Source organism: Lepidochelys olivacea (assembly GCF_965140295.1).
Source record: "Lepidochelys olivacea isolate rLepOli2 genome assembly, chromosome: 1".
NCBI lineage: Eukaryota > Metazoa > Chordata > Testudines > Cheloniidae > Lepidochelys > Lepidochelys olivacea.
This window is the reverse complement of record NC_140411.1, coordinates 261,581,352-261,642,299: the sequence shown is the minus strand read 5'-3', so window position 1 is coordinate 261,642,299 and position 60,948 is coordinate 261,581,352. Positions and strand designations below refer to the sequence as shown.

At 45.3% G+C, this 60,948-nt stretch overlaps 2 protein-coding genes across 3 annotated transcripts; both read left to right on the top strand.

The window, feature by feature from the left end:
* The first annotated feature begins 339 nt into the window (after positions 1–339).
* On the top strand, positions 340–53,434 carry SLC25A17 (solute carrier family 25 member 17). The gene is made up of 9 exons (XM_084618040.1): positions 340–527; positions 26,620–26,680; positions 29,401–29,467; positions 36,081–36,232; positions 37,299–37,415; positions 38,789–38,934; positions 48,148–48,243; positions 50,607–50,689; positions 51,418–53,434. The coding sequence occupies exons 1-9, from the start codon at positions 372–374 to the stop codon at positions 51,563–51,565; spliced, it is 1,026 nt and encodes a 341-aa protein (XP_084474166.1). The 5' UTR covers positions 340–371; the 3' UTR covers positions 51,566–53,434.
* On the top strand, positions 15,830–17,614 carry LOC311514894 (uncharacterized protein). Of its 2 annotated transcripts, XM_084617623.1 has the most exons (3): positions 15,830–15,992; positions 16,089–16,503; positions 17,091–17,614. In XM_084617623.1, the coding sequence occupies exons 1-3, from the start codon at positions 15,915–15,917 to the stop codon at positions 17,609–17,611; spliced, it is 1,014 nt and encodes a 337-aa protein (XP_084473749.1). In that variant the 5' UTR covers positions 15,830–15,914; the 3' UTR covers positions 17,612–17,614. The 2 variants fall into 2 exon arrangements, with proteins under 2 accessions (XP_084473749.1, XP_084473748.1); XM_084617622.1 differs by having other exon boundaries at positions 15,830–16,503.
* Positions 53,435–60,948: the final 7,514 nt, after the last annotated feature.

Here is a 60,948-nt window from a genome sequence, read left to right as displayed (position 1 = left end):
CCCCTCGCTGGGAGCAGGTCCGTGACGGTTCTGTGTAGCCAGACCCGTGGGGAAGATTCACCCCCCTCCCTCCCTCCCTCCCGCTCCAACCGGCTTTCCCCGCGCATCCTCTGGCCGTTGGGCTCAACGGTTGCAACCCTGTTTGAAAGCCCGCGTGCCCACCGCAGAGCCCGAGGGGAAAAGGAGGACGCCTTATCCGGCACCTCGCGCTCACTAGCGCGTGAGCCCGGGCCGAGGCCGGGCCAGAGAGCAAAGCGTGCGGCGCGCGTGGCGACTGGCTGGGCGCGGCGAACGGAGTGGGCGGGGTTTGGGGGCAGCGGGCCCGTCCCCTGGAGGGGGCGGGTCCGAGATCACGTGGCCGGGGGGAAGCCATGGAGCGGGAGGACCGGGCGGCGATCGCGGGGCTCCCCTTCCCGCCCGCCGCCTCTCGGTCGCCGGCGAAGTTTGCGGTTGACCCCGCTGGAGCCGCAGCCATGGCGGCGGTGTCCTCCTACGAGAGCTTGGTCCATGCCGTGGCTGGGGCTGTGGTGAGTGCGGGGCGAGGCGCCCGGAGCGGGCAGGGAAGCGGGGTCTGAGTCCGGGGTCCTGGTCAGGGGCCCGCCAAGCTCCCCATGTCTCGCGCCGCTGCCCCGGGCTGCGCGGTGGCTCGCCGGGGGCGGGAGGGGACGTGGCGGAGGCTGGGGAACGGGCGGGACGGGGCTGGGGAGAGCGGCTCCTGCGTCCCAGGGCCAGTAGAAGAAGTTGCTCTGTGGGCCCGCTCTGGAGGGCCTGAACGCCAGGATTGGGCCCCACGTCTCTGGCTCCTGCTCGCCTCGCTGCGGGGCGGCGCAAATGTCAGATGCCCTCGCTGCCCTGCGGGCCGCCACTGCTTTGGTATCTCATATCAGGAGCAGCCAGGGCTGCGTTTTTCCCCGGCTGATGCACCGCCTGTGCTTGGGATGTGCCTTGCGTTTTCTTTCCCTTCCTGCCCGATTGGAACAGCAAAACGTGGAGGAGGGTAAACACAAGGTGTCTCCTCTCTGCTGCCCTCCTTCTTCACCTGTGTGTGAGGACAGTAACGCCACTATGGCTGCACGTTGTGATGTCAGATTGAGCTTTACCTACTCTGAATTTGGTGAGAGCTGGCTGGTTATAAAGATAGCACCTGGAATATGGACATAAGCATGTTTGTGGTCTGAGCACAGGTCTTGAAGCCAGGAACTCCAGTCTCAATTCTCAAAAAGAAAAGGAGGACTTGTGGCACCTTAGAGACTAACCAATTTATTTGAGCATAAGCTTTCATGAGCTACAGCTCACTTAATTCTGTCACTCATTCCTTTGGGAAAATTACTCTGGGCCGAATTTTCAAAATGCCTGCTAATTTTGCTTGCCTCTCTTAGAGTGATCAACGTGAGACACCCAGGGGATGACTTCCAGGCTGAGCACCTGAAGCTCCCACCAGAACCAATGAGGGCTAACTCGACACCTGTAAAAGTTAGCCTCTACAGATTTGGGCATGAGCTTGGGTTTCTTTTGCAGTGTACCCTACATGTTGTGATTTGAGCATCCAAAATTCGAAGAAATTTCTGAAAATTTGGGCTTTAAGCTGAGATGCATCTTAGATTCTGTAAATGAGGATCAGAATACTTACCTCCAAGTTACGTGTTGAGAAGTAGCCTTGTCATATTTGTAAAGAGGAAAGCCACTATATATTTGAATGATCAGAAAATATATCAAACAAGTGCACTGCAGCTAAATGAAGTTTGGAAGAAAATTGATATAAACTTGTTGGAGGTAATGCCAAATTTGTGTAAGTTCCTTGGACTATTGGAGCCTGCCCTGGGTGGAAGAGAACTAGCTTTTATAAAGTATCAGAAGGGTAGTTGTGTTAGTCTGGATCTGTAAAAGCGGTAAAGAGTCCTGTGGCACCTTATGGACTAATAGATGTATTGGAGCATAAGCTTTCGTGGGTGAATAGCCACTTTGTCGGATGTGTCCGATGAAGTGGGTACTCACCAACGAAAGCTTATGCTCCAATACGTCTGTTAGTCCATAAGGTGCCACAGGACTCTTTGTAGCTTGAGGAACAGCATCTTGTCGCAACATCTTATCAATTAACCCTCCCTTGTTGGGAAGAGGGCCTTCCTGAGTTTCAAGCAAACTGATGTTCCCCTTAGGTTTCCCTGTGAGGTTGCTCAAGGTGTGGGAGTTGCCTGCCAGTCCCCAAGAACAAAAACAGCCTCAAACATGTGCAGTAGCTGTGTTAGTAACCTATACTGCTCTTACATTCTGGCAAAACTTTCTGGTCTAATTAGTGTGTCCTTAGATGACTAATGCATTCATCAGGTTTCGGAATGGTAGCCATGTAGTCTGTATCAGCAAAAGCAATGAGGAGTCCTTGTGGCACTTTAGAGACTAACAAATTTATTTGGGCATAAGCAAGATGGGTTTTAGCCCACGAAAGCTTATGCCCACGTACATTTATTAGTCTCTAAAGTGCCACAAGGACTCCTCGAATGCACTCATCATGACTTAAAATTTTTTTATAGTAGTAGTTCTCACATTTAGTGTAGACAGGAACTTATTTTGGTAATGGTATTTCTGTGTATTTTCTGATGTGTATTTGGAATATACTAGGTGCTAACCCAGGGGTGGGCAAACTTTTTGGCCCAAGGGCCACATCTGTGTGGGGAAATTGCATGCAGGGCCATGAATGTAGGGCTGGGGCAGAGGGTTAGGGTGCGGGAGGGAGTGCAAGGTGTGGGAGGGGGTGCGGTGTGCAGGAAGGGGCTCAGGGCAAGGGGTTGGGGTGGAGGAGGGGTGTGGGGTATACAAGGGGGCTCAGGGCAGGGGGCTGGGGTGCAGGAGGGGTGTGGGGTGCAGCAGGGGGCTCACAGCAGGGGATTGGGGTATGGGATGCAGGAGGGGTTTGGGGTGCATGCCGCATACCTGGAGCGGCTCTGGGGTGACAGCGGTGCTGCACCGCTAAGGCAGGCTTCCTGCACCACTCCTGGAAGCAGCCGGCACCACATCTCTGTGGCCCTGGGGGGGAGGGGCAGAGGGCATCCGATGAAGTGAGCTGTAGCTCACGAAAGCTTATGCTCAAACAAATTGGTTAGTCTCTCTATGGTGCCACAAGTACTCCTTTTCTTTTTGTGAATATATATCTGAATGTCTCATTGTAGCCATAATTGGTAGTTTTCTTAACTTCCTTACCTGAAATTTTTGTAAATTGAAAAATCATAAACTTTGATGTATACCTGTTTGTATCGGATTATGTCTCAGGCTGTTCAGTTTGTTTGCTAGGGTACTGTCACTGGAAAATGAGGACATGTGCTATAGGCACTAGGAGTTGTTGGCATGAATATGATTTATCATGTGGGAGTAACCTCATTTGTACAGGATTAAAGTACTATCTAGTAATTTTAAGAAAGTGTTTTATCTTTTGCACAGAGGTTTTAGTACTTGGGAAGAAATGAGAGGGTTTTATAGATTAGAACAAATATCTTAAATTAATGCAGAAGCAACTGACAAAAGCCCCTTGCAGTTCACGTAATACAAGTTTAATGTGGTTACCCCAACACACCTCCATTTTGAAGTGCCTTCAAAGTTAGCCTTCCCCTTCAATAGAGTGCATTGCAATAGTTCAACAACGGAATAGATGAATAAGGCCTTGTCTGCTAGGGGGGAAAAAATGTTAACTTGAGTTAAAGTAAAATTGTAGTGAAGACAAGGTAGTTTGCTGTCTTCACATAAGTTACAAGATCAAGTTACATGACCAAAGCCTAAACCTGTCTTTGCTCTGCTATATTTGCATATAGTCTTCTGTTGCATTCTCCCAGCAACAACCTGCCCTTGCCTTCTGGCAAAAAACTGATGATTAATCACCCACCACTACATCTCCTGCCCTGCATCTGCTTCCTGTTCCTGAAATGAGAGTTGTATTAATGCCAACAGTTGGAATAGATCATCATTCTCAGTTGAATCCATGCCTTGCTGCTTGTTTGAATGAAGGTCATAGACCAAAAGCTAGTTGCGCCAGACTGCAAGTGCTTTACATACTAAGTTTGTGAGTTAAGGCCGCTTCTGTGTAGGTATGCCAGAAGGACTGACAAGTTGTCTCACAGAACACTGTCATAGAACTCAGAGAGGCTTAGCTTCAGTGCTGCATAATACCTAGATCTAGACTGTTCTCAGTGGTAGCTGATGACAGAACAAGGAGTAATGGTCTCAAGTTGCAGTGGGGAAGGTTTAGGTTGGATATTAGGAAAAACTTTTTCACTACGAGGGTGGTGAAACACTGGAATGCATTACCTAGGGAGGTGGTGGAATCTCCTTCCTTAGATATTTTTAAGGTCAGGCTTGACAGAGCCCTGGCTGGGATGATTTAGTTGGGGACTGGTCCTGCTTTGAGCAGAGGGTTGGAATAGATGACCTCCTGAGGTCCCTTCCAACCCTGATATTCTATGGGATGCACTCGGAGAAGTTGCACTGCTACACCTGGGTGAGGGCACCAGCGTGGACACAGACCTGGAATTAGGGTTTGCAATGCGGCAGCTCTTGAATGAGCCAGGCCAACTCTAGTGGTTGCACACAAGTACCAGTCATGTAAGTTAATTCTGCAGGGAAGACGTACCTGATCTTGACCTTGAGGCTTTAAGGGTATTAATTGATAAGATCATCATCAAGTGTGTTTTCCTCTTAAGGAAGGGCCTGTTCATTAAAGGTCTCCATTAATAATGACCTGAGACATTGCTCCTGGCTTTCACTAGTCATGAGGGATATGGATTCATTTCTCTCAGCATATTCTGTTGCTTCCTCAGCAAACATAGGATCTTTGTATATGAAACCAGCTGAAATACTGTTAGCTGAAATAGTGTGACTCTGTCTCTCATTATTTAGTTGATATCTATACTAATGCTGGAGATGGGGGAAGAGAGAACATACTTTCTTGGCTCTTAGCATCCTTGACTAGTTGCTTACAAATAAATTTTATATGTGATAGACTCAACAATTGACCATGGAAGAGCACTACTCTGGTAGCAACATAAATATAAAATTATACACAAAACCCTATGTTAAAAGACTATTAAGGCATAAGGGTGATGTATGCAACCCTCCGCTACATTGTGCATATGCATTATGATCTTTACTCCACAGGCCCCTACTTCATTTGGTGCACAAGATGGCTCGAATAAGCAGCTGTTCATATTTTTTTTCCTCCTCACTGATCAATGTGTGGTTTTAGGTCTTTACTGCATGCTGTTCAAACCCTGCTTTCAGTACAGAATTATCAACTAGTTAGTTTGTTTTTCTGTGGTACTCATCACTATAGTATGAGTTCTTCACAGACATTAATGGATTTATTTTCAGAACACACTGGTGAGGTGGTGGTATAACCATTTTAGAGATGGGAAACTGAGTTAGAGAGAGAGAAGGTCAAAAGTGTCTACTAATTTTGGGTGCCCAACAGGGTGGATAAAAATTAGTGATTTAAAAAAAAAAAAAGGATTTTTTTGATAAAATGCTTTGAGGAAAAAACCTATCCAAAAGATAGTTTTAATTAAGATACATTATAACTCAAAGATATCTTATCATGGAATAGGGATTATAAATTCTAATTCTATCGTATGAGACAATATATTCATGTAATGTTTAAGAAAAGTTTTGTAAATGAGTTCCAGTGGTTCATGGATTAGGAACCCAATCTTATGGGCTTCCAGGGGCTTCTGTATAGATTATTTAGGTTAATCTTTCTATCTACCTAATGGGACTCAGTGCTCAGTCTAGAAGATACCACCAGAGATGCTTAGTTTTGCAATTCTCAAACTGTGGAAATGTGTCTCCAGAGATAACATGCTTGTTAACAGCAACAATGTTTTAAATAAATAAATATATAGAGGTGAGAAATAAGACCTCAACCCTGTTGTCCCTCTGCACATTTTTGTACACAGACAATCCCTTACCACTTTCTAAAAGTACAAAATTCAAAGAGTTCAATGAATAGAAGATTGTGGGGGGTGGAATAGATCTGGACAAGGAGAAGAAGTCTGGAGATAAATGTGAGAAGGGAGGGACAAGCAGTAGAAATAAAAGTGAAACTGAGCAGCATATTCCAGAAGTCTTGAGGTCTGAGTGTAGCCTTCATTGATTTGAGATCTACCATACCCTTCTCTCACTAGAAGGGAAAACCTATAATGGCAGCAGGCCGTAAAAGAGACTCAATTTGGGAATATTTTAATGAAGTTCCTCTACCTGTGGGTGAGACAGGCATGCATGCAAAATGCAAACAGTGCAACAAAGAAATGCAAGGCCTGGTTGCCCGAATGAAACAACATCATGAGAAGTGTTTCTTCTCAGGAGGAAGCTGCGTTGAAGATGATGAAAGGAATATGTCTGAATGTGCAGGATTTTCAGGTTGGTAAACTTTTTTATTTCATACTTCTTTCTTAAGGATTGCCTGTCATCCTCCTGGACTATTCTTGAATTCTCATGTTTCAGGAAAAATAGTGTTGTTATTCCATGACACTATAATTTTAGATGCAGTTGTGATAAAAAATAAATAGCTGAAATAGGCAGATCTTCCTTTTACGATTTCACCTTTAAAGTAGTACTGAGTGTCAGTGAATGCAATGAGTAATGCTAAATGAGCAGTATGGTAATATTAAATAACTACATTGACTTATTTTGTTTAGGAGACTCCATCCTCAACATTCAGGATTCTGAATACTATCCACCTTCAAGATCATCATTTTCTATAGTTTCAGAGTTATCTGCCAATGATAGTGTTTCAGTCACATCATGTATGTCACATAGCCAAAAGAGGAAAAAAATCTCCATCATCCAGAAACAACCATAGATAAGTTTGTGATCAGAACCAGCAGAATACAAAAAGGGGTAATTGATGAAAAAATTGTCCGATTTGTTTATGCAACAAACTCTCCTTTCCGTATGATTGAGAACCCACACTTCATCAACATGGTTCAGGCATTAAGACCAGGATACAGTCCACCCAACAGAGCAGATGTTGCTGGCAAATTGCTGGATAAAGTGTATGAAAGAGAACTGAGCAGTGTGCAAAAGGTCTAGAGGATGTCTTAGTGATCAATGGCTCCATGTCTAGTTTGCAGCCTGTATCAAGCAGAGTGCCCCAAGGGTTGTTCCTGGGGCCGGTTTTGTTCAGTATCTTCATTTAATGATCTGGAGGATGGCGTGGACTCCCCGTTTGAGGGTGCAGGAGTGGTAGATACGCTGGAGGGTAGGGATAGGATACAGTGGGACCTAGACAAATTAGAGGATTGGGCCAAAAGAAATCTGAGGTTCAACAAGAACTAGTGCAGAGTCCTGCACTTAGGACGGAAGAATCCCATGCGCTGTTACAGACTAGGGACCGAATAGCTAGGCAGCAGTTCTGCAGAAAAGGACCTAAGGGTTACAGTGGACGAGAAGCTGGATAGAAGTCAACCGTGTACCCTTGTTACCAAGAAGGCTAACAGCATTTGGGGCTGTATAAGTAGGGGCATTGCCAGCAGACCGAGAGATATGATCGTTCCCCTCTATTCGACATTGGTGAGGCCTCATCTGGAGTACTGTGTCCAGTTTTGGGCCCCACACTACAAGAAGGATGTGGAAAAATTGGAGAGAGTCCAGCGGAGGACAACAAAAATGATTAAGGGACTGGAACACATAATTTATGAGGAGCGGCTGAGGGAACTGAGCTTATTCATTCTACAGAAGAGAAGAATGAGGGGGGATTTAATAGCTGCTTTCAACTACCTGAAAGGGGGTTCCAAAAAGGATGAATCTAGACTGTTCTCAGTGGTAGCAGATGACAGAACGAGGAGTAATGGTCTCAAGTTGCAGTGGGGGAGGTTTAGGTTGGATATTAGAAAAAAAAATTTCACTAGGGAGGGTGGTGAAGCACTGGAATGCGTTACCTAGGGAGGTGGTGGAATCTCCTTCCTTTGAGGTTTTTAAATCTTGACAAAGATTTAATTGGGGATTGGTCCTGCTTTGAGCAGGGAGTTGGACTAGATGACCTCCTGAGGTCCCTTCCAACCCTGATATTCTCTGATAAAATTGTTAACCTGAGTCTTGATGTGTGGAGCAATGTCCACAATGATCCTGTTGTATGTGCTTATGTGACAACAGAAGAAGGGAATGTGTTCCTTACAGAAACAATCGATACATCAGGAACTATGCACACAGCAGAATACTTACTAGAAGTAGCAGTAAAAGCTATAACAAACTGTGGAAAAAAAAATTCAAATGTCTAGTATGCAGCTCGGTCACAGACAATGCTGCAAATGTATCCAAGATGAGAAGAAATTATTTAGAAGAGAGTGAAGAGAGTCCCAAGCTAATAACATACGGTTGCAGTGCTCATTTGATGCACCTTCTAGCCAAAGACTTGAGTGTTCCACAAATAAAGGCTAATGTTGAAATTGCAAAATACTTCCGTAACAACCACTTTGCAGCAGCTGCTTTGAAAAAAGTGGGGGGAAGCAAGCTAACTCTCCCATAAGACGTGCGATGGAACTCAATAGTGGACTGTTCTGAGCACTATATCAAGAACTGGCCTAATCTGATGAATTTGTGAACAAAATAGTGGAAAAAATAGATGGCACTGTCACAGCCAAAGTTCTCAACATTGGGCTGAAGAGAAATGTTGAACACATGCTGAATACCCTGAAGCCTACTTCTGTAGTCTTGAACAAAATGCAGAGAAATAGCTGTTTTATTGCTGACGCTGTTGAAATTTGGAAGGAACTGAGTGAGATATTAAAAAGAGAAATATGCAATGACAGTGCTTGTCCCATTCTTTTTTTAATGCTTGTAATTTAACTCTATCTCCAGCTCATTTTCTTGCAGATATTTTCAATACCAGGGTCAAACCTTAACTGCTGAAGAAGAGGAGTTGTCTATGACATGGACATCCAACAATCATCCCTCCATAATGCCAACTATAATAAACTTCAGAGCTAATAATGTTTTAAAGAAAGTCACACCAGTGAACTGGTGTAAGTCACTTATGCACTTGGATTCAGAGACTTAACAGCAGTAGCTTCTTCTGCCAGTGTAGAAAGAATATTTTCTTCCTTTGGACTAATTCATTCCAAATTGAGAAATTGTTTGAGTCCTGAAAAAGCAGGAAAGCTTGTTTGTCTTTTCCAGATTATGAACAAATAGAAAAATGAAGGTGAAGACGACTGAGTTAGCTGCAGAAGCCAATATTTTAAGTTTCTCATGTTGACCTGGATGACAGTCTATTTAATTTTTGGTTGGTTTTTTAAAATATTTCACTTAACTATTTTAGTTAACAATTTTAACAAAAACAAACCTGGTTTTAAAAAACTTGAATGTTTACCTAAATTCAAAAAATCATATCCTTGTTTTGTTAAAATATATGTTTGCTGTTGAAGAAATACATATGTAACGTTGTTTTAGTTCAATAAAATAATTTAAATGTCTGCCTGGTGATGTTCTCCTCCTAATACAGCATCACAAGAAAATCCTCCAAATATTAATGATTAACCTGTTGAATCCATGATTAAACTGAGTCTTCCTGACTAGTGATTTAAATCAAATTGACCCTGGTGCCCAGTATGAGATGTCTAGGACCTGATTTTTCACAGTACTTTGCTTTATATAGCATGTTCAAAGTAGGGCTTCTGTTGACTTCAGCTGCAGCTGTGACTGCTCAGCACTTCTGCAAAGCCAAGCCTGGAATCTCAAGTCGGGTATCCAGAAAATGAACAACACGCCATTAGTGGCCATGTGTGAAACGTATAGTTTGTGATTTGACCAGCATCCCAGAGGCACGGATATTGTCCGTGTCTCCAGGGTAGCATTCAATTGCTTTGGTCATGAGACATTCCTTTCTCTTTCTGCCATCCCCTACCTCATTCCTACCCAGCTGTGATTAGGGGTGTGAGATGAGGTGGTAAAAGGAGCAGAAGGATGTGGGTCTCCAGTGAGGGGTGGGGGATCTTATGGGGAGGGGTCCAGGGGATAATTGGGAATGGGTTGTAGGGAAGAGGGTTTGTGGGGGCTCAGGGAAGGGGATTAGGGGGACCAGAAGGGGATAACATGAAGGAGGTTAGAGAATGAGGGGTAGCAGAGGGGGTTTAGGGCTGGGGGGGGCATATCAGTCCTGAATTTTCTCTTTTCATCTGTGTGCTGGTATATAGGGGAGCCCTACCTTTCTGCAGGGGTCTGAACCCCTCTGAGTACCTGCTGTGTGTGTTTGATGTAATGAGGTTGACAGGTCTGATGTGAGAGCTGTTTACAAAGAACAGGTGACTTTGCCAAGGGGTTTCTATGTCAGAAGGTGATAAATTGAAACTTCTGTAATCCAGAAAATGAATAGTTAAGATGCACATCACCCTTGGGGAGGGGCTGGCCAGAGTGTGTGGAGGAACAGCCTGATTTGCAGGAGAGGTGTCTGGGTCGACCTGGAGTTTGGCTATAGAAGCCTGGCGGAAGCAGGGATAGGTGTCCCACCTGGAGGTAGGTAGTGGGAGTGAGAGCAATATAAACCAGGGTAGCATGCCGCCCTTTGGAAAGCTGCTGGCTGTGATGATGTGTGTGCAGCTGCATAAGGCAGAAGACAGCAAAGAGCAACTTCTTACATGTTAATGACTTCTACAGTGCCAACTAATGGCTTAATGGGATGGGAGGGGGAGCTGGAAATGGTGGGGGATGGCATGCCTATGGCATGCATGCCAAAGATGGTACATGAGCCGATTTTTAATGGCACGCTGCTCCGCTCAGCCCGCTGCCGAACCCAGGCTGGCAGCGGGCCTGCGACCAGGACCCCAGCCGGCAGCAGCATGCCATTAAAAATCCTGCCCACCCCGGCCTGCTCTTCTCTGCCCCCCTCGGGAACAGGGTGAAGAAGCTTGGTGCTGTGGGCTGCTGCAGCAGGGCAGGCAAGGTCCCCCCTGCCTCTCCTCCTCTCCCTCCTTGCTGCCAATCATCTGATGGCCCTTGCAAGGAGGAGTAGAAGTATAGCCGCAGCACGTGCTGCTCCAGGGAGGAGACGGAGAAGACGTGGGGACGGGGCCTTGGGGAAGAGGAGTGGAATCAGGGCATATCCCCTCCAGCCCCATGCCATAAGCTGTTCTGGGCAAAGGTCTGGGGGCACCCTCATGACCCTAAACCACACCCCTAGCCCTCTGCCCTGACCCCTACACCCCCCCACACACACACCTTGGCCCCCTGCCCTGACTCCTGCACCTCCCCACGACCCCAGCCCTGACTCCAGCACCCCCCCACACACCCAGCACCCCTCACACACCCCAGCCTCCTGCCCTGACCCCTGTAACCCCCCACAACCCCAGCCCTGACTCCAGCCCCCCCCCAACCCCATGCCCTGACTCCTGCATCCTCACACACCCACCCTGAGCACAAAACAGGAGCTCCTGCACACATTCCCCTCCCCCCCCACACACAGACATTCCCACCTGCACCCATTGCACCAAATGGGAGCTGTCCTGGTAAGCACTCCACACCCAAACCTCCTGCCCCAACCCTGAGCCTCCTCCCTCATTCTAACTCCTGGCCAGACCCTACACTCCAAACCCCAGCCTGATCCTTTACCCCCAGCCCTGTGCTCAGTGCACTCCCACCCTCAGCTCAGTGCAGAGAGAGAGGAAGAGAATGGCTGGAACCAGGGAGAAGGTAGGTATCCACTCTATGTGGGCAGGGACAGGATCCCAGACTGGCAGCGGGCTGAGTGGGGCCGGCAGCCAGGACCCTGGCTGGCAGGAGCCAGCAGATGGAACCCCAGACCGGCAGCAGGCTGAGCTGCTCAGCCCGCTGCCGGCCTGGGGTCCTGGCCGCCAGCCCCGCTCAGCCCGCTGCCGGCCTGGGGTCCTGGCCGCCGGCCCCGCTCAGCCTAGGTGAACAGAACCCCGGGCTGGTAGCGGGCTGAGCAGGCTGGCAGCATAAGATCAGCATTTTAATTTAATTTTAAATGAAGCTTCTTAAACATTTTGAAAACCTTGTTTACATACCACAATAGTTTAGTTATATAATATATAGACAGAGAGACCTTTGAAAAAAACGTTAAAATGTATTACTGGCGTGCGAAACCTTAAGTTAAAGTGAATAAATGAAGACTTGGCACATCGCTTCTGATAGGCCGCTGACCCCTGGTTTAGAACATCCCAAATCATTACCTTGAATCTGGGAGTGTATTGAGTAATTTTCAGCAGTTCTGCAATGGCTAGTCACTTCCCCACTGGGGAATAAGCTATCAGGGGGGAAAAAACCTCTCTCAGGAGAGCATCAGAGGGCTGATCCAAAATACACTCTATTATCCAGTCTTTTATAACTAACTTTTACAAAACACACTGCTCCTAGTCACCCCTACTGGGTCATTACCTCTCCTAACTTCAATAAACTTATTGACAAATATTCCTAACATTATTATTATGATTAAGCTTCTATGTCAAAGGTGCCCAAAACTCAAGGTTCCCATCCACTTGTTTTCTTTCAGTCTCAAATTGACTTTCTCCCCTCCTCCCATTCTGATTAGCAGAAACTGCAAGCCTGCAACTGTTTGACCTTGCCTCCAGAAGTTCTGCTTGTTCAAATCCTTAACTAGGTGGTGGTCTGTTTTATTAATTCATGGTGGCTGAAGGCACATAACATGGTTGCAGTTAGCTTGATCAAAATCTGGGGTACACATACCCCTCTAATCCAGGGTAACACAGTAACCTTGGGCAAGTCACTTCACCTCTCTGTGCCTCACTTTCCCATCTGTAAAATGGGAATAATTATGTAAAGTACTTTGAGACCTACTGATGAAAAACACTATATAAAAAAACCTGTCTTTTCATTACTACTTAGCCACTGCAGCATATCAAGTGCAAACTTCGATGAGAACTACAACTACCTGAATGACCCCTAACGCCTACGAACAAACATTTTTCTCTTTAAAAAACTAGGAAATTAACTGGCAAAAAAACCTTCATTCATGCAAAGTTAAAAAGTGGTAACTTGTGCTCTTTCAGAACATCCAGTTCAGCAAAACTCAAAATTTTGAAAACCAAGTGTAACAGGTTGAACCACCCCCCCAGTCCAGGACACCACCTGATACACTGAGGTTTCACTGAGCCTTGCCTGCTCCACCATCCTGGATTCCCTCTCCCTGTTTTGCTGAATTAGGCTGTTCAGCCTCTTGCAGCACACACATATGTATATATACAGGTAGGGCCACACCCAGCTGCAGACACAGATTGAAGTCAGCTCTGTGGGAGAGGACTCACGTGCACACACCTTTTGGGAGATAAATCCAAAATACTGTTTGCACTGTATAGGAAGATCTGCCCAGCGCAAGGTCATAAAAATTTGCTCTCTCCCTCAATGTGGAGAGAGATGTGCACAGCTTTTGCCCCCCCCCCCCAGATATGAATTGCACAGACTGGGTTGTTATAAACAAGAAATAAGTTTATTAACTACAAAAGATAAATTGTAAGTAATTATAAGTGATAGCAAACAGATTAAAGTAGATTACCTTAGTAAATAAACAAAAACTGCAAACTAAAAGCTTAACACACTAGATGGGTAAGATATAAATTAGCAAATTCTCACCCTGTGTGATAAACAGGCTGGCAGATTCTTAAGGCACAAGTTGCCTTGGCTTTCCCAGGTTTTCATGCATAGGCTAAAAATCCTTCTAGCCTGGGACCATCACTTCCCACAGTTCCTCAGGTGTTTCCAGGTGTGTTGTTATAGGGAGAGTGAGGTTACCCCCCATCATGTCATTTCCCCCCTTTTATCTCCTCTCCCCACTTGCTGGAAAGGTCTTTTGTTGTGACCTGGTTCCCATTGTGTAGTGCTGTCTCTGAGAGGTTTCTGTTGTACACAGTTCCCGGGATAATCCCTGTGCTTGTGTGCGTTTCCTCAATAAGCCATTAACATTGTTTGGCTTTTTTACTATCTTACCTGAAAGGCTGCTTGTGTGTGTTTTCAACCTCAGGACATGTTTCAGCAACACAAACATACCCAAACTTCATAACTTCACACATGATGATAACACATACAAGCAAACAAGATATTCCTGTCCAGCAGATCAAGACTTTTAGAATGACACCTCACAAGGCATACTTTGTAAAAGACATATCCTAATTACATGACAGTGGTGAATATTGGGGTGTCAGGGTGTAACACCAACAATTACAGAGTTAAGGTAAATGCCCACACAACCTTAACTCTGCCTTCTTTGAGCAATGCCCAAGTACACACATTCCCACTCTTCGCTGTAATTGACAGGTGCTACTTGTACTAGCCCTATGCTCAAACATTGAGCCTACTTCCTCTACAGAGTATCACACTTCTAAAATTTAACAACCACTTCATGCTCTTTTACAACCCATTCACACTCACAGAATACCCTTTAAGCCTATCGTTAAATCTACAGACTGTTCTCATGTACCACCTCACTACTGACAGTGCACATGGCAAGAAGACCCCAGTGGCCTGCTACTGACACAACCTACACAATTCTCAAGATACATATGCATCTCTCTCCTTTGATTACACGCATGTGAGGACTCAGACTCGGATCACCTCATATCATAACAGCTCTGTAACAGTTCCTCAAAATTAATCCCCAGATCTCATATCACAAACATGCTTCTGCTAACCTTTCCCACTTACTGCTTCCATTATTCAGTACAGTTAGTTATAACAAAACCACTGAAAGCAACTGGAATACATGCAGATAATTCCCAGTCTCTCTTGCTAACTCCAGGGTGGCAGAGTATGGGTTTCATGGGTGTTTCCTTAACTCTATTTCCTGGTTTTCAGAAGTTTGAGTTTTGCCAAACTTGATGTTCTGGAAGTCCACAAGTGACCACAGGGTGATTTTAACTTTGCATTGACTTTTTTTGCATTAAATAGTTTCTCGAGCACAAGTCATACAAAAGCTTTTTTTGAATCAGGCTGTTAGTACCTGCAGGACTGGAACTTGGGACTGTGGGATTTTGGGGCCACTGATGCCCCTGCATCACAGGAAGAGATGGGCTCCCACAGAAGGACCCTGTGTCGCTGGGCTTGGCCGGAAGAACCTCCCAGCACGACTGGAGTAGTGGCCTCAGACAGTTCCCTGATTGGCCAAAACCAGTATGTAAACCAGGAAGCCATGAAGGGGAGCTGTGTGAGCCACAGATTGCTTGCCTGTCTCTGCTCCAGACCATACCCGTGACCCTGCCTGCCTCCTGATGCCTGAATCTTGGTTTGCCCTCTGGCCTGTCATGGATTTTGACTTCCTGGTAACCTGACCCTGCCTGCCTTTTGACACCTGCCTCTTGGTTTCCACTCTTGTCTATCCTGGACTGTGACCTCCTGATGCCTGACTCCTGCTCTGACCACCCACATCCTGATCATGACAGTTTACTTAGACCCTCTTGGCCTCCCCCTCCTCCCCCCGCAAATGCATCTATCTCCTCCAGAGATGATAGAAGGGGCAAGCCGTCCAACCATGGGTCCCTGAGGGCCCAGGGCCCAGTTGCCTATCTGCAGGCAGAGAACCTTGCACTACAGACCCATGCTACGCAGTGTGCACTCAAAGCCCTGGTCTACACTAGGACTTTAGGTCGAATTTAGTAGCGTTAAATCGATGTAAACCTGCACCCGTCCACACGATGAAGCCCTTTATTTCGACTTAAAGGGCTCTTAAAATCAGTTTCCTTATTCCACCCCTGACAAGTGGATTAGCGCTTAAATTGGCCTTGCCGGGTCGAATTTGGGGTACTGTGGACACAATTCGACGGTATTGGCCTCCGGGAGCTATCCCAGAGTGCTTCATTGTGACCGCTCTGGACAGCACTCTCAACTCAGATGCACTGGCCAGGTAGACAGGAAAAGAACCGCAAACTTTTGAATCTCATTTCCTGTTTGGCCAGCGTGGCAAACTGCAGGTGACCATGCAGAGCTCATCCACAGAGGTGACCATGATGGAGTCCCAGAATCGCAAAAGAGCTCCAGCATGGACTGAACGGGAGGTATGGGATCTGATCGCTGTATGGGGAGAGGAATCCATGCTATCAGAACTCCATTCCAGTTTTCGAAATGCCAAAACCTTTGTCAAAATCTCCCAGGGCATGACGGACAGAGGCCATAACAGGGACCTGAAGAAGTGCTGCGTGAAATTTAAGGAGCTGAGGCAAGCCTACCAGAAAACCAGAGGGGCGAACGGCCGCTCCGGGTCAGAGCCCCAAACATGCCGGTTCTATGATGAGCTGCATGCCATTTTAGGGGGTTCAGCCACCACTACCCCAGCCATATTGTTTGACTCCTTCAATGGAGATGGAGGCAACACGGAAGCAGGTTTTGGGGACGAAGAAGATGAGGATGATGATGATGATGAGGTTGTAGATCGCTCACAGCAAGCAAGCAGAGAAACCGGTTTTCCCGACAGCCAGGAACTGTTTCTCACCCTGGACCTGGAGCCAGTACCCCCCGAACCCACCCAAGGCTGCCTCCTGGACCCAGCAGGCGGAGAAGGGACCTCCGGTGAGTGTACCTTTTAAAATACCATACATGGCTTAAAAGCAAGCATGTGAAAGGATTAATTTGCCCTGGCATTCGTGGCTCTCCTGGATGTACTCCCAAAACCTTTGCAAAAGGTTTCTGGGGAGGGCAGCCTTATTCCATCCACCACGGTAGGACACGTTACCACTCTAGGCCAGTAACACGTACTCGGGAATCATTGTACAACAAAGCATTGCAGTGTATGTTTGCTGGCGTTCAAACAACATCCGTTCTTTATCTCTCTGTGTTATCCTCAGGAGAGTGAGATATCATTCATGTCACCTGGTTGAAATAGGGTGCTTTTCTTCAGGGGACACTCAGAGGAGCCCGTTCCTGCTGGGCTGTTTGCCTGCGCCTGAACAGAAATGTTCCCCGCTGTTAGCCACAGGGAGGAGGGAGGGTTGAGGGGGTAGCCACGCGGTGGGGGGAGGCAAAATGTGACCTTGTAACGAAAGCACATGTGCTATGTATGTAATGTTAACAGCAAGGTTTACCCTGAAAGAGTGTAGCCACTGTTTTATAAAATGTGTCTTTTTAAATACCACTGTCCCTTTTTTTTTCTCCACCAGCTGCATGTGTTTCAATGATCACAGGATCTTCTCCTTCCCAGAGGCTAGTGAAGATTAGAAAGAAAAAAAAACGCACTTGTGATGAAATGTTCTCTGAGCTCATGCTGTCCTCCCACACTGACAGAGCACAGACGAATGCGTGGAGGCAAATAATGTCAGAGTGCAGGAAAGCACAAAATGACCAGGAGGAGAGGTGGTGGGCTGAAGAGAGTAAGTGGCAGGCTGAAGACAGGGCTGAAGCTCAAATGTGGCGGCAGTGTGATGAGAGGAGGCAGGATTCAATGCTGAGGCTGCTGGAGGATCAAATCAGTATGCTCCAGTGTATGGTTGAGCTGCAGCAAAGGCAGCTGGAGCACAGACTGCCACTACAGCCCCTGTGTAACCAACCGCCCTCCTCCCCAAGTTCCATAGCCTCCATACCCAGATGCCCAAGAACGCGGTGGGGGGGCCACTGGCCAACCAGCCACTCAGCCACAGAGGATTGCCCCAAAAAAAGAAGGCTGGCATTCAATAAATTTTAAAGTCGTAAACTTTTGAAGTGCTGTGCTTAAAGTGCTGTGTGGACTTTTCCTTCCCTCCTCCACCACCCCTCCTGGGCTACCTTCGTAGTCATCCCCCTATTTGTGTGATGAATGAATAAAGAATGCATGAATGTGAAGCAACAATGACTTTATTGCCTCTGCAAGCGGTGATCGAAGGGAGGAGGGGAGGGTGGTTAGCTTACAGGAAAGTAGAGTGAACTGAGGGGCGGGGGATTTCATCAAGGAGAAACAAAGAGAACTTTCACACCGTAGCCTGGCCAGTCATGAAACTGGTTTTCAAAACTTCTCTGATGCGTACCGCGCCCTCCTGTGCTCTTCTAACTGCCCTGGTGTCTGGCTGTGCATAATCAGCAGCCAGGCGATTTGCCTCAACCTCCCACCCCGCCATAAATGTCTCCCCCTTACTCTCATAGATATTGTGGAGCACACAGCAAGCAGTAATAACAGTGGGAATATTGGTTTCGCTGAGGTCTAAGCGAGTCAGTAAACTGCGCCAGCGCGCCTTTAAACGTCCAAATGCACATTCTACCACCATTCTGCACTTGCTCAGCCTGTAGTTGAACAGCTCCTGACTACTGTCCAGGCTGCCTGTATACGGCTTCATGAGCCATGGCATTAAGGGGTAGGCTGGGTCCCCAAGGATAACTATAGGCATTTCAACATCCCCAACAGTTATTTTCTGGTCTGGGAATAAAGTCCCTTTCTGCAGCTTTTGAAACAGACCAGAGTTCCTGAAGACGTGAGCGTCATGTACCTTTCCCAGCCATCCCATGTTGATGTTGGTGAAACGTCCCTTGTGATCAACCAGAGCTTGCAGGACTATTGAAAAGTACCCCTTGCGGTTTATGTACTCGCCGGCTTGGTGCTCCTGTGCCAAGATAGGGATATGGGTTCCGTCTATGGCCCCACCACAGTTAGGGAATCCCATTGCAGCAAAGCCATCCACTATGACCTGCACATTTCCCAGGGTCACTACCCTTGATACCAGCAGATCTTTGATTGCGTGGGCTACTTGCATCACAGCAGCCCCCACAGTAGATTTGCCCACTCCAAATTGATTCCTAACTGACTGGTAGCTGTCTGGTGTTGCAAGCTTCCACAGGGCTATCGCCACTCGCTTCTCAATTGTGAGGGCTGCTCTCATCTTGGTATTCATGTGCTTCAGGGCAGGGGAAAGTAAGTCACAAAGTTCCATGAAAGTGCCCTTTCGCATGCAAAAGTTTCGCAGCCACTGGGAATCGTCCCAGACCTGCAACACTATGCGGTCCCACCAGTCTGTGCTTGTTTCCCGAGCCCAGAATCGGCATTCCACAGCATGAACCTGCCCCATTAGCACCATGATGCATGCATTGGCAGGGCCCATGCTTTCAGAGAAATCTGTGTCCATGTCCTGATCACTCACGTGACCGCGCTGAAGTCGCCTCCTCACCCGGTATCGCTCTGCCAGGTTCTGGTGCTGCATATACTGCTGGATAATGCGTGTGGTGTTTAGTGTGCTCCTAATTGTCAAAGTGAGCTGAGCAGGCTCCATGCTTCCCTTGGTATGGCGTCCGCTCAGAAAAAAGGCACGGAACAATTGTCTGCCGTTGCTCTGACGGAGGGAGGGGCGACTGACGACATGGCTTACAGGGTTGGCTTCAGGGAGCTAAAATCAACAAAGGGGGTGGCTTTACGTCAAGGAGTATTTCAGGCAGGACTTCACGGAGGGTTCCAATAAGAAATGGTGCACCTAAGTTATTGTTCTTATTGGAATAAGGAGGTTAGTCTGGCCTCTGATTGATACATGGCTAGATTTACCTCGCTGTGCCTTCCCTGAGTGACTGCAGTGTGACCTAGAGGAATGAGTCCCCTAGACGGGGGAGAGGGGGAAGCAAATGAGTACAAAACAAATCTGGTCTATTTCTTGTTTTGATACACTCCATCTATCTTTTACATCTTTGGCTGGCAGCAGACGGTGCAGAAGGACTGCATGCCATCCACATCTCAGGGCTGCTCGGCAGAAGATGGTACAATACGACTGCTAGCCATCCTCATCTCTTGCCTGCCTAGCAGAAGATGGTACAATACAACTGCTAGCAATCCATATCGCCTGCCTGCTCACCATAAGATGGTTCAATAGGACTGACTGCAGGACTAAAGAGAATGACTTGATCAAGTCACTCCAAATTTAATCCCTGCGCCCATGTGTGCCCAGGCGCTCCTGGCCGATATGGCCAGGAGCACCTCGGACATGACGATGATGGCTACTAGTCCTATTGCACCGTGGTTTGCTGCTACTGTGTAGTAATGCAGTACTGCGTCTGCTAGCACCCAGGAGACATGCGGTGACGGTTACCTGAGCGGGCTCCATGCTTGCCGTGGTATGGCGTCTGCACAGGTAACTCAGGAAAAAAGGCGTGAAACGATTGTCTGCCCTTGCTTTCATGGAGGGAGGGAGGGAAGGGGGGCCTGACGATATGTACCCAGAACCACCCGCGACAATGACCCCATCAGGCATTGGGATCTCAACCCAGAATTCCAATGGGCAGCGGAGACTGCGGGAACTGTGGGACAGCTACCCACAGTGCAACACTCCGGAAGTCGACTCTAGCCTCGGTACTGTGGAAGAACTCCCCTGAGTTAATTCACTTAATGCACTTAGAGCATTTTCTGTGGGGGGGGACACACTCGAATATATAAAACCGATTTCTAAAAAAACGACTTCTATAAATTCGACCTAATTTCGTAGTGTAGACATAGCCAAAGCATAGGTCCTGCATGAGCAACCAGTCCAGTCACAGGGTCAGGTGGCGCAGCTCACTGCCAAAGTAGAACGCCTAACCAAGCAGCTCGCATGTGTGGCGGTTCAATACAAGACAGGACACGGCTTTAGGCAAGCAAGCAGGCTGGCGGGATTGCCCCTGTCAGCTTTTCCACCTCTCTTTTATTTCTCTCCCCCCTGCGCATTACATACTCCGACCGCAAAAGGCATCAACAAAGGAAATAATATGACTTTGATTAATATTCTTATTTACCAGCCTCTATCTACTACAATCCTTGTTCTCAGGCCTTGAGCCCAGTCCAAGGAAGCTTCCCACGGTTCATGTCCTTTAGTTGACTTCCCATGGTCCATGTCCTTGGATGGAGCAGTGTGTGCATCGGTCCTACACAACAGTCAGGGTGTGCCCTGAATGTTTCCAGGTGCATGAACACTACATGAACCCTTCACACATGCTCACAGAAAGAAGGAATGACCTTATGTGCCCAAACAGACCATGCATTCCCTGAACCAGCTCCCACAGTGCCACTGCCTGAATGGTTCAGTGAGGATCATTGGAAATTCTGGGGTTTCCTGAACCAGTGCCGGCTGCCTATCCTGCTCTGCCCCCAAGTGTACCCCATAGACTGGACTAAGGTGGGAACAGTAGTGAGCCTAGTCAACAGTAAAGCACTTAACTGGGCCTCCCCAGTGTTGGAGCAGAACAGCCCTGTGCTCTCTGACTGGGATGCCTTCCTGCAAGCCTTTGTGACCATCTTCAAAGACCTGCTTCACATCTGTGCAGCAGGGGCTATCCTCTGGAAACATGGCCAGGGCAATGGCCAGCCACCTCCTAGCCTACCCATTTCTGATGACTTGTGGCTGATGTTGAATGGAATGAGGCAGCCCAACTTTACCAATTCCGCTGGGGGCTCAATGACGAGGTAAAAGGTGAACTAACCTGCATTGAAAACCCCATCTACCTAGGCACCTTTCTAGACCTTGCCCTGCACATTGACTCTTGGCTCCATGAATGGAACGAGGAAAGGAGCGGTGGCCCAACAGTCCCCGCTACCTGCCCTCCATGCCAAGGCTTGTTGAATAGAGTCCTGAACTCATGCAGATCAATCTGGGTTGCCAATGTCTGTCCCTGAAGAGAGAGAGAGAGAGAGCGTCAATGACAATTGAACCTCTGTTTTTAGTGCAGGGGATCAGTACATGCCCTTGTCTCCTGCCCAGCATAGAAGAACTTGGGAAACGGACCAGCCCAGGCCCAGTAGGGGAGCACAGCGTGGGTACCACCAGAGCTCCATGCTCCATAACCACCACCACCCCCTTTCCCTGTTCTCAAGGAGAACCCGACCTGGGAACTATGGTGCCTCCCTGCACTTCCAGTTGCTACTGCAGTTGCAGGTTTTGGAGCAGGCACAGCAGATCTCCCCCACAGTTAGCAATGATAGACTAGGGCCGCTGCCAACTTTATAGATGCTGAAGAAGTCCAAACCCTCCAGATCTCCTTGCGGCTGAAACCCACACTGGACCTTTTGGAGATGATTGTTGGGTTGCCCCTATCATCGGGACCAGTAATCCAAGAGGCTGTCCCACTAGAGGCCATAGTAGAGAAGCACTGAGAAACAGTATGCCTCAATGTGATCAGGTCCCCATTCTTTGGCATTCCTTGGTTGGAGTGGCATGACCCATGTATCTACAGGTGGCAGAGGAAAATTAGCTTCCCTGAATACTTTCAGAAAGTGTGCCTCCAACAAAGCAACCAACCCCCAGCTGACCTGCACCTGGGGCCCCAGGATGGAAGGAGACCCTTGGAAGCAGAACTCTTGACAGTGGGGGCTAGCCAGACAGGAATGGCCCCAGGCAAGAACCTCAGCCTCCTTGACAAGTACAGTAGAACCTCAGATTTACGAACACCAGAGTTACGAACTGACCAGTCAACCACGCATCTCATTTGGAACTGGAAGTACTCAGGCAGCAGCAGAGACCAAAAAAAAAGAAAAAACAAGTACAGTACTGTATTAAATTTAAACTACTAAAAAAAAGGAAAGCAGCATTTTTCTTCTGCGTAGTAAAGTTTCAAAGCTGTATTAAGTCAATATTCAGTTGTAAACTTTTGAAAGAACAACCATAACTTTTTGTTCCGAGTTACAAACATTTCAGAGTTGCGAACAACCTCCATTCAAACTTTCTGGGTGTGTTTGAAAAGAAAAATGCAGACTAAATGGGTGAACCAAGTCCACACTCCTGCCATATGTAGTTTTCTTAAAACAATGCTGACTGTGCCTCTAAGGGTCGGAGCTCCTTCTTCGCTAAATACAGATTTCATCCCCATTTCCACCTGGTGTTACCAGCAATCTCTCCGAATCCCAGTGCCACTGATGGGTTCCAACAGATCCATCTCATTCAGGAAAAGCTCAAGAACCACCTTGAAGAGGCGAAGGAAGTCTACAAGCGGCATGCAGATTGTTGATGACAAGAAGCTCCAGTATTTATGGTAGACCAAAAGATGTGGCTTGCCATCAAACACCTCCAGACCAGGCGATCCTCCTGCAAATTGGACCACCAGTTCCTGGGACCTTTCCTGATATGCCATCAGATTAACCAATTTATCTTCAAATTCCAGCTTCCCCAGTCTCTCAAAATACACCCAGTTTTCCATGTCTCCTTTCTGAAGCCCTATAATGAGAACTATCCCCCCAGCCAAACCACACTGCTATCTCAACCACTCGAAATCCAGGGTCACGATGAATACGAAGTGCACGGCATCCTCAGTTCCCGACAGATACGTGGCTGTCTGTGCTCTCCATTGGATTGGGAAGGCTACGACCCTGAAAAATGTGCTTGGGAGCCTGCCTCCCATGTCCATGCCCCTGACCTGGTGGAGAAATTCCACAAAACTAGCCCTGACAAGCGTGGACTGACACCACCTTGAAGGGGGGCCTGTAAGCGGGGATGATGATGATACCTGCAAGGCTGGTATCTGCGGGGTTCAGGGCTACTGATGCCTCTACAATCACCACAAGAGGCTTAGGCTGTGCTCCAACTTGAGGACCCTATGGGGCTCAGCTTGGCAGGAAGTACCACCCAGCAGGACCAGAGTGGCGGCCTCAGACAACTCCTTGATTGGCCAATAGCAAAATATACAACAGGAAGCCCTGAAGGGGAGCTGTGTGATCAACAACATAGACTGCCTGCCTCTGCTCCAGACCCTGCTCGCAAGAGACACTGTACTCTGGCTTCTGACCCTGCCTGCCTCCTGATACTTGACTCTGCCTTCTGGCCTCTCACAGACTCTGATTTCCCGGTACCGGACTTGGACTGACTCCTGCTCTGACCACTAGTTCTGACCGCACATGTCCTGGTCACTTGCCCTTCCCCAAAAGGGTGTTACACAATCTCTACCAACAAAAGACTCGAGCCCAGTGCTCTTATGCTTTCAATGAGCTACATTAGCTGGAATTTGAGTGGAGAAGATAGGGCATGTCTCCCCTTTAATAACCTGCTCTGTTCCATGGAATTAGACAATTCCAACTGAATTTGCTCAGTTTTGTTTGCACAAATCAGAAAAAAAACTTCCTCATACCAGGAGGCTCTCTACTCAGGAACTGACTGGAAGCAATTCAGATTGACCAAGCTGTCCATTTACAGAAACAGACTTGCTAGTCAAGATTTTGCAATTGCTGTGAAGGAAGGTGTTGCAGCTGGCCCAGTGCCTCCTCTGTACAGTCACCAGTCTATTGTAAGTGGACCCAGCTGCTGGGTCCCATGTGCTTTTAAGCCAACTGAGTCTGGGTAGAGTCTAGTCACGGAGTCTAGCTTTGGGTTTCTAGGGTGCACTCCCAGGATCAGGCCTCTTGTCTGAGTACTTCCTTGGGACCTGCAGTCTAGCTACTCTAAATCCCCAAATCAGTGTCCCAGACCTCCTAATTGCATATACACACAGACAGAGTTCCACCCAGCTGTGGGCAACCCTAGCTTTTTGTTTAACCCCTGTTTGGACAATGTGGTATGAAAGCAAGGAACATAGACGTTTAGTAAAGTAATCTCTTAACTATAGTCATTTTACTCTTAAGAAAGTGCAGAGTTTCAGATATTTACAGTATAAGAAAAGTTCTGAGATTCACCCCCATCCTAGTCTGATCTCACCCTTTCGAGAAGTGAGGTCTGCTAGTGTTCAGGCTGGTCAGAGTCCCTCCTTCTCTCTCTCTCCCTCCTCTGCACCTCCAGCTTACATGTGACGCCCCCCTGCTCAGAGAAGGAACACCCTTAAAATACAGTCCCTGTCTAGTTTCGCCATTGTGTCCAGAGTAAGGCCTCGCCTACACCTAAAATGTAAGCCAACTTAGCTTTGTTGCTCAGGGCTGTGAAATATTTCATGCCCTGTGCAACATAGTTAGGTTTACGTATCTCCCACTGTAGACGCAGCTAGGTTGACAGAAGAATTCTTCCATTGACATAGCCACCGCCTCTTGAGGGGGTGGATTTACTACTGCAACAGAAAAACTCCTTCTGTTGCTGTATTGTCTACATTACCACAGGATAGTAGTAGCGCTGCAGGTGTGCTGCTGTAGCACCTGTAGTGTAGACATCCCCTGGAAAGCTGCAGATCCACCGATCATGCTGATGATGTGGATAATCAAGGAAGTTCAGCATATAATACATAATTGAGTGCACAGAATAACCCAGGCATGCCAACTCTTTCACACAAGGCAAAAAAAGAAGTCTTGGCTTACCTCAGAGCCACATTATAGAAATAAAATAATAATAAAAAAATCACTGTTGCCATCACTTGGATTCAGGTGGGAATTTCTGCTTTCTTCCTTGTTGCTTCATTGTTTACAAATCATCTATGAGCGATGAGGCTGAAGCTTCAGAAGAAGATACTTACAGGCCACTTTATGAGTCTTAGTATTACAGTAGTGCCTGGAGGCTCAACCAGGTTGGGGCCCCATTGTGCCAGGTGCTGTACAGTAAAAGCCTGCTCCATTCTAAAGAGCTTACAGTCTTAAAAATAAGAGTCAACAGGGCAAAAACAACAAAGAGTCCTTGTGGCACTTTAGAGACCAACAAAGTGCCACAAGGACTCCTTGTTGTTTTTGCTGATACAGACTAACACGGCTACCACTCTGAAACTATTAAACAGGGTGGTGAGGCAAATAGTGGAAGTTGTGGAGGGAGGAGCCATACTGCCATATTTACAAGCATGGATGCCGACTCTGTGGGTGCTCCAGGGGTGGAGCACCCACAGAGAAAAATTAGCAGGTGCTTAGCCTGCAGCAGCAGTCAAGCCCCCCTCCTCCTGCCCACTGGCTGCCCCCATGCTGATCAACTCCTCTCCCTCCCTCCCAGGGCGGGGGTGGGGGCAGAGGTGGAGTGGGGGTGGGGCCTGGGCTGAGCCGGAGTTTAGCACCCCCGGGGAAAATTAGAAGCCAGTGCCTGTGTTTACAGAATCCAACGGCTGTGCTGCACAAGAAGTAGAGAATACTGGCCAAGATTTCACCCTCTGTATCTAATTAAAACTACGGGGTGAATTTTATGAAAGCAGACTGTAATTTCCTAAATTGGAATTTGGCTAAGCACTGGGATTGACTTGCAAAAACTGCATCTGAATTTTTAATGAGCATGAGAACCGCTATTTTGTCTCATTTAGAAGGCAGCACCTCTCATAACAATGGTCCCTTGTATTGTGCTCTACGGCACTATTTTGATCCTAATTTAGAGGGATAAATGCCATGTAATTTTAACATTCCTCCTTCCAGCATAACCTTTTATCAGACTTGTATAGGTGGGGCAGAAGTGGGAATGGAGAAACAAACTAGTGCTCTTTTATCTGCTTACTGACATCAGACTTCTAAAAACTTTTATGCTAAAGGAGAGCTTTGCAATCATTTCAGTTTATTTACAACTTATTTAATCACATTTGAAAGCCTTTTCTCTAACCCTGTGACCAAAAGTTTCCAGTTGTCTATTGGTATCTATAGAGTTCATTTTCTTTTTCTGTTAAATTTTGTTATGCATATTACTCTTCACCTTTATTCAGCAAATTTTGATTTTGGGTGGGAACAGAATTTACAGAGGTAAACAAAAGGTCATTGTTAAGCAGTTTTTAACAAAGAATATAGTTTAGTTCTTGTTTATGTGGAGTAATTTTGCTGAGAAACTTGTAATGATTGTGTATGTAACTCATTACAGACAGATATACAAAAAATTGCTAATTAACTGTTTTATCATTTTTCAGGGCAGTGTGACTGCAATGACAGTATTTTTTCCTTTGGATACAGCTAGACTTAGACTTCAGGGTAAGTGTCTAAACACCTGTGTCTTTGTGGCTCCTGTCTTTGTTTCCATTTCCTTTTAGCCTCGGCACTTCTGGGAGTAGTTGCATGGGGATCGTGATGGGGTGCACTCACCTCTTGTGAGTGCCTCCTGTCACCTGGGTATCATCCTGCACTCTTTTTCTGCTCCTGTTGCCCTGTCAGCTGTTGCTGGGCAGGTCTTCAGTGGCTCAGCCCTCCGTTCACGTCACAGTCTAAAATGGATGACCACCTTCTGGGGTATCAAGCATCCAGCAGGGCATATCACAGTGCTCTTATTGGTGTCTTTAACCCTGCCTCTTTGCAGAGATCTCATCCCCTTTCTGGGCTGGCTTTAAGTTCATTTCTGCCCTGTTGTAGAGCACTGCCCCCAGGGCTTTCACCCTCAAGACTTTGACTTTTTGTTCTTGCTGCCCCAGCTGTCCAGCCACATCATCTCTTAAATTCAGTCCCCTTCTGGAGTAACAAAGTCCCACTAATGGTTGGCTCTCTCCAGGGTCTTCAGCCCCATCTCATAAGAACGGCCATACTGGGTCGGACCAAAGGTCCATCTAGCCCAGTATCTTGTCTTCCAATGGTGGCCAATGTCATGTGCCCCATAGGGAATGAACAAAACAGGTAATTATCAAGTGATCCATTCCCTGTCACCCATTCGCAGCTTCTCTGAACCCTTCTCAGGGCTTAGGCCACTTCCCCAGGGAACCAGGCCCGCCCACTACTCCAGGTCCCAAGTCAGGGACCCTATAAACAGCAGCCTTGTACTGCTTCCATTAATAGTTGCTGCTGCTGTATTCCCTGGGTTGCTTCCCACTGAGTCCCATCACCTTCGCCCATTACTTTTGGGTTACAGTTTTTGGGTTCTCTCTGTCTTATCCCTGCTTGAGCAGTGTCTTTCCCAGGCCTCCTTCCTAGAGAGAGTCTCTTTGTCCTTCCTCACCCTTCTGGTCCCAGCTAGCAACCGACCTGCTCAGGCCCTGCAGCTCTTTTTAGCTGAGCCTTCTGCACTCTGATTGGCTGCTTCCGTGCAGCCTTTCTAGGCAGCCCTGGGGGACCCACTTTAACTGCTCCTTTCCTGAGGCAGAGTATGTTAGGACTGCGAGACCTGGCACACCCCCATCATAGGGATCTCCTCTGTGTAAACAAGGATCTTTCCTTTTGTTCCTTCCTCATCACCAGCAACATTCTTCTAGTTGAGGCTGATTAAACCTTTAGGAACAGCACTGACTGACTCTTTAATTAGCTGAAAAGTCATTGCTGTGTGACTTATGGCTCACATTTGAATGTCTAAAGTCTGGTCTACACTACAGACCTATCTTGGAATAACTTCGTTGCTCAGGAGTGTGAAAAATGGGTGAAGTAGTTATGGCACCTTAGAGACTAACACATTTATTTGAGCATTTATTTGAGCTCAAATAAATTTGTTAGTCTCTAAGGTGCCACAAGTCCTCCTTTTCTTTTTGCGGATACAGACTAAAACGGCTGCTACTCTGAAACCTGAAGTAGTTATATTGACCTAACCCCCCGTGTAGCCAGCACTGCTTCTCCCACTGACGTAACTATCGCTTCTCAGGGAAGTGGATTAACTACACCAATGGGAGAACAGTCTCTCCTGTCAGCTTAGAGCATCTTCGTTAAAGTGCTATAGTAGCTGTGCTGATTCAGCGTTTTAAGTGCAGACTGGTCTTGCCAGCCCATGGGAACAACACTATGTGCACGAGAAAAACAAGCACGTTCTTGCCTAAGGCATTGTGCCATAGGGGAATTTAAAAGCACAGAGTGAGAGCGAAATTGGGAGTACAAATATCCCATGTTTCCCAAAATTAAACTTTAACTCCTGAACAGCCCATGGTTGTCAAGCCTGAGTATTTCCTACTTATAAGCTACAGAAGCAGAAGGCATCTGATATTAGGCTAAAGCTTTATTAAGAACTGGGATGAGATCATTTGACAAATATTCAGAGATGTATGCTTGAATTAGCCCCATAATACTGTACAGCCGTCCTCAGCTCTTAGAAAACGAGGCTTTTTCCCAATGCATGGTCATCTGTAAACTGGCTGTAAGAGGCAGGTTTATTCGGATCTGGGGGTCAGGGAATGTTTTTGACAGTGAAACAGGGAAGGGAGTCCCACCTCTGATTCATGGTCCAATTATCAGATCAGGAATTAACAAAAGTTAAGGGGCAGCTGCCCACGGGCACATCTCAGGGCTTCTCTCCACTTACCAGGGGATCGATGCATGGCAATCGATCCACGGGAGTTGATTTAGCGAGTCTAGTGAAGACCCGCTAAATCGACTGCCGATTGCTTTCCTGTCGACTCCGGTATTCCACCGGAACAAGAAGCATAAGCTAAGTTGACAGGAGAGTTTCTCCCATCGACCCAGTGTGGTGTAGACACCGCGAAAGGTTGACCTAAGCTACATTATTCATGTAATCGGAGTTGCATAACTTAGATGGACTGAGCCCCATAGTGTAGACCTGCCCTTAGTGTTGTTGGGGAGGAAACAAATAAGGAGGCAGGAAACCTTAAATATCAAGTGGAAAGAGAGAGATGCTTTCAATGGTGGCTAGGGAGCTGGGAGAAAACTGAGTCATTTATGGAGAAGGCGAAATTGGCAGATTTAGAGGAGTAGAGGAATAAGGAGTTGATGATGAGTACTTTCAACTTTTAAAGTGCTAAAAATTAGATCTGTCTTTTGTCTTCCAGTTGATGAGAAACGCAAGTCCAAGACAACACACACAGTGCTACTGGAGATAATCAAAGAAGAAGGCCTGTAAGTACAGATGTTCACAATTATCTTGATAAAAGTTAACCTTCAGAAGTGCTGTGTATGTGCATCCAGTGAGCCTCCATATATCTGGATATACTAGTCTCCATATATCAGTCTCTTCATTTGTCTGGATTCTCTGAGGTGTGAGTTTCTAATCATACAGGTGCAGTCTCCTTTTAGATAACCTAGCCACCATAAATAATAGGCTGTTTTGGGATATGCTTTCCAGTCAAAGGTTCATTCTTTCTTCTCCCCCATCACCTGGAGAATCCCACAAATGGCTTTTTGGACCCAGGATGGAGAATTAGGATCCTGTGTAGCAGAAGTTAACCTTCATGTCCTTGCATAGAGCTGTGCTGTAGGAGTTGCATGCCTGCCTACAGAACCTTGTTGAAAAGTACTGACTGACAAGTAGGTGTGTATGTAACCCTCCCTTGGAGCTCTTACTCCAAGAATTCCTGGTATTTTACACTAGAGTAGAGTTGTCAGTCCTAGCATCCTAGCCAGGTTCCAGTTTGCCTAATAACATTTTGCCTTTTTCAGACTTTACCCATGCAGTTACAATTAGTGAAACTAGGAGTTTGTCTACAGTTAAAACTCCCATTGGCATAGATAATCTACCTCCCCAAGAGGCAGTAGTTAGGTTGACTGAAGAATTCTGTCGACCTAGCGCTGTCTACACCGCTAATGGGTGTGGATTTTTCACATCCCTGACATACTTATTTTTCCAGTGTAGACCAGGCCTAGGTTAAACACTTTCCCTAGCCCCTAAAAATAGAAAAGGAGTGAAAGAGGAATCCACAGATATGGATGTCATGATTTTTGTGACCTGAGAATCATGCAGGATCAACAATAAACTGTGTGTAAGGCTCTGGGAAAGCAAATGCCAAAAAGTAAGAGTGAGCATGGGGAGAAAAAAACACTTGTAAACCAGTTGATACCATCTTTGGCTCACAGTTTTGTATTTCCATTATCTACTCTGAGGAATTTATAGAAGGTGTAAACAGCTACAGAAATCAAGGCGTCCATAATAAGAGAGAGATTTGAGGATGTAATAGTTGGATTTGAAAGACTGTAAAAATGAGACTTTGTCCACTTACAGCAAAATTGAAAATCCAAGTTCTTCAAATGGTTGCACATGTCCATTTCACTTCAAGTGTGTGTGTGTGTGTGTGCGCATGCCAGTGCACCCAAGGCAGTAAATTTTTTCCCCATATTGATATCTGTCAGGGTGGTGCATGTGCTCTCAGCAGAGCTTCGCTGTTAGCCTAAGGTACAAAGGGCAGAGCTGCCTCAATCCTCCTCCGTTCCTTTTCACCATGATAGTTGGAATGTGTGTGCTCATCACACCTTTCCCTTTCTCTTATGAAATAATGTTTTCTAAAAATTATTATCGTATATAGTTTTAGTTAGTGTACTTGCTTTTGGCAAATTTTTGCTTGGAGCTTTTTGTTGGAGCTTTTTAAGCTCTGTCCTGGGGCATGCCTAAATCCCCAGGGTTTAAGTGCTTTTCTGGCTGTAACAAGTCTATGCTAGTCAGCAATCCTCACTCCCATTGTTTAGGGTTTATGGGGAGGACATATTAGATATAGGAGCCCTATCTGCAGGAGTTTAAGTCTAGGAAAGTAAGACTTCGACATCTCTTCATGGAAATTGCTTTATGCCTCCACTTGGAACCCAGCCACTCGGTACACAGGGGTTCAGACTTAATCCACGCAGGACTGCACTACTAGATTTGGCGGTATCCCCTTGCCAGAGGGAGTCAGAGAAAAGATGCCACTCTCCTTCTCTGGTGCTGCACAAATGGCTGAAGAAAGCAGACAGTTCACGTTCTTCTAGCCAGAAAAGCCCTCTTTGTTCATGAGGGCTAGGACCGCAACGACATCACACAGGAAAAAGGTGGGCACTGAGGTTAGAGCTCCAGGCCCAGCTAGGCAACTCCCTGGTATCACATACCTGACTAGCAATGTAGAGTTGTTGTGTCCGGCACCACCTTTGGTACCATGAAGACTGGCTGCATTGTTAAGATCTTCTTCAGCATTGAGTTAATTTTCAGTGAATGCTCTGGGGCATCTCTCCCTCTCGGTACAGATGACACCTGAGGGACTTCCTTTGCTTCTTGGTTCCAGACTCACCTTTGCTGCAAGACATTGAGGTACCGGCATTGCCCATTCATGCAATGCAAGCTTTGGTACCTGTTTCATCCTTGGTACCATGAGGGGCTACGCAGTTTTTGGTACCATTGTGGTGGAACTGGGAGGTGGTGAGGGCTAGCACCTACATAATGGAACTAGTACAAGGGTTGATGTATGTTTCTGGCCCCCCAATGTTTTCTGCTCCCATATTATCTTGTAGAGGCCGGAGTAGGACCTGGAGGAGGGTATGGAGTGGATGTGTTGGTGCATGGGAACAGGTTTGCCTCCAGGGAGCAGGGAGCAACAACCCTCCTCTCCTCTTCTTCTTTTACATTGGCTGGGGTTAGTGTTCAGGGACCACACAGGGCTGGCTGGAAGAGATGGTCACTCATGTGAGTCCCTAGTCCAGCGCAGTCCGACCAGCCATTGCTGATAGAGATACCCAGTCCAGTGAGGGCAGGGGTGTGTGTGCCAGCCACTGAGGAACTGGCATAGGAATGGAAGTAGGAATTGCTGGGATGCCCCTTCCCATCCTGGAGCTGGCTACTCCCTCCCTCTCAGTCTTAGTAACTCCCCTTGCTTCCCTTCTTATCCCCCTCTGCTCCCCAATTCACAGCGAGCTTCTGCCTTCCAATTGATGACACTGATGGTAGGCAAAAGCTGTGCTGTTTAGCAGGGAAGACAAACAGTACCATTAGCAAGAAAGCTGCTAATGCTTCCCCTGTTACTATCTACTTCTTGTCCTTCCGGTTCCCAACGTCCTGCTGCACCGCCTGGTACTGCACCACCTTGGCTTTCTGATTATACTTACTCCTCCCTGGATTTGGAGGTGGGATCATACACACTCATTACAGGAGATCTCAGATTTCCCTTTCTGCTGGTTGAGGTCTTGGCACTGGCATTCTCACTGGACCAGGTCCAGGGATCGGATGCTTTGGGGTTGGTCTCTGATACCATATCAGATCCAGTAATGGCTTTTTTGGAATCCTCAGGGTGTCCCTCCAGACACTAGGTCCTCATCTCCTGCACCTGCTACTACTAAGTCTCTGTCCAGTCACTCTATCTAGTGCCAATCCCAGTACGCAGTAAGTGGTGGAACTTAAATCTCCAGAGTCTGGCCCATGTGGTAAGAAGGTTCAGCAGGCATCAGAACAGGTTGATACTGTGATGTCGTCACTGAACACTTCCTCACCTTCTCCTGATGAAGCCACTGTCTTTGAAATGTCCTCCCTGGTTCCTGACAATTATTAGATGTATGAGGATGCTCCTTGGTTAACTCTCCGGGAAATGGACTGTTCCTTTGAAGTTAAAAACATACTTTTAAATAGCAGAAAGCCATCCACCAAATGCACTTACTTCATGAATAAGGCCCTGAGAAAATCATGGCTTTTTAAAAAAAATTCATGGCAGTGTAATGGTAACATATAGAATTTTGTGGAATATGCATGACTGTCAAACTGCTGTGATTTTTCCAACAGCAGCAAGTTGGAAATGAGCATCCATGTGCACCAGTCTTGTGCTCTGTGTGGCTCCTACCATGCAGCAGCATTTGTGGGAGGGACTCAGGAGCTGGTTTATGTGACATGCAGTGCCAGTGCCGCTGCTACCCAGAACACACTACAAGCCATACCAATTACAAGACTGGCTTGCATGAATGCCTACTTCTACCTCTCTGCTGTTGGAAAAATAGTGATATTGGACTAATTTAGCATTTTCTGCACAGTTCATGAAATTGGAATTTTTACAGGCCCCTGGTCATGAAATGGAAAAGATTCTCTGTGTGGTCCCAGTGGAAGGGTACCCCTCCCTTGCAAGCTTCCATATATTTTCTTCTGGATTATCTGCTTCACCTAACAGAAAAGAACTCTGTCAGTTCCCTGAGAGTTCAGTTGGTGGCTGTTTCTATACTCCGTTCTCCTATAGAAGGAAGATCTGTTTTTTCTAACCTTACTACTATTAGATTCTTGAAAGGGTTGCACAGGCTCTTCCCATCTGTAAGAGATCCCACACCATCATAGGATCTAAAATTGGTTTTGTCAGCTTTAATGGGACCCACCCCCCTTTAAGCCTATGACTAGTTGCTATTTTTCTCATTTCTCAATGAAGGTAGTGTTCCTGGTGCCTATTACTTTCGCAAGTAGCATAACAGAATTTCAGGCTTTAGTTGCTGATCCTCCATCTCCCATATGGTGTTCTATGAAGATAAGGTCTGCTTATATCTACATTTCTAACTAAAGTGGTGTTAGATTTTCACCTAAATCAGTCTATATACTTACCAACTTTTTTTCCAAAGCCTCACTCTCATAAAGATGAGGAAAAACTCCATACTTTGGACATCCACAGGGCATTAGCTTGTTATCTGGACAGGCCTAAGCAGTTTAGATTATTCATCTCCTTTGCTGACAGACGAAGGATCAACTCATTTCTCCTCTGAGAATTTCCTCCTGGATTTCTTCCTGCATTCTACTGTGCTATGATATCGCTAAGGTTTCAACGCCTGAGAGTGTTTCAGCACACTGCAAGCAGCATCAGCTGCTTTCTTAGCCATCAATGACATTTGCAAGGCTGCAACTAAGTCATCTGTTCATATCTTCACCAGTCATTATGCTGTCTCCCAAGCCTCAAAAGATGATGCTAGATTTGTGAGAGTTGTGTTGCAGTCCTTGTTCAGCTAGACTTCGATACCCTCCTTGATCTCATACTGTTTGTCAGTCACCTGGAATGGACATGTTCAAACACTTGAAGAAAAAAAATGATATACCTGTTTGGTAACTTTTTCTTCGAGTTAGGTTGCATGTGTCCATTCCATGACCCACCCTCCTTTCCCCCTTCATCAGAGTCAAAAATATAGGCTGCTGGTGTGAAGGAACTTGGGGTGGGTCCACCCATTATACCTTTAGCTGGCACCGCAAGCACGTGGAGGGCACATGCACTGCCCTAATGGGAAAAATCTCCCACATATTGAAGAACAACAGTTGCCAAACAGGTACATAACCGTTTTTTTCCTGGCAATGGGAAACTTATTGATTTCCATCAAGACACTTAAGAGCTCTAGAAAAGCTAACCTAGTTTTGGAGAAATGGGTGGGACAACTGGAAAAACAATAAAAGGTGCAAGATCCCAAGCATAGTGTGGGTTTCAGTTGGCAAAGGCTCCTTTCACGCTATACAAATATTTGTGGTAGTGGAATTTGTTTTTTTAAAACCGGTTTCGCTAACACAGGTTTTCTTCTTAGGCCCTTGTCTGCACCAGGAAAACACTGTTCTTAACTTGTCAAAAACTGCTTTGTCTGTTTCCTCTCATTCCCACTTTTCTCAAGTGATGTTGAAAGCAGTTTTCTGCTGGTGTGGTCTAGTTCATCTTGCTGTTGTGAATTCGATGAGACAAGTTCAACACCTGGATAAAATTCAGGACAGTAACTTGGATTTACTCTTATCACCAGGACAGGTTTGGATTGAGGGTACTGGTAACTTGAGCCACTAAAATAAACTGATTTTTCTTATCTTTGATGTTTGCTGTTTTGCACTTTGGGAGGTTTCTGCTGGAAAAATATTTGTAATCAGATCATCGGAAGTATCTCTGATTTTTTGAACCCTTTGTGGGTTTATTTTGTTTTTAAATAGAGTATATGGTTCATATAAGGTGTATATATATTTTTCCTGAGATAGAAGGGACCAGAAACATGCAAGACTTGGTTTTTCCTTCTCCATCTTCTCTTTCTTCCCACCAGTAACTGTACTACTGACAGTTAATCATGGAAGCCTGTAACTTTAGAAACTTAACTCTTCGTACTTTCCCAATGAAATGGGGGAATGTTGATACGTACAATTTGAAGATACACTGACTATAGATTTTGTGAGTCTGTTTCTCTTTTAACTTATACCAGCGTTTGTAACTCCACTTATTTCAGTGGAGTTACTCATGAGTGTTATCAGTATAAGGAAAGAATTGAGTGCTTTATTTTAACCAGTAATAGAGTTAAGAATTATATTGAGTCAGTGTGATTGTTACTGGTTGGAAATTGTCTCAATATAATGGTAATATATATAGTGCCAGCTGTGTGTATCTTCCCCTACACACACACACAAACAAAGAAAGGAAAAATAAATAAATGCAATTTTTAAAAATTGTGTTCGCTGTCCCTGGCAAAGAGTAGATGTTGTTTTCTATCCCAAAGGTATAGTATTTCAGTAGCATATAAAAAACTCCTATATTGATGGATCTGCAAAACACTTTGGGATCCTTGTGGATGAAAGACAGTATATAACTCCTTATTGGGTCCACAACTCTGTTCTCTGTGTATCTGTTTAACCAATGGCTTCCAGTGCTTTTTTTCTCTTTGGAGGCCTGATCTGAAGTCTGTTGAAACCAATGGAAAAATTCACATTGACTTCAGAGTGCTTTGGGTCAGATCCCAGATGCTTTCAATTTATAATGGTAGTTTTCTGACCCTTATTTTGCCTGCTGTTTTTTCTCCTCAGCCTGGCACCGTATCGAGGGTGGTTCCCTGTTATCTCCAGCCTCTGCTGCTCCAATTTTGTCTATTTTTATACGTTTAACAGTCTCAGAGCTCTCTGGGTCAAAGGCCAACATTCTACCACAGGAAAAGATTTGGTCCTGGGATTTGTTGCAGGTAATGGAACCTATAAGGCATGATGACATAGTATGTCATAACATGAGATGCTGTGAAACGCCGATTTTTAACCGAATTACATAATGACCTCCTTGCTTTATGAAGCCCTTTGGAGGTCATGCTGGCTGGGTGTTTTGTATTTTGTATCTTATAGAGAACTGCTTCATATTATGGCTCTCTTTATTTGTCATGCATATTTACTCTAGATCTTCTACCACCCCACATTCTCTGGGGGTGTGGGTGTATATGTACACACACACTTATAAAATGATTTCTGTTGAATGCTCAGACAAAAAAAGTATCTGATATTGAGCCATTTTCTCTATGTAATGTACCCCTTACCATGGTACCTAAATGCCATTATCTTCCAGGACAGATCAAAGTGGGAGTAGATTTCCTACTGATATTAGGCTTCTTTGTTAAAGATTTTTGCAACTTTGCAATATTTTGAATGACTAAATCTTCTTTAACTAGGTGTTGAATCAGTAGCTTTTACCACCATCATTGAATCATGTGGAGTAGAACTTCCAGCAGATATCTAACGGGGGAGAGGTCTGTTTCCCACCCATCCTGTTTTCCTTTGCAGGCAACAAAACTAGACTGGAAGAGTTTTAACAAAACTTGTCTGGTTTCTAAAAATTCCCAAAGCTGTAAACAACATGGCTTCTCTTATAACTGAGTCTAGCTGGATGGTAACTAATAGATATACTTTTCAACACGTTGGGCCAAATTAATCCCTGAAGTAACCCCACTGAAGACTGGTCAAGCAAATTCTAAGACAAAGAATCCTTTAATTAGTTGTTGAAAAACCCGTTGTTTTGGCTTCTGTGGCCTCATTGGAGAAACTACAGAAATAATTTTAGTTAGAAGTTGTGTAGTTATCTTTGCTGTGTGTTGGGCTTTTTTTAAATTCCTGCTATGTAGTTTTCTATACTATGTGAATTACTACTGAGTTATTTTGTACATTGAAATTAAAGAAGGAAAAAGTGTAGAAAAACACCCATTTTTTGTGTTTTACTTTTGTTAAGATTTATTTTCTTCTCCTTGTGGGGTGCTTTTGTATTAGGTATCGTGAACGTACTCTTGACCACTCCACTCTGGGTAGTGAACACACGACTGAAACTGCAGGGAGCAAAGTTTAGAAATGAAGATATTGTACCAACCAACTACAAAGGCATTGTAGGTAAGCACCTGCTGCAGTCATTTTTCTCAGTGAATTTCATGTTTGTGAAAGATATTGGATTGATGGCTCTGAAGACCAAAGTCCCTTATCCACGGTAGCACAGGTCTCCCACCCTTCCTGTATGTGTGCACAGTGCCCATCTTTGATCCTGAAAAGGGGTCCACTTAAGGGAGGAGGATTGTGCAGTCTTCCTATCCCATTCAGTTCTTGAACTTTTTTGTAGAAACTGACAAGGGAGCCAACTTTTGCCAGTTCTGGTTGTAGCTGTTAGGGGTGTGGACACTTATTCTGCTAGGCCCACAAACTGATTACATGTAGGTTATTGAATAGCCAATGAGGTAACTGTGGCTTCCAGTCATCACTGAACTGGACTAAAGTTTGAACTGTCAGTCTAGAAATATAAGACTTTATTTACCATCTTTAATCTCCTGAACTATCCAGTCCTCCAAACTGTCTCCATTTTTTTTAATATGCCTCAGTGCTCTATTCCTGTATAGCTCCTGTATAGTAAATATTTTGTTGGTGGAGGTAGAATATACATCCCATGATTCCTTTGTTTTTTTTTTCTTGCTGCCTGAGAACTCCAGAGAGTGACCTTATGACCGTGACCCAGTGCTGCTGACTGACTAGCAATAGCCTCTCCATGAAGATCTTGTATATTTATTTTATTGCCCTGATCCATGCTTTTGAGTGGGGGAAGAAGTCAAATATTTAAACTTTGTGGTAGCCAGCTTCTCTAAACACAATTCTTTATTACAGAAATTTCAAACTTGAACCGTTCGAAACATAGGGAATTAATTTTGATGCTGTGTACCTTGTTTTTGTAAGTGAAAAATGTCTCATGTTTAAAATGAAAACCAAAGACGTTCAAGTTCCAATTTAGCCTCTTGATTTTAGTGTTAGCAGGTGGTGACTGGGAGATGACATTCTAAGGTAGCTTCCAGTTAAATGGAACAGAGGCAGAGGGAGGTTAACTTTATGATCAGCTATGCTGCCTGTTGTTAAAATGAAACATAACCAAATAAAGCTCTGAAGAGAGCCATTTTAGCTAGAAGAATCTCATGGTGACATTGGGCCTCTGTAAAAGGGGAACATCTACACAAGGAGGTAAATATAAGCTGTAAGACTGGTGCCAGTTTGACCAAGAAACACCTCTGCCCCCCACTCTGTCCATCATTGTTCCTGAATTTGTTCATTAGTTTAAAAGGCAAAAGTAGAAGTGTATCACAGGGAGCAGTGGGACCAGGCTGCTGAGATGACCCATACTCAATGGACGATGATATAAAAATGTAGAATTAATCATACCCTTTGCAATCAAAATGTCATTCTGTATGTTAAGAATTCCTGTTGCTTCTCTCCACTTTCCACATCAGATGCCTTTCATCAGATAATACGGGATGAAGGAATCTTGGCTTTGTGGAATGGTACTTTCCCCTCCTTGCTGCTGGTCTTCAATCCTGCCATACAGTTCATGTTCTATGAAGGGTTTAAACGAAAGCTTTTGAAGACACGACTGCAGGTGAGAGTAATAGATTTTTGAGATCAGAAGAAACTGTTATGATTATCTAGTGCAGCGATTCTCCAACTGTGGGTTGGGACCCCAGAGTGGGTCGTGACCCTGTTTTAATGGGGTTGCCAGTGCTGGCGTTAGATTTGCTGGGGCTCGGGTCTAAAGCCAAAATCTGAGCCCCATCCCCAAGGGCTGAAGCCCTCAAGCTTCGGCGCCCCCCAGGATGGCAGGGCTTGGGCTTTCACTTTGGCCCCCCAGCCTGGGGTGGTGGGGCTTGGGCTTCAGTCCCCCTTCCCGGGGTCGTGTAGTAATTTTTGTTGTCAGAAGGGGGTCAGGGTGCAATGAAGTTTGAGAAACCCTGATCTAGTGTGACCTCCTGCATAGCACAGACCATACAACCTCAACTGCTAGCTTCTTGATGAAGCCCATAACTTCTGTTTGAATTATAGTTTTTCTTTTAGAGAGAGCTTCATTCCTGATTTCAAATGATGGAGAATCAACTGCATCCCTAAGGAAGTTGTTCCAGTGATTCATTCCCCTCAGTTTAAAAAAAAAAAAAATTAATTCTTATTTCTAGTTTGAATTTGTCTTGCTTTAGCTTCCAACTATTGATCTTAGTATGCCTTCTTCTGCTAGATTTAAATTCTGTCTGTTATCTTTTCCCTATGTGGGTACTTGTAGACCGTAATCAAGTCACGTCTTACTTTGTGTCACAGTTCAGGGCAACTGCACCTGTATTCCCCCTCTGTGGGCCATGAAGGGCACCCTCTATTAGGATCCCGGTTCCCCAGCCATCACCTCTTTTGGGTGGAGACCCATGTCTCTCTCCCTCCTGACCAGGGATTTTCCAGGCCGCACGGTTCCCTGCATATAGTTTGAGTTTCCCAGCAAGTCAGACTGCCTAAGCAGGCCTGCTTTGCTTTCTCGCCAGAGGCTATAAGCAGCAGAATTGCCCAAAGTCATAGTGTACCACACAGCTTCTCCTAAGCAAGCACATTTATTCTTAAGGTGAAAGCATTATAGAGAAAACAAATTAAAAACAATAGAAGAACATACATATGCTAATAAGCTTACCAGAGAGAACCTCAATTCCAACAAGGGGTCTGGCAAGTGATCAGGCCTTCATATCCCACCAAGGGGTTTTCTGTGGTGACGTGTTCATAACAGCTATTAGTTCAGAACAACAATCCCCATGAATCTGTGAATCATTCCTTTTATACAGTTTGGACCTCCGATATTGTCCTCAAGTAACAGATAATCAGCAGATAATGGTCCTTCCTCATGGTGAAACTTCAAAAGGATGAGTTCTTGCATAACCCTTGTGTGTGTATATAGGCAAACAAATTGTTTGTGTGTGTATATACATATACACACGCACACACACACTATATATATATATCAGACTCTTAAGGCCGAAGTGACTGAACTGGAGGAGCTAAGGGAGACAGAGAGGTACATAGAGGAGACTTTCAGGGACACAGTAGAGTGGTCTCACCCCAGTTTGACAGCCTCTGTGCTGGATGATGGAGGATGAAAGTCTCAGATAAGGAGAGCTTCAGGCTAGAGCGGAGGGAAACCGTCCCATAGTTGGGGACTTTCAGATGACGTGCTAAAGGAGCACTCAAGGAAGAGAAGGCCATTGTGGAGAAACTAAATAAATCTTTGCATAGGTCTTCACTGCAGAGGATGTGGGGGAGATCCACACACCTGAGCCATTCTTTTTAGGTGACAGATTTGAGGAAACTGTCCCATATTGAGGTGTCAGTAGAGGTGGTTTTGGAACAAATTAATGAATAGTAATAAGCCACCAAGACCAGATGATATTCATCTAAAAGTTCTGAAAGAACTCAAATGTGAAATTGCAGAACTACGAACTCTGGTATGTAACCTATTGCTTAAATCAGCCTGTGTACCAGATCACTGGAGGGTAGGTAATGTAATGCCTATTTTTTTTAAAAAGGCTCGAGATTATTCTGGCAATTACAGGCCAGTAAGACTAACTTCAGTATCTAGCAAATTGGTTGAAACTACAGTAAAAAACAGAATTGTCAAGACACATATATGAACATGATATGTTGCGGAATAGTCAACATGGCTTTTGTAAAGGGAAAAATCATGTCTCACCAATCTGTGAGAATTTTTTGAGGGAGTCAGCAAGCATGTGGACAAAGGTGATCCAGTTGATATAGTGTACTTGGACTTTCAGAAAGTCTTTGACAGGGTCCCACACCAAAGGCTCTTAAGCAAAGTAAGCAGTCATGGGCCAAGAGGGAAGGTCCTCTCATGGTTCAGTACTGGTTAAAAGACAGGAAACAAGGGGTAGGAAGAAATGATCAGTTTTTACAGCAGAGAGGAGTAACTACCAGGGTCCCTGTAGTGAGGGGGATTGGCTGCCCTCAGACCCAGAGGGGGAGGGGGCCCTCACTTTGCATCCTGGTGGGCGGAGCCATGCCATGCTCAACCCTCCCGCCGGAAGTTCAGAGGGCAGGACTGGAAGTACAAATGGCAGGCCGGAGAACTCAGTTGCGGCCCAGCTGCTGGAGGAGCCAGATGCCTCCTGTGAGCTCCCGAGCTGGAGGCTGCCACAGACCCCGAGGAAGCTGAGGACTAGCCAGGACCATTTTCAGACCTGTACAGAGAGGAGCTCCAAGCCCTGACAGAGGCCCTCTTCCTGGACAACCCTCTACAGAGCCAGGTGCGCCCTGAGGGGGAGTTAGGAAGTGGCCCAGGGGTAGCCGACTCCTGTCTGGCTGCAACACTGCCAGTGAGTGAATCAGCATATTGCGGTCAGGATATCTGCTGACCCAGTGGCAGACAGCTCTGCCACTGCTAGGGCCCTGGGCCAGAACGCAGTGGAGTGGGTGGGCCTGTGTCCCCCCTGCCACCCCAATTCGTGGGTGGCAGTCTCCCCCTCTCTTAGGCAAGAAGCCTGTGCTTGTTTGCACTCCGCTAGAGTTAGGAGGCCTGATTGTTTTGTGGCTCAGCCTGTGTGCAGCCCTAAGCTCTCAGACTCTTTGTTGCCCCGCCCTGACCAGGAACTGGGCTCTGTAACTGTGTTTGTCATTCGGCCCTGATCACGGACCTGCACTGAGGTCTCCCATTGCCCCGCTGATCCCCACTCCAGGCGACCTCCCAGAGACATAGTGAGGTGGATTGGCCACCCACAGACCCGAATGGTGAGGGGCCATTCCCCCCAACGGACTACAGTCCCCAAAGGATCTGTACTGAGACCTTTGCTGTTAAACATCCATAAATGATCTGGAAAAAGGGGTAAACAGTGAAGTGGCAAAATTTGCAAACTATGAAATTACTCAAGGTACTTAAGTCCAGAACTGACTGTGATGACTTACAACGGGATCTCACTTGACTAAATGACAAAATGGCAGATGAAATTCAGTGTTAAGTGCAAAGTAATGCACATTGGAAAACATACTCCCAACTGTACCTACAAAATGATGGGGTCTATATTAGCTGTTATCACTCCTGAAAGAGATCTCAGTGTCATTGTGGATAGTTCTTTGGAAACATCCGCTCAGTACGCAGCAGTGGTCAAAAAAAGCTAACAATGTTAGGAACTGTTAGGAAAGGGATAGATAATAAAACAGAAAATATCATAATGCCACTGTATAAATCCATGGTACACCCACACTTCGAATACTGTGTGTAGTTTTCATCCCATCTCAAAAAGGTATATTAGAATTGGAAAAAGTATAGAAACAGGCAACAAAAATGATTAAGGGTATGGAACAGCTTCCATATGAGGAGAGATTAAAGAGTGTGACTTTTCAGCTTGGAAAAGAGAGGACATGATAGAGGTCTATAAAATCATGAAGGGTGTAGAGAAAATAAGTAGGGAAGTGTTATCCACCTCTTCACATGACACAAGAACATAGGGGGTCACCCAATTAAATTAATAGGCAGCAGGTTTAAAACAAACGAAAGGAAGTACTGTACTTTTTCACACAAAGCACAGTCAGTCTGTGGAATTGCTTGCCATGGGATGTTTTGAACACCAAAAATATAATATATATAAATATAAATATACCCCATGCTCCAGGTGTCCCTAAACCTCCAACTTGCCAGAAGCATCTGGCACTGTCCACTAAGAGAGGATACTGGGGTAGATGGATCATTAGTCTGACTTACCATGGTCATTCTTATGTTCTTATGTGTTCACCTTTCCCAGAAATTTCCTGGGACACCCACTTAGTTTTAAAAGTTCACTTATCTGACACTTGTGTAAAAGAGACTTTTGAAGCTCATAACAATTTCTAACGTTTACATTAGTCATGTCTCTCCCTTTAGAGATGTTAATACAAATTCCACAACATTACATAAACATTTGTATTTTTAATAGAATGAACTCATAAGATATTTAAACTTAATTTAATAAGGTTTAGCTTTTTTCAGTATGGTTTGTCCAGGATATCACTGGAAATTGCCATATCTGTCATACCCTTCTCTTGGATAAATTAAATATATCGAGCTTCTTAAATCTTTCTATGAGGCATATATTCTAGACTTCAAATCATTCTTGTAGCTTTTTTCTGAACCCTTTTCAATTTTTTAACATCCTTTTTGAAGTGTGGACACCAGAAGTGGACAGAGTATTCCAGGAATGGTCTCACCAATGCTGTATATGATGCCACCTTTCTACTCCTACTTGCTATTCCCCTACTTATGCATCCAAGGATCGTATTTGCCCTCTTAGTGACAACATTGCCCTGGGAGCTCATGTTCATTTGGTTATCTACAATTACATCTAAGCCCTTTTCACTGTCACTACATTCTAGGATACTGTCTCGCATCTTGTAAGTGCAACCTACATTTGTCATTCTTAGATATCTGTCCTTGCATTTTAGGACCGACAAGGTGGGTGGGATAATATTTTTTATTGGATTAAGTTCTGTTGGTGAAAGAGACAAATGTTTAAGCTTTCCAGAGATCTTCTTCAGGTCTGGAAAAGATAACCGTGTCATAGATAAATACAAGATGGGACAGATGAAGTGTAAGAGGTTAACACATGTTGCAAGAAACCACTTAAAATGAAGTGGGCAATTAACACCTCTGCAGTCATAGAACAGAGGAGAGTTAGTAGATTACAAATGGTTGTAGACTACAAATTGTTGTAATGAACCATAAAATTAGACTCTGCTGAAACCATGAGTTTTACTGTCTAGCAGAGTTATGAATTTAAATTCCTGTGCTTGTCTTTTGAAGGTGTTGTGCAGGTTTCCTTTGAGGACAAGGACTGGTAGGTTAGATACAGAGTGATCACTCTGTGAAAAATGTTCGCCCATAGGTGATAGATTTTTTTTGGCTGTTATCATTTTTTTATGTGAGTTCATTCAACAGCATCGTGATTATATGGTTTCACCAACGTAGTTGTTGCTGGTACATCAAATGTGAAGCCCAAAAACTTATCTGTTTCACCAACAGAGAGGTTGGTCCAATAAAAGATAATATCTCACCAACCTTGTCTATTTCATATTTTGGGACCAACATGGCTACAACACTGCAACCTTGCATTTTAATATAGCCAAATGCATGTTGTTCACATGAGCCTATCTTACTAAGCAATCCAGACTCAACTGCATGACTCACCTATTTCCATCATTATTTACTACTACACCGATTTTGTGTCATCTGCAAATTTTACCAGCATTGATTTTATATTTCCTTCCAGATCATTGACAGAGATACTGAATAGCATTGAACCAAGAACAGATTCCCCCAAGGCCCCACTAGAAATCCCCCGAGGAGGATGATTCCCCATTTGCAATTACTTTTTATGACCTATTTAATTCATTTAATATAGGCTACATTGATTTTTGTATAGAGCTAATTTTTTATCAGAATGTCATCCAGGACTAAATCAGTGCCTTACGGAAGTCCAAGTATATTATGTCAACACAATTATCTTTTATCAACCAAACTTGTAAGCTCATCAAAAAACAGTACCAAGTTTGTTTGACAAGACCTATTTTCCATAAAACCCTGTTGATTGGCATTCACTGTGCTTCCTTTTTTAAATTATCTACAGATCGCATCCCATATCAACCTTCCCACCTTTTGCCTGGGAGTGATGTCAGACTATCCAGCCTATACCTGGGTCATCACATTTACTCTTTTTTTAAATATTGGCAGAACATTTCCTTTTTCCCAGTTCTCTGGAGCTTCCCCAGTATTCCAAGATTTGTTAAAAATCAACATCAGTGGTTCAGATCCAACATCAGTGGTCTTTGGTCCAATTCTTTTAATACCCTTAGATACAAATTATCTGGTCCTTCCAGTTTTAAAATGCTTAACTTTAATAGTTGTGCTTTAAAATTTTCCATAGATATTGATGGAATAGAAAGTATTTCCTTATCTCTGTAAGATATGAATACATCAGCCTGCTTCATTCCAAATACAGAACAGAAATATTTATTGATTACTTCTGCCTTTTCTGCATTACTATTGACAATTTTACCATCCTTATCTATTATTGCAGTGGTTCTCAATCTTTTGTACTGCTGACCTCTTTCACACAGCAAGCCTCTGAGTGCGACCCCTCCTTATAAATTAAAAACACTTTTTAATGTATATAACACCATTATAAATGCGGGAGCAAAGCGGGGCTTGGGGTAGAGGCTGACAGCTCACAACCCCCCATGTAATAACCTCGTGACCCCCGAGGGGTCCCGACCCCCAGTTTGAGAACCCCTGCACTATTGGATCTATACCATTGTTAGGATTTTATTTGTTCCTGAAAAATTTAAAGAATTCCTTATTGTCCTTAATCCTACTGACCATAATTTTTTTTTTTTACCTTTATTTTCCCTTGTCAACTATCTGCATTTCCTAACTGCTGATTTATACTCATTGCTATCCACTTCCCCATTTTTCCATTTGTTATAGATATTCTTTTTTATTTTGATACTTTCATTTACTCTTTTTACTAGGATTTCTTTTCACACAAGAAGCCTTCTTATGTGTGTGATGGGATCCCCAGGGTGCAGCCTGGGACTGTGGGACCGCTGTGCCCCCTTAACTCTCCAGCCTGATCTGTCTCTCACAATGCTTTGCTAGTGCCTCCAGGCACCATTATCACTCAGCACAACTGCATATGCAGCCCCACACCCAGCTAGATTGCATGAGTGCTCCCAGAGCCACTCATGAATCACACAAAGAAAGGCACCAGCCAGAGCCCCCCAGCTCCCAGCTTTGTACCTCAGGAATATACCGTCTTGCACTGTTTACGATGAGCAGTGCAAATTTATTAATTGGTTCCCCACTTCATCAATGGAAAGTGGATATACACTAGCCTTTGCAAACCTGAGCAGATTTACCACACGCTTCAGGCAAACTCACAGGTAAAGATAAATAGTTAAACCAATTTATTGACTACAAAAGATAGATTTTAAGTGATAGACAAAAAGTCAGAGTTAGTTACCCAAAGAAAAGAAAATATAAGCACGTAGTCTGAACTCTCAACCCTATTAGACGGGCAACATCTAGATTGTAGTTTTTCTGACCCCTGGATACTGCAGTCCTTAGTATACAGGTTTGTCCTTTAAACCTGGGCCAGTCTCCTCTGTTGGAGTGTCCAGTCTTCTGAGTCTCTTTGTTGCTTGCAGCATAGATGGGGGCAGGAGAAAGGCAAAGCATGTGGCCAATGTGTTCTGTTTTATACCCTTAGTCCATGTACTTGGAGAATACAAGTCCAGGCATGTCTGGTGAGCATTGCTGAGTCACAAGGTGAAGCAATACCCCGGTGTGTCTCCTGTCATTGAATTGTAACTCCTCTGCTGGAAAATGGCTGGTGATATCTGTTCAGCATCTGTTGGTTACCTCTTTTCTTATCATTGTCTCCTTTGAGCTAGTATCTAGGTGCTTCCCAAACCCACAGCATATTTTAGTGAAAACCATATAACACAATTCTTATAATTTCGTATGCATTGATGATATACATATTTAGATAGAACAATGGCTTCCAGCAGATCATAACCTTTCCCCTGATACCATACATGGCATGCTTTATATGCAAGATCACAATTATATATAAACGAGATATATGGGGATTACAGAACGCTCCAGCAAAGTATAGACTGTCACAATGTGATTGGAGATTTGTGGGTTTCCTAGGCATTTAAAAAAGCATTCTTAAATAACTCTCCATTATCACTTTTATTTTTATGTTTAAATGTTTCCTCCCACTCAGTTTTTCTCATGTTTGTTTTTTTTTTGGCACTGGGAATTTGTTCATTTTTAAAGCACCAAGTACATATATATTACTGGTCAGGACTACATTCTGTTTGCACACAACAAATAAAATTAGTGTTTGATCACTTCCATCTGAGCAACCATCAGTTTTTAGTTCAATGATCAGTTCATTTTTATTGGTTAGACTGAAGTCCAACAGTGCAACCAATTTGGGGTAATTCTATATGTTTGATGCACTGTTTTTTTGGTGCTAGAAAGTTACCATCTATAATTTTTAGAACTCAAGGATGCTTTACTAATGGCAGCATGAGACCTCTAACATATGTTTCCATGATGGAAATAACCCTTGATAACTCAGTGTTTCTAGACATTAAGGCCTGGCTTGACAAAGCTCTGGCTGGGATGATTTAGTTGGTGTTGGTCCTGCTTTGAGCAGGGGGTTGGACTAGATGACCTCCTGATGTCTCTTCCAACCCTAATACTCGAGGATTACAGATAGATGTTTATGGATCTGCTCATCCTGTACCCTTATCTGCTTTAATGGCCTGTAACAGACCTCCACCAGTACCTCATCTTGTGATTCATCAGACCATTGAACCATAAGCAGTTCAGATCCTGTTCCTCTCAATTGTCCATAACTTTAAAGCTCATAATGGTATCTTTCATGTAGAGTGCCATCCCCCTCCCCTTCTACCCACTCTTTTTGCTAAATAGGGTGTATCCAGTGTCTTTAAAACATTCCAGTCATGTGGCTCCTCCCACTGGGTTTCAGTAATAGCAATTATATGAAAGGAGAAATGAGATATGCAAGAGGTTGTTGTAAATCCTCTCTCTAACTGTGCAGATTTATTTATAGTTTTGAAACAGGAGAAGTGTCAGAAATTCCATGAAGTCCACTAGGGATTTTGCTATTGATTTTATGTGGAAAGCTCTCAGACGTTATGGTGATAGGTATAAAACTGTAACATCTGATCTGTTTCTTCATGCAAGTAATATTTTCCTTACACTGTTGAACAGCTTACCTCTTTGGATGCATTCGTCATTGGTGCAGTAGCTAAGGCAGTTGCCACAACCATCACCTACCCCATGCAGACAGTACAATCAATTTTGCGGGTGAGTATTAGTTATACTGAAAATAGGTCCATCTAATTCCAGGCGAAGGCAGCTCTGCCTCTGGAGGCCACTACTGTACAACCCAAGACCTCTCTATTCAAGAGTCCTTGCTGGACGGATTTCTCTTATCTTGCTGATTGTGTTGAAGGTCATTGGCAGGTCTTACCATTTGTAAGGGCCTAGACTTGGGCTTTTTTGTTGCCTTGCCAAAGGAGCCTGCCGGAACTTCAGTAGGGATAGGGAAGTCTCATAAGCAGGTAATAGTAATTACAATATAGCACATTTGTGTAGTGTCTTCCACAAAAACTCTTGAGGCACCTTACAATTTAAAGGCTGCATAAAATGTGGATTTAAAGGCTGCATAAAATGTGGATTCTGAATATAAATAGAAAATAGGTTCCATAAACACAGAAAATAAAATTTAAAGACTAAATACTAAAGACCAAGTGATGGAAGGTAAACTAAAAAAGTAAATAATATACATAAGGTTTGCTTTATTTAGTCAAACCACTATTTGCTTTCAGTGGTGGCCAATATTTGACGCATCAGAGGAAAGTGAACTCACATATAATGCACCTAGCTCAAGGGTGGCCAACCTGAGCCTGAGAAGGAGCCAGAATTTACCAATGTACATTGCCAAAGAGCCACAGTAATACATCAGCAGCCCTCCCCCCACCCCCAGCGCCTCCCACCCACCGGCAGCCCCGCTGATCAATGCTTCCCCCTCCTTCCCCGCACCTCCTGATAAGCTCTTTCGTGTCGTGCAAGAGGCTCAAGAGAGGGAGGAGGAAGGGCCTAGCAGGCTTAGGGGAGGGAGTGGGGGCAGGGCCAATAGTTGAGTCACAGGTCGGCCACCCCTGACCTAGCCAATTGCCCAGTGCTGTACTCTAATTAGAGTGGTGAGGGAATCGCTCAGTCCTGATCCTTGGAAGCAGTCAATACATCCTGCAGCATGTAATATGAATACCTTTATTTTAGCTTGGGTAGCTATACATGTTGACATTGGTGTAGTATTACAATAGAGATAAAATTTTTAGTAACTATTCAAAGTCATATCTGCTTACTTTAATACTAAGTACTTAGCACTGTAGAGCCAAGTGTGGTAGAATTAGTTGGATGTTTGCATGGAGCATGAATCATCAATAACACTCTGTGTTTGTCACGGAGGTAATGGAAGTCACAGATTCCGTGACTTCCTGTGACCTCTGTGACTTCTGCAGCAGCCAGTGTGGCTGACTCTAGGACCGCCCAAGCAGCTGGACCTGGAGCCACTCGGGCGGCCCTTGGGACAGCTACACGAGCCACTGCTGGAGTGGTTTTGCAGCCAGCCCCTCGGGCAGCCTCACAGCCAGCCGTACCAACCGATGGCCTGGGCAGCTGGCCCCAGAGACCACCCGAGCAGCGGCCGATGCAGCTGGCCCTGAGGACCGCCTGAGCAGCAGTCCTGGGGCAGCAGGAGTAGACGTTGTGATTCCGGGGCGGCCGGAGCAGTGGGGCTCCTCTCTTCCCTCCCTCCCTACCCCCCAGCCGTGGCCAGAGCAGCAGTAAGCCCCGCCCCCCCGGGCTCCCTCTCCCTGGCACCTGGTGTCATGGGGTCCCCTGGGGCTCTCCCCCTGCAGCTGGTGTTCCAGGCTCCCGTCCCCCCACAGCGCCCCCTCCCCCCGAAAGAAAGATTCAATCAGAGGTATTTATGGTATAAATCATGGACAGGTAATGGGCTGTGAGCTGTCCATGACTTTTACTAATAATACCCGTGATTAAATCTTAGCCTTAATCATCAGTACAGTTGTAAATGAGGTTCCAGTTCTAGCACTAAATTCTGCCCTTGCTTACACCTGTGTAATTGCACTGAAGTTAATGGCTTTGCATAAAGTGAATCTTTAACTCAGTGATGCACAAGCCAGAAAGAACTCGGCTTGAATTTCGGATCCCAGATTGATTTTTGCAGGACTGGTGATTAGAAAAATAATCTTGAAAATGAGAATTGTTTTACAGGGAGTCAATGAAACATAATAGCATTGTGTATTTCTGTGTTTATAACTGGAGTGGAACTGGAGTTTAAAATCAATAAGATTTCACCTGTAGCAAACAATGTTTTAATGCTAGAGGTATGATATCAAATAAACTAGGTCAGTAAAAGCTTTGGCCACACTCTTCTGCACTGATTGCAACCTTTTGACAGCACAAGCTGGAAGACATGAAAATAGATGTTGGATAATCAATCCTAGAAGTTATCTTAGAATTTAGTAGCCTCTCTGCATTTTACCTGTTCATTAGGGTTCTTGGTCTGTCAGTGAGGTTTATGGTTAGGAGGAAATAATCCCAATAAATTGTTAACACTGTTTCTTTCCTTTCCCTTTCAGTTTGGACGTCACAGATTGAACCCTGAAAACCGGACACTAGGCAGTCTTAAGAATGTTCTCTATCTTCTTCGACAGAGAGTAAGGTGAGCTTTCTAGTTCCTGTCTTAATGACGCATATACTCCCACAAAAGAATGGGCTTTTAACATATTGGCAGTTAATATTGCTGGGCCTGACCATTATTTATTTTCACCCACTTGAACTAGTAACCCAGTTCCACTTGTCGACTATTGCAAAACAGGGATGGGAGAGCAAGTAACACTTTCAAATTAAATATCTGCATGTTGTTCAGAGTGAGGTGATTATATAGATAGCAACTTAGCCTCTCCTCTGGAAAAGAGTTAAGTTTCCTGCATAGAATGCTTACCCTTCTCTATTGAGCCCATATGTTTAAAATCTAAGTAGCTGAGGAGACTGGGAATAGGATAAGGAATCCTAATTCTATGTCTGTAATTTAACTTCTAACTCTAATTAATAGTAGGTCAGTGCTGCTCTAAGGCTGTTAGTTAGTTGGCCAATAAGTCTGACAGGCAAGTGTTTGCATCGTAACTGGCTTCTTTGCTGACAATCTCTGCATAGAGGCCAAAAGTTGACTATGCCACGGAAATTGACTTACTCTCCTCAACAAAATATGAAGTATTCTGGTGGGGTAAAGCGTGTGAGAAACTTGTTCGGTTTCCCATGTTTTGTCACTCTTCTAGGGATAGAGGAAGAGCTTCAGCATGCAGAACTGTCAGTGCAGGCAGCATTTCTCATTAGCGCTGTAATTTGCTTAGAGAAAACTTCACATTTGTCAAACCTGTTTCTTCTTAGGCGTTTTGGATTGGTGGGACTCTACAAAGGCCTTGAAGCAAAGCTCCTGCAGACCGTCCTCACTGCCGCACTCATGTTCCTAGTCTATGAAAAACTGACTGCTGCTACCTTCACAGTCATGGGATTAAAGCATTCACAGAAGCACTGAGAAAGTGATCTGTGCAGCACAATAAGCATGGAAATAAACTGGGGGTATGGAGAGGGAGGTCCAATATCTGAGGAAAGGCTGGGTAGCAAAGAATTCTCTCTCTAAGGTCACCTTCTTCTCCATTAGTTTCCATTCTTATTGTCTGTCTCGGAAGCTGCGTGAGGAGAAGTTTAGAGTGAAGTCCAGTAGGATTTGCTGCCAGCTGTCTTTGTGGTGGCTTGTTCACTGTATTGACATTTTGCGACCCAATTGTGTTAAGAAATTAAATGGAAAAGATTATTTTAGCACCTGAAATTGAGATTTGTTAATTACTGGAGTGGTTTGGTTGGCTCTTTTAGGGGGAGGGAGTACTTTTACTGCACTTAATTTGCCTTTTTTTTCAACTTGCCCTCAGCCATTCTCCTCCCTGTACTAGCTATCGGTAGCTCCCTGTCAGGTGTTCATCTCACCTGGTATTTGGTTCATTAAAATAGTTCATGCAGAACCGGGTTTCTGGCATAGTTTCCATTTAATTTCTGATATTTTTTTTCTGGTGGAGCATGACTGGATGTTATTCCAAATATCTATCAGAAGATGAGACTTGTGAGAAACTAGAATGCTCATTTCCCAGGGCTGAGTGTGCTGTCCCTCGGAACCACCCTCCCCCTGCCAGTGAACTTGGAACTAGATTGGCCAGTAACTGAATATAGGGATTTCCATACTGCAGCAGGCATGTATTCTGTCTAGTCTGGTACTCTAGCTCCTTCCCTCCTGAAACTAATTGTTGGTTCATTTAATCCAGTACTGTGCCTCAAACAGGGACCAACGCCACGTACCTCAGAGAGGAGAGTAAGTCCCTTCTATAGCACAACTAATTGTAAGTGTTGTTTTTCTTCCTGGCCTCTGGAGGTGGTCAGTTTGTGCCATGAAGCATGAGATGAGATAATTGTTGTCCCAGCTAGTGTAACTGCACGTGCTCTTCTTACTTATTTTTATTGTTGTATAGTCTTAGTTCATGAAATTCTGTTAAGTCCCGTTATAGCCTTTGCCATGCTTGCAGCAGTACCATTTTAACATGTGATCTCATAATCCAGGTAAAATCATGCTGGGTCAGTAGCTAAATAGCAAAGACTTCTGGGGAAAAGTCAGGTACTGCAGGAAGTAGCATTTAGTAAATGGCACTTTTTTGAGGCATTACTGATCCCATCCCTGTAGTGTTGGGGAATGCTGGTCTACCATCTTATGGATGAGAGTGAAAATTGAGGCCTTGACGCCTAGCACTCTTTGTGAGAGTAGTAGAGTAAATCCAGCCCAAATTCTGACATGGATAATTCTATCTGCCTAGTTAAATTCTCCCTTCATTTATAAGTGGATAATTTTTCAGTGGGACAACATCTTAATAAAGATTGTCTCATGGACTACCTCTCCTTCCATTCGTGATTGCAGGGACCACTTCCACTCCAATTTGCATTTATAGTACATCCCTCTGATAATTACTGCAATTGCTTACATAGGCAGGTGATATTAGTGAGGTATTGAATATTTTAAGCTTCTTTCAATGCAATTTAGTTGCTGGAATCAAGGAGAAGAACCAGCACAGTGTGATCTGTTACTCGCTGTAGACCACCTGTTAGTGTTTAATGGACCACTAGTGATCCACAGGTTAGAGTTTGAGAACTGCTATCTTCACTTCCTGTATTAAATGATGGAGTAGTATTGCTGTGCATTGCTAAACTGTTGTTGTGGCACATCCCAGAACTGGCTGTACTTTAGTGGTATACAGAGACATTCATATATTCAGTATTTGTATAGCAGGGAGTTTGTATAGTGCTTTGGAATTCACTTATCTGAAAGTTGCAGTGTGGGCTAGGTAATAAAATTAAAACCAGATAGTGCTCTCCAGTCAATAACTCCTTCTTACACATACTTAACAAGAGCAGGACACTGCTTTCATTTTCCTAACAGGTAAGTCAAATAAACAAACCAAGCTCTTCAATCTGGTGCACATACTGCAAGGGAAAAGGAGCAAGGTGTACTTCAGCCTGCCCAATAGCAATATGGCTTGCTCCATTTGACGGCTGCCAGCACAGGAGCATGTCTCATTTCTCCCTTTTAAGGAAACTAGAGTCAGTTGCTGATCCCACTCTACTTCCTTGCTGATTCCTGCAGTAAAGGCTAGTATCTCTGATCTATTTATAGTAAACCAGATGAACCTTTTTCATTGTATATTCACCCCAACACATGCTTCTGCAGATAAATGCTAAAAATAGCAGTGCAGATCTTCAGGCTCAGGCTGGAGCCTGGACTCTGAGATCCATCCCTCTTCCTGGGTTTCTGAGCTTGGGCTCCAGCCCAAGCCCAAACATCTACACTGCTATTTTTAGCCCCTGTAGTGTGAGCCATATGAGCCCGGGTCAGTTAACCCTGGCTCTGAGACTCACTGTCATGGGACTCGTTCTGCAGTGCAGACATTCCCTGAGAGATGCTTATGTTACTTACACATCTTGTGAGTTCCTCTCTTCTTAATTTTTATTTTACAGTAACTCCTCACTTAATATCCTCCCAGTTAACATTGGTTCGCTATTAGGTCGCTGACCTATTAGAGAACATACTCCTTTAAAGTCCTAAAATGTTCCCGTATAACATTGTTTGGCTCCTGCCACACGGTGCTCCTACCTTGTTCCCCCCACCTGGCACCCGGGCCCTGCTTCCTGGGTGGAATGCCAGGCGGGCAGAGAGGGACCGGAGCCCCAGGCAGGCAGAACGGGGCAAGCCCCTGTACCTTGGTCCCACTCCCCAGCAGGAGCCTTGGGTGGGCAGAACGGGGCGAGCCCCTGCACTCCTACTCCACTATGCCCCTGCCTCAACCAAGCTTCACAATCATCATTGGTGAGTACAGTATTAAATTGTTTGTTTTAAAATTATTTAAAACTTATACTGTATATGTATCTAATGTCTTTTGTCTGGCAAAAAAAATTTCCCTGGAACCTAACCCCCCCCCAACCCCAATTTACATTAATTCTTATGGGGAAATTGGATTCACTTAACATCATTTCGTTTAAAGTTGCATTTTTCAAGAACATAACTAGGACGTTAAGTGAGGAGTTACTGTACTATCATTCACAAGCATTTTTATTGAAATAGGGTATACTCTGAACAAGTGGTCAACACAGCAAGGAGAGTTCTATTTTGAACCTCACTCCCAGAATTGTTACAATCTACTACATCACTTTCCCTTTTCTGCTAAAGGTTCCATGTGGAGCAATATGGTTATGAGAAAAGGAACTATCAAGGTTTATGAGTTAATCACATGTTATTTAATGCACCCAATGGCTAGTGCAAAAATACTTCAGAGTTCTTTCTCATGAGGTAAGATGTAACTATTTAATGACAATACAGGATAAACCTAACGGTCTGAATTCTTTGGTCTGTTAAGGTTATTTGCCCGCCATAAAGTGGTGCAAAGTGACCTTAAAATAGACAAAGATTGTTGCTGGAAGACTCTCCTTGCTAAACAGGACTCTGCCAGCAGAAAACTGGTAAAAACAGCTCGGCTGCATTCTATATCAGCAAACTCGCTTCCAGTGTTAGGAGAAGGAGGGTATGGGTCGGGCATTGTGGGGCAGCACATTAGTGCACAATTGCCTCAGAGCAGGTTTTCATGATGCTGCTAAAACAGGTGAGCTTTGTCTAAACTTGTGTTTACAACGTTGCTATCTCTAGTGCAGCTGCGCCATTGTGGACAATTGTAATATGAGTAATAATTTTTCTAGTGTAGAAAAGACATAATGGCAGGGAGCACTTCCAGCACTGTAGTAAATTACCAACCCAGAGTAGCACAGACTGGTTTTAGAGAGAGCTATATTCAATCCACCTCAACTAAAGGGAGAGTGGATGCAATGCTGAGATGGGATGAGATAATGATAAAGAAGGATATGACTATCAGATTGTGAAATCTGGTTTGTATCTGTTTTGAAATATTGGTAGAGAAGCTGTGGTAGTTTTGACTTGCCTAGGGGCAGCCTATTATGCTGCATTCCAGACAGCTGCCTTGCCTTGCCCTGCCCTGCCCTGGAAAGGTGTTTGGCACCTTGTTGAAGGACCATCAATGAGAACCATCAAGACGGCAATTTGGGGCCATCAAATTTGAATGACTCAGCTATTGGCCACTGGCATAGCACTTTCAATTCACATGGTCCTGCAAGGATGTGGGGCAAGTATGACTTTAAACTGGGCCTGTGTCTACATTACCACTTAGGGGTGTGAATAAACCCCACTGTGACGGGGTGTACTGGCCCTGCACTGGAGCGGAAGGGGTTAAGTCAGCGCTATTAGCAGCAGAAGCCACGCCCCCCCGACTCTGTTGGGTATGCTCCGACTGCTGCTGCAGTATAAAAGGGAGCAGCCTAGCTCAGTCTGGGCTGACTGCTAAGGAGGAAGGACACTTGGTAGGGGGTCCAGCCCAGGAGCTGTTACAGCCCTTGCCTACGGGAGCTGAAGAGCCCAAGACCCAGACCAGAGGCCTGTGGCCAGTGGAACCCCAGGGAGCATACTGTGCCAAGGAGCCTGGAGGACCCTATGGACCATTGCTAGAGGCAAGCAGGTAGGAAGCCACCCAGGGAGGATGGATGAGTGGTACCTCCCACTCTCATGAGGTCAGCGTGTTTTGGTGGGACTCCCCGCTGACCCAGTGGCAGACCACTCTGCCACTATTAGGGCCCTGGGTCAGGGCCTGGTGGAGTCGGGTGGGTCCGGGCCCCCTTACTGGGGCTGGCACTCCCATGGTGATGGCCCCCAGGTGCTGGCCACTAGGCCACACTACAGTGCAATGGAAGGTGATTATATTGACTCCGGCCGCAAGACCGCACTACCCTGCATCTGAGGTGGTTGTATTGACTCTGGCCATTGAACTAAGCAACCCTAAGGCTGGGTGCAACCTCATTGGCTTTAACAGGGGCAGGGGGAAGGAATAACACACCCTTGCCCCACCACCGGGGTGACCCTGCCTTGAGGAACATAAGTTACAATGACCTAAACATCACTGTGGACAGCACTATGTCCCTCCGACATAGCTACCACCACTCATTGGGGGTGGATTAATTAAGCCGATTGGAGAGCTCTCTGCCATCAGCTTAGAGTGGCTACTCTAGAGAGCTTACAGTGGTGCAGATGCACTGCAGTAATCTCTAGTGTAGCCATAGCCTATGGGTTGAATACGTGGTACAAAGCAGGGATCCTATATAAACACAGGGGGCGGCCGACCATTGCCATATGTAAGAAAGACTTGCAGGAGAGCCTCTACCCAGTCTGAAATGCTGATGAACCACAAACATAAGAATCGGTGACCTCTGACTAAGGGAGGGTGCATCTCAGGACTTCTGTTATTTTCAAAGAGTTGTCAAGAGCTTTAAGAATAAAGTGAATGTTAAGAAATTTCTCTGCTAAGCCTGTATTCCTTGCTTTCTTGCCACCCAGTCTCTGAAGGCTTCCAAGAGAAGCAGTGGGAGCAAAAGATCTATCTGTCTTTAAGATTAAACTCGATAAGTTTATGGAGGAGATGGTATGATGGGATAACATGGTTTTGGTAATTAAATATTCATGGTAAATAGGCCCAATGGCCTGTGATGGGATATTAGATGGAGTGGGATCCGAGTTACCCAGGAAAGCATTTTCTGTAGTATCTGGCTGATGAATCTTGCCCATATGCTCAGGGTTTAGCTGATCGCCATATTTGGGGTCGGGAAGGAATTTTCCTCCAGGGCAGATTGGAAGAGGCCCTGGAGGTTTTTCGCCTTCCTCTGTAGCATGGGGCATGGGTCACTTGCTGGAGGATTCTCTGCTCCTTGAAGTCTTTAAACTACGATTTGAGGACTTCAATAGCACAGATATAGGTGTGAGGTTTTTTGCAGGAGTGGTGGGTGAAATTCTATGGCCTGCGTTGTGCAGGAGGTCAGACTAGATGATCATAATGGTCCCTTCTGACCTAAATATCTATGAAAAAAGGCGTTACATTAGAAGCCAAGACTGTCACAGCCTAGGTAGAACTCTGAGGGAGCATATGTAAGCAACAGGGGGGCTCAGGAAGCACTGGCTTTAGAGTCTAGGGCGGCTGGATGGTAACATCAAACATCCCAAAGCAAGGCATCAGACAAGAGGGCCAGGACCCAGGCCCTGAACCCAGGACCTGGCCCTGTTGTCCTAGAGCTAGAAAGGGTGATTAAATTCTACCCAGAACCAGTTGGCCTAGAAGTCATGGGCAGCACAAGAACCCCCCATTCAGGCAGGCTAGCCCCCTGTCTGACCCCTTCTGCTCAAGGCCCTGCCCATACCCTGCCAGAGGAGTTCCGAGCCCTCCACCATGCCCAGAGGAGCCCCAGCCAAGCCCCCGAGTCCTGGGCCACCAACTGCCATGGCCTGCCAGCCGGTCAGAGCCACCCCAAGTTCCAGGGGAGAGGTAGAGTTACAGTGGAAAGAGGAGCAGCATGGGCAGGGCCATGGGGGAAGACCAGGATATAGGGCCTCAGCCTGGACACCCTTTTGGCAGCGGCATTCCAAAGGTAGCAGGCCAGCGGCGTGCTTCTAGAGGGAGGTGTGTTGCATCTGACCTATTATACCCACCACCCGTATCAGGGTATCAGTCCCTCATCAGGTATGAGACTCTCTCAATTGGTGGAAGGACCCAGACAATGTGTGAGGATTCCGTTTGTTCAGCTTCCTCTCTCTATCACCATGACAGATGCATCCGTGATGGTCTAGGGGATGCACTTGGGGACTCACATTTTTCAGGACAAGTAGTCTGCCCATGAGACATAGCTACATGTCAACATCCTTGAACTGAGGGCAGTCAGGAATGCCTGTATCCACTTTCTGTCTTTAATCAAAAACATGTCCCTAAAAATCCTGACAGACAACATAGCTTGCATGTTCTATACGAACCGATAAGAAGAGGCCAGATTCCCTTCTCTTTGTGACAAAGAGGTAAAGCTCTGAAACTGGTGCATAGCCAATTGCATCCTTATTTCAGCAGCTTACCTTCCAGGGATACAAAACAGGTGAGCAGATGACATCAGCAAAGACATCTCCCAGAACTAAGAGTGGAAATTGGAGACGGAAACATTTTTGCTCAAGGAGGGTTTGGGTCCTCTCTCGTTGGGAGATGCCTGTATTTTCCCCCAGTGCCCCTGTTTCTGAAAGTGATAAACAAGATCAAGCATGACTAAGCCAGGATCATATTAACAGTCCCAACATGGGCCAGACAAATATGGTATCCTTGCCTGAATCACCTAGCTATTTGGCAGGCAATCAGCCTTCCATCCATTCCTCATTTCTTTTCCAAGATGCCAGTCAGACTCTTCACGCCAACCTGAACATTCTTTGTCTCAAAGCTTGGCTCCTCGATGGTTCATGAGACTAGAGTCTAATTGTTCTAAGAAAGTACAACATGTAACTGCAAGTTACACTTACCCCCACAAGTGGAAAAGGTTCAGCCTTGAGTGTGTCAAGAGAGGTGTACCACCTGCTTACTCTTCTCTCTCTGCCATCCTTGATTACCTCTTAAAGCTAAAAACTAGACAAGATTATCCATGAACTCTGCCAGGGTTCACCTGGCAGCTATAACAGCCCTTCATTCTCCTGGTTGAGGGATTCTCAGTCTTTGCTCATCGTACAATTGTAAGGTTTCTCAGCGGATTGGGGAACCTTTTCCCTCAACTAAGGAACTCACTCCTATCTGGGACTTGAATTTAGATGCCTTACGGCCCCCCTTTGAGCCAATGGCCATCTCTTCCCTCATTAATTTATCTTGGAAGACAGCTTTTTTGGTGGCTATCACCTCTGCTCGAAGGGTTGGGGAAATAAGGACTCTAACAGCAGACCCTCCATTTATAATATTTTTCAACGACAAAGTTTTATGCCCACACCCTAAATCTTTGCCCAAGGTGTCATCTGAGTTTCACATCAACCTGCTTATCCATCTTCCAGGTTTTTTCCCCCAAGCCACGTCAGTACAGAGAGAAAGCCATTTTATACACTTTGGATGTTAGGCGGTGTGATGAGACATTAATCTGGCACTAGCCCTGGAGGAATTAATATAGATAAGAGAGGCCAGTGGCAGCTATAGGCTACACCTGGGGGGGGAGCATAGGACATGATAAGGCTTAATTGGGAATGAAACCTCACCTGTGCAGAAACAGGCAGGGCCTCTATAAAGCCTAGGAGCTGAGTATAGACGGTGCTGCAATGAGGTGAGCCTGTAGTCAGACTCCATGATACAAGTAGGAGCCTGAAAAAGGCAGGATCAGAAGCAGTCCAGGGAAGGAGCAGTAAAGTCAGAAAGTATAGAACCTGCACTACTGGTTCAAGGGTCCTTGGACTGGAACCCAGAGTAGAGGGCAGGCCCAGGTTCCTTTACTAGCCACTGCGAAAGTGGTGCAATCAGTGCAGTGGATATGGAGACTGCCTGAGACTTGGTGGAAACAGACTCTTATGGGACCCCAGAATAGGAGGAGGAGTGTGACTTGGCCAGTTGGCTAAGCCATGAAGGAGAGGCGCTGCAGCTCCTGACTAGTGAGAGAGGGGCCACAGAGTGAGTGCCATAGGCTTGGTCTACACTGTGGGGGAATAGATCTAAGTTACAACACTTCAGCTACGTAAATAACGTAGCTGAAGTTGACATACTTAGATCTACTTACCATGGTGTCTTCACTGTGGTAAGTCAACAGGTGACGCTCCCCTGTTGGCTCTGCCTGCGCCTCTCCCTCCGGTGGAGTTCCAGAGTCGACGGGAGAGCGCTCGGTGGTCGATTTATCGGGTGTAGGTTAGACGCGATAAATCGACCCCCAGTTGGATCGATCGCTGCCCGTCGATCCAGTGGGTAACGTAGACAAACCCTGAGATGATGGGCTGAGCAACCACTGGATGGAACGGGGACAGTGGGAAGCTAATTCCCCAGATGAGCCATGCAGAGGCACCACTGAGAGCGGAGTAGCAGACCCTGTTAAAGGAGGGCATTACCTTTTATTTGGATAGAACTAAGTCTTTTCTGAAATCACACAGACTGTTTGTGACTATTGTGCGTAGGTTTAAAGGGTTCAGTTATTTCGACCCAGATACTCTCCAGGTGGATGTCTGATAGTATTATATTGTGCTATGAATTTGCAGACAGCCTCCTTCTAGGATATTGGCCCATTCCACAAGATCTCTGTCCACATCTATTGCACTACTCAAGAATGTTCCTATTCTGGACATTTGTAAGGCTGCCATTTGGACCTCCATACATACCTTTTCCACGCATTATGCAGTGGTGCAGTATTCTGGATAAGCCCTCTGCTCCAGCTGGGTGTACTGCCTGGTAGTCACCTGAAGTGGATCACCCAGAGGGACACTGCTTGAAGAAAGAAGGAGCG

Bases quoted from the DNA above. Each gene is read 5' to 3' on its own strand.
- LOC311514894 (XM_084617622.1), top strand. From the start codon at position 15,915: ATGCAGAGCTCATCCACAGAGGTGACCATGATGGAGTCCCAGAATCGC. The intron at 16,504-17,090 runs GTGAGTGTACCT...TTTCTCCACCAG, and splicing joins AGGCGGAGAAGGGACCTCCG to CTGCATGTGTTTCAATGATC.
- SLC25A17 (XM_084618040.1), top strand. From the start codon at position 372: ATGGAGCGGGAGGACCGGGCGGCGATCGCGGGGCTCCCCTTCCCGCCC. The intron at 36,233-37,298 runs GTAATGGAACCT...CTTTTGTATTAG, and splicing joins GGTCCTGGGATTTGTTGCAG to GTATCGTGAACGTACTCTTG. The intron at 37,416-38,788 runs GTAAGCACCTGC...TTTCCACATCAG, and splicing joins CAACTACAAAGGCATTGTAG to ATGCCTTTCATCAGATAATA.